This window comes from Hippocampus zosterae, chromosome 1, assembly GCF_025434085.1.
Source record: "Hippocampus zosterae strain Florida chromosome 1, ASM2543408v3, whole genome shotgun sequence".
NCBI lineage: Eukaryota > Metazoa > Chordata > Actinopteri > Syngnathiformes > Syngnathidae > Hippocampus > Hippocampus zosterae.
In genome coordinates this window covers 20,412,579-20,484,667 of record NC_067451.1, presented here as the reverse complement: position 1 = coordinate 20,484,667, position 72,089 = coordinate 20,412,579, and the positions used below count along the sequence as shown (strand labels likewise).

The 72,089-nt window shown below is 41.4% G+C and overlaps 1 protein-coding gene across 1 annotated transcript; it reads right to left on the bottom strand.

Annotated features, from left to right (window-relative positions):
- Positions 1–16,003: 16,003 nt before the first annotated feature.
- trpc7b (transient receptor potential cation channel, subfamily C, member 7b) lies at positions 16,004–69,673 on the bottom strand. Its single transcript, XM_052069818.1, has 12 exons — positions 68,998–69,673; positions 60,268–61,030; positions 56,285–56,467; positions 53,403–53,567; positions 51,086–51,302; positions 49,703–49,936; positions 46,314–46,578; positions 24,991–25,186; positions 22,429–22,650; positions 18,934–19,020; positions 17,385–17,460; positions 16,004–16,425 (listed from the first exon to the last, which is right to left on the bottom strand). The coding sequence occupies exons 1-12, from the start codon at positions 69,480–69,482 to the stop codon at positions 16,286–16,288; spliced, it is 3,033 nt and encodes a 1,010-aa protein (XP_051925778.1). The 5' UTR covers positions 69,483–69,673; the 3' UTR covers positions 16,004–16,285.
- Positions 69,674–72,089: the final 2,416 nt, after the last annotated feature.

The window sequence follows — 72,089 nt, the reverse complement described above, 5'->3', positions numbered from 1 at the left end:
TCCCTGTGGTGCACCTCACACGCGCTACAATTAGTCACTTGATTATCTCACCGCAACACCAAATGCTGTGCAGACCATTAAATATAGTGGCACTGTAAAAGTAACTGATTAGGAGCTGTCATGCAGGCCTGACCCCCCCCCCCCCCAACCCCAACACACACACATATGATTAGGACCCCCACATAACAAGATATTGAGGAATATTTATAATTATAGCCTATATGGGCAACTCACTATACACCCAATCAAAATGTTTTCCACTGACTACATAGTCTGGGTTCTGAAAAGAAAAATCTGAAAGGACAGACTCAATTAACATAGTCTATGTTTGTATGTGGTTAGCGATGATGACTAAAACTAATGTACTCTATTTTGCAGACCAAATCTTTGTGTTCCTTTATTTTACAAGTCACACAAATGAGGAAAATATTGGGAGATTACATCTGCTGTCTCAGGGCTAAAGTGTGTGGCTTCAGTGTGCTCTGCTCAAAAGGAAAGTTAGAAGAATCAAAGGCGAGAAAATCCCATTGGGGTTCAAATACGTTTGTGCAGCCGTTGTAGGTTGTCAGTTGAGTATGAATTTAAACTAGGGAAAATAAACATTAAAAAATGAGTGGGTTTATGTTATTATCTGAAAATCAAAGTTGTTATTAAAACATTTTGAAAGACGTCTGATTTCGACTTTCGACACACTTTACATGGGGGTTCCATTTCTTCTTTTACTCCTATCTTTCTTTCAGCAGTCTGGATGCCCTGTGGTACAATGTTGCCTCTCACAGGTCAGTCTTGGTACCATGAAAGAGATCTGGTTTTGCATCGGAGACTCACAATTTTCAATAGCGATCACGTTATGTGTGTGGTCTGCTGTGTTGGTCATGTTGAGTTCACCACACCACTATAAGACTAAACCATTGTTATTCTCACCGTGTGTGGGGTCTCTCGGTTGTGACTAAGCGGAGAACGGCATTGGGGCCAACAAACAAAGCAGCAGGACAACTTTAAAAACAAACACAAACGGAAAAACATGGTCACACAACACTGATGCGGAAAATATATAATTTAGCGAGAAAGAATAAATTTAGTGGACAGGCAAAGCCACAACAGAAGCTAGATGTCATAACAAGAATAAATACTGCACAAGTAAATATAAATGACAGCTCAAAAAAAGAACAGTATGAAAGGAACGCAGCCGTGGAGGATCTTACTACACAACAGAAGACCAAACTAACATAGCACAAAGAAAGAAACAAAATCTAAATTACTTAAGTTTAGAGCAAAGCACAGAAGTAAAAAGAAAAAAAAAACTTTATAGAAGGCCGGATTACATTTTATCCTGACCCCCCCCCCCCAAAAAAAAAACAAAACTGGACAGTAATTTTAAATTGGACCGTCAAATTGGCGCCATTGTTAAATCCAGCTTCTTTCATTTTAGGCAGCTGGCTAGAGTAAAACCTCTCCTTTCTCTTGAGCACTTTGAAACAGTAATTCATTCCTTTGTCACATCCCGGCTGGCTTGCTGTAATGCATTTTACTTTGGAGTTAGCCAAGCCTCCATTAAGCGTTTCCAGTTGGTCCAGAATGCTGCTGCTCACCTCTTGACTGGTACTTGTAAGATGGAGCACACAACTCCTAGTCTGGCATCCCTTCACTGGCTCCCTATATATTTAACAGTTCTTTTAAGATCCTATTATTTGATTTCAAATCTTTAAATGGCCTCGCTCCACCTTACCTCTCTGAGCTCCTCCGCTCTTACACATCCGCCCGGTGCCACAGGTCTGTGGACCAGACATTATTAGAGGTACCAAGAACCAAGCGGATGCTCAGAGGGGATCTATTTGGAATGACCTCCCACTGAATATTCGGTAAGCCCCTTCGCTGCCCATCTTTAAAACGCGCCTCAAAACTAATTTCTATTCTTTGGCTTTTGACTCAGCATGATTTGATTTTTAGTTTTACAGTTTGCTTTCTACTGTCTTCATTATTAATTTATTTTTTTTATTGTTTATTGTTGTATGTATGATATTTGCTCCATGCATGCAGTGGTGGTATTTTTAAAGTGCTCTATAAATACAGTTGAGTTGAGTTGAAATTTCACTCAAAATATTGTTCACTTTTTAGGTGTACGTGAGCTGAAATATCTACAGTAATTCCCCAAAGCAACTATGCGTTGATGGAGAGGAAATAAACAGAAAGATGCGGTCAAGCTAAAATCAATGAAATGTGCCAACACTCACTGACCAAAAGATTTAGTACAACCCGCACAATCTAATGAGAATCAAAATACAAACTAAAAAAAAATCTGACCTTTAAAGACAATAATTGTTCGCATTTGGATGCCTCTTTTGCAATGTTAGCATTTCAGATATTGTGTGACCTTCTGCAACAATAGAACACAAAATAAAAATAGGTATGAGTAAAACCAAACTTTGTTTGTCCACAAATCATCATGTGCGGCCATGACCTCACTTCAAATGTATGTGCCATTTTTAACACTGCAGCACCAAATCTCGCTGCAGTCACATTGCAGTGAACTGATGCATCACACCATGCAGGAAAGATGCAGGCTTTGATAGAGATTTGTCTTACAGAAACCTTGTATTAATCGATGATGGGTAAAATAATAACCTTTTCTATATAATTTTACGAGAAATGATGCAAACCAGTCTAAGGTGTTTTACATTCACTGCACACACACATTTATATGTACCTGCAAAATTTTATTGACATTTAATATTAGAAATTGATCAACTATAATGCTCCATTAAATTTGGTTTTAAGAAAAGTATTGCTGTGTTGTTGAACTATACTAACCACCACAGTAATTGGTCATTGATCATGAATTCTGTGTTTGTTAAAAATGTAATTAAGTTTCATATATGATCATAATTATTATTCGTAGTAGTAGTATTAATTTTTGGTCATGACCTGCATTTATTTTCCCCCTAGCTAACGAGGTAAAAAAAAAAGATGCCCTATGAACTCTGCTTAGCAACAAGTGACCGTGCTGATGCGTAACACGGACGAAGGAAACAAAGCAATTCTGCTCTGTATCTGTGTTGCTGTGTCTCCGAAGGTTAACATTTTCTGTTGCAATTTCTTTTATGGGTGCCATATGATTTTTTATTTACTGTATAACATCACAGGTCAAAGAAAAAATGCTATTTAAAGGGGACAGCAGAGGACAAAGCAGACTTCTGCAGTTTGTTGTTCGCTACCCCATTTGTTCCACATAAAACACAGACCTAAATAACTGTTGTAAAATCGTAGAAGAAAACAGTCACTGAGTGAGTAAAGGAGGATGAAGAATGACACAGAAGCAACACAAAACAGAACAAAGTGACCAGAGAGGCAAAGCGAATCACAAGATGAATGGTGTTGCAAACAGCCCGTAAAAGGCAAAGTATGTTGTAGCAACATAAACACACTGAAGCACATTGTTGCTGTACATTACGAGCAACAGCTCTGTTATTGCAATAGACACAACTTCCTTTTGCTGTCCCAATCATTCTGCAGTCACAAAAAAAAAGGCAGTCAATATCTGATAATACAAAAAATGTTCCAGTAGTTTGCTTCATCAATCACTATTCTTGGCACAGTGGTACTATTACACAATTCTTCCAGCCAATCCCAGCTGACACTGGGCGAGAGGCACACCCTGGCCAGATCGCCAGCCATTCTCAAGGCACATATAGACAAACACCCGTTTGCGCTAACATTCCCGCGGATGGAAAATGCCGAGCCTTCAGTTCACTTACATGCTTTTGGAATGCGGGAGGAAATCACAGTAACTGGAGAAAACCCACACAAAATGAGGCAAACATTCAAACAACACACAGGAGGGCTTGAGCTGAGATTTACACACACATCTCTCCATGTGTGGCAGACATGCTAACCACTTTTAACCACTTGCTGCCATCCGAGAATCAAACTATTAGATAAGCCAGAAAAAGAAGATTGAAAGTCTGCCCAAAGAAACACCCCTAGCTCAGTGAGCACGCTGAGGCAGCTACATTGCTAGCTTGACTTGTTCATGATGGAGTATGCCAAAAACATTGATGTTGATGGAACGTACAATCAATGAAAACATAAGAGAGGCCATCAACTTGACTGACTTGATGGGAATGGTCATATCAACACCGGTGGGTCCACTTCTCCATGTGGATCCATCTCAAAGGGCAACTTTATATTCAAAGGAATAAGCGAGAGAGCTTTCCAATTCCTTATTTTAAACTTTTGTTGCTATCGGGAGTAAAGAAACTATAATAGTATCCTTTTCAAGAACCTCTTTGCGACCCCCCCCGTCCCCCAGGCTCTGTGAGAAACGGTCCACATGAGCAAATGAGTGACTGCAGTGTCTGATTTGCTAGTTTTATTGATGCTGTGATAAGTTAAGAAATAATAATTAAAAAACAAATTAGAGGCATAATATTATTAAAAAATGAAGGTTGTTGTTGGGTTTTTATTTTTTAATTACTACAAACTCTACCTTTAAAAAGGGTGCTAAAATAGTCCTGGTCTAGTGGAATTGTCAAGCCATGAAAGCAATGACTTTACCAGCTGCGCTGCAGACGCAGGCCTTGGCTTTACATAAAGAAAACTCCAAACTGTGATGCATGTTAGTGAAAGGCAAGTATTCAGTATTATGGTATAAATAATGATTGTATGTCATATGGGATTTATACATCTAGAACCAAGGGTGCTTCTATCTAAATCCAAAAAGCAGTCCTCCATATGGGCACATGTGGTCGGATAAGTGGGCTTCAGTCATTTTCAGAGCATGTTTGAATAATCACAAGTATATTTCTTACTCACAAAGGAAAAAGCCGGGGATGAATGAAGTTGCGATTTGTCGACATGATTGAGCAAGTAACAACCCTCGGTCACGGACTGTATCATTTTTATGGAATTTGATGCACACATGTACATGGAGTCTGTGTCAACCCAATAACTTACTCCTCTTACAATTATTTGATGATATGTCAATTAACCTGTGGTTTTGTGTACAAAATTGGTCTTTATGATAGCTGTCTATATAATCTTGAGCTTTTTTTTTTAATTCCTGCTCTGTTGGTTCATTCATTCATTCATTCATTCATTCATTCATTCATTCATTCATTCATTCATTCATTTTCCGAGCCGCTTGATCCTCACTAGGGTCGCGGGGGTGCTGGAGCCTATCCCAGCTGTCTTCGGGCAGTAGGAGCTCCACCCTGAATCGGTTGCCAGCCAATTGCAGGGCACACATAGACGAACAACCATCCACGCTCACACTCACACCTAGGGACAATTTAGAGTGTTCAATCAGCCTGCCATGCATATTTTTGGAATGTGGGAGGAAACCGGAGCACCCGGAGAAAACCCACGCAGGCCCGGGGAGAACATGCAAACTCCACACAGGGAGGCCGGAGCTGGAATCGAACCCGGTACCTCTGCACTGTGAAGCCGACGTGCTAACCACTGGACTACCGGGCTGCCCTGCTCTGTTGGTGGAGGTGAGAAAACGAGTCTTCTTCAACATCGCCCCACCAAACATGCTGCTGATGGACCAGATGCTGAGAGTGATGATTTAGGTGAAACAGAATAACGGAAACAATTACAAGATGATAATTGTAAAGTGTTATTTGAAACAAAATCACTGTGACCTACCAAAGTAGTCACGCAATTCTGAGACTGTTCAATAAGTTGTGTAAGGATACCACAGCATGGTGCCCTTTTATAAAAGCATTGATTTTACTTTTGTAGTATTAGAAGGATTGTCACTCAGGGTTGTTTTTCACTTTGATGACAATTTCTTCCATGGAGAAATGCTCTTATTCTGTTATCACAACGCGTGTGTGTGTGCGTGTGTGTGTGTGTGTATGTGTGTGTGCACGTGAGGGGCCGCACACACCTCGAGGACGAAGCAGATTGCCTGGAGGGCTCTTTGTGTCAGTCCCTCCGTCCATATCAAAGTTATGCCCTCATTCCAGCAAAATTGGTAGACACTTGACAGCTCCTTTATTTTTCGTCCGACAGCAGCCTGGCAGGACCTTCTTAACCAACTTCATCAGTGATGGGGGGCCTGCTCCACAAATGAAATTTTGACATTTCACCAATCATTTCAACTCACAGAATAGAACAGATTCAGTGTTATATACTGTGTTATCATTTTGCAATACGTACATGCTCTGACTGTTAACAAAGCCACCAAAACAAGCAAACAAACAAACAAAAAAATCCCCAACAATGATAAATAAAGTAGCGCAGCAGCACATATTGACTGAATTGTAATTTATTAAAAACTTCACTTGGTCCTGATGAGGTTTGGTCTCCGGGGTGTTTTTTCTCAAACGAAAAGATGTGATGAGAAACTGATGGCTTGAAGGAGTGATTGATGTCTTAGACCAGGGGTGTCCAACCACTTTGGACCGAATATCCACTTTTCAAGCAACCAACCAGATATTGACGAGCACCAGCCATAACGGCCCCTAACATAAACAAAACAGAAAAATCAAGTCGATACAATAGTGTGCGAGTTTGTGAACTGCCTACCTTAGTAGAGACCTGATGCAGAGGCGTGGGGCGCACTTTTGCAGCAAGTGTAGAAACTCGTACGAATGTTTTAAAATGATTCTCTTGGCATTCCAGATTCCCCTCCTCTACCAGTGACCTTGGTGAATTATACATGAAACAAATTTTAAAGGAGAATAATAATATAATTTAAAAAAAAAGAGATATATCGCAACCGCTCTGATTGTAAGTTGCAATTGCAGACTCCTGACCCCGAATGATGGTGGACTGAGCTTAATTTTTTGTTGCGCAATAGTTTGAGGCCATAACTGCACTCCAATGACATGTATATACCTATCTATCTACACACACACACACGCACACATGTGCCCACACGCACATGCCATGATGAGCAACAGCCATAACAGACCCCAACACAACAACAAAACTGAAAAAATAAAGTAGATACAATAGTTTGAAAGTTTGTAAAAAGGGAATCACTGCCTACCTTAGGAGAGACCTGACGCAGAGGCATGGGACACACTTTCGCAGCAAGTTAAATGCAAAAATTGTACGTGCTTCGCCTGGCGCTCCAGCTTCACATTCTTTGCCAGGGATATCAGTGAATTGTATATGAAACAAATTTTGAATGAGAATAATAATAATAACTATGATGAGCAGGTCACACTGCAACAATTGCCTCTCTAATGAAGGTTTGCAGGCTTTGCATGATGAAATAGATCAGTGAACATACCACATGTATTGCTTTTGCTTAAAACATGAAAAAAAGAAAATATTTACTTAATTAATGGCATCAAACACATATCAAGGCCGGTGTTGTACATCGAACCACAATGAATTGAATATGAAGACACTGACGAATCAAGTAGGTTAGAGCTTACTATTTATTTCTATGAAGAAAAAAAAAAGACAATATACCGTAAGATATAATTTTGAAAAGTAAAATACAGTGTTTTAGGTCAAACGTCCTCCTAGCTATCACAATTAATGGCTATTTTTTTGTGTTTAAAATCAAAATTTGTAAACAACTTCTGTGTCTTGAGACTCAACACACAATCTGTGGCTCTTGTGCATCTTTGCCTTTTAGTCAGCCTGCTTAATCATATTTAAACATGTCAATTGTGTCATATTGAACACTGTGATGAGTTGTTTTTGTTTGTTGAGCAACTTGTTTTGCGTACTTTGGATTTGATGTTGTCTTTAGTTTTTTTTCCTGTTGTGATTAGTTTCTGTTTTTTTAATGTTCTGTTGTGTTTTTCTGTACTTTTTGATTTTCTGTTGCGTTTAGTTTTTTTGTTTGTTTTGTTTTCGTGTTTTAGGTTTTTTTTCCCCATTTGCTGTTGAGTGACTTGTTTTTGTGTTTTGCACTTCAGGGCCACTGTAAATTTTAGATGCTGTATTACTGTTATTGTATTGTATTATTATTATATTATGATTAGATCAAGCTATACACTGTAGACATTTTTCTTTTGAATCTAACATCAAAATAAATACAGCAGGACAACTCGACAGATGATTCACCAGCTCCGCTGTAGGTGAGGCTTTTGAGATTTGCCGCTCCCAAAATTGAGTGTCATTGTTTGACAATTGCGCACCTACTCCTGAATAACACCCCAACAAACAATCTGTTTGGCCTGTGCTAATCAGGAAAAAATAATAATTCAGCTCCATGTGAGCCCCATAAGCATCTCCAGGCATTAAAAACAATAAACATAAAAACAGAAGGAAAAATGACATCACATGCGGCTTAAGACGTTCTATAACTCGGTGGTGGCTTCGGCCATACATTATGGCATTGTCTGCTGGTCAGGCAGCATCTCAGCCCGGGACAGAAAGAGACTGGAGTGACTGTTCAGGACGGCCAGTTCTGTCCTGGGCTGGTCCCTGGACACTCTGGAGGAGGTGGGCAACAGGAGGATGCTAGCTAAGCTAAAATCTATGATGGACAGTCCCTCCCACGCCCTCCAGCCTGCCCTGACAGCACTAGGTAGCTCCTTCAGCCAGAGACTGTTACACCCGCGCTGCAAGAAGGAGAGATACCGCCGCTCGTTCCTACCCACTGCTGTCAGGCTGCTGAATAAAAAAATAAAATGATGTGGAAAACAATTGTAATTAGCACAGCCACCTTATCTATATCTATATTTATATTACACTTAATTGAACGGTGTACATCCAAACAGTAACATTCATTTTGTGAATGCAGACTTCGTTTTTCTTCTTTCTACCCATTATTGCTGCTGTACACTGTAAATTTCCCCAACGTGGGACAAATAAAAGATATCTTATCTTATCTTATCTTATCTTATCTTATCTTATTGGATACCAGGATGTAATATTCACACGCATTTAATAGCTATGGAAATAATTTGGGAGGAGTTGGAATTTTGATATTGGGTCCTAAAATATAATAAATGTCATGTAGTCTCGGACCTCCAAAACTGCACACCTCTTTCCACTTTCAAGTCCCGACTAAAAACACACCTGTTCAGGATTGCCTACAACACATAGCTCTTCCATTTCCTATATTTTTATGATTTTATGTCCTGTTTTTATATAACATCTCGTTTACGAATTTAGACATTGTATTTTCTTATTGTTTGTACAGTGTCCTTGGGTGGCATGAAAGGCGCTTTTAAATAAAATGCATTATTATTATTATTATTATTATGTGTACCGTTGAGGCTGTATTGATTCCAAAATATTATTTTAAGCAGTAAGGCTGCTTACATAATTTGCTTTTTAATATAAATGAGCATCTGCTACATATACAAATTGTGCCTTGAGATAAAATTTGCAGTGTAACATTTGGCACTCCAGAATTGATATTTTACATGCGAGCAGCACAGTGTCGAGTGGTTAGTACAACAAAATGTTTTCGTGGTCAATCTCCGTTCGTTCTTAGTGGAGTTTGCTTGTTCTCCGTGTGCTTGGGTAGGTTCTCTCCCACGGGTCAAAAACACAAACTCATAGCATGGACCCTCAGAAGTCTAACACTGAAAGGTCCACAAACTCTGAAAATTTTGGCATGCATAAACGTGTTTTTCTTCGGCTGTTGTTGTTGTTGTTTTTTTTTTTTTTAAACATCAAGTATGTGCTTTTGATTAGCTTTCTTTGATCAACAATGGACAAAATGAAAAATTCATCTATTCATTCATTGTTTTGTTTTGTTTTTCCAAACTGGAGAGTCACTTTCTGAATCTTTCTGTTTCCGCACCAGCAGTTCTACTGAGCCAAATAATCTCGCCATGGTGAAAGTCTGCACGGATGTAATTTAACCTCTCATAAGCTGCAGTTTTATTTTTTGGCTGCTATATTAGTTTTAGTCTTTTGGATGTAAAAGCTGTTGTCATTTCTTTATGTGCTAGTTTTATGGTAGCCCCGTTTTAGTGACTGAAAACTCCAAAAGGTGTTATTGTCACATTCATGTTTTTTTTTAAGCGAGTATTAGTCTTGGACAAATGACAAATGAATCACGTGCTTCAAGTTTAACACTTAAACTTGACAAAGTACTACAATGTTAAGAAAATAGATTGGCCTTAACTTTAAATAAACAAAACAAACCACATTTTGAGATCTTATTAACCACATGACTGTCAACCACCTCATACTTAAATGGCCAAAAGTATCATGTGTCTATACTGTTGGATTTGTTTCTTTTTGCATCAACCTCCCACTTTACTGGGTCAATGACAGCCACTGACATTTGCTGCTGTAGCCAAAAATTCCTGCATATTCTTCATTAAATGGTAACACACACACACGCACACGCACACACACACACACACACACACACATAACATAATGAAGCTAATGAATTGACCCTAAGAAACAAAGCTAACTTTAGCCTGAAGTTTGCTAGGAGCCCATGAGGTACTGTAAATGCAAAACTTTTAGCGTCCTATGAAATGTATAAAAAGCACATTGTCAAGCAACATTATATGTATAAAACAGGTTAACAGGAGTTGTAATTTATCTCGGAATGATCATTGGTGTGTTGAGCATGAATTACAGATTTTCTAACCGGCCATCCATTGACGCATTTGCTTACTCTCAAACACTTGGAAGTCTTGTCATGTTTGAGTGATCAAAAGCCATGTTTAGCTCATCAATGTCACGTTAGCGTCATGAAAAAAAGGGAGCGCCTAAAAAGAAAATGCCATCACTGTTGACAAAAAAATCACTGCAAAGCTGATCTTCAAGATATGAATAAGAAACAATCAACTCTATGCAATCGACTATATTCTTAAAGGTCAGTGAAGTTATTGTTAAATAAGATACTAATCAGTACATGGCTCAGTACATGCTGCTGTTTTGGTTAGCGACAGGGCTTGCAACAATAAATGCGGTCATTACAGTTACAGACGATTTTATTTTCCTGCTCGGCGTATAATTGATGGAGTTGCTTATTTCTCTTCAGTAGATTATGCATGAGTCCACCAGATGGGACCTGCAGACTCTTTGAGGAAACACACAATTTCATTTTGTTTATTTTACGACATCCAAGCTTGGATGATGCAAGAAACTATTAAAAAAAATCTAAGGAATCCAAGGTCGAACAGATAGTGTTGGGTTTTCGTGGGTGCTCTGTAGATTCCTTCGATACATTTTAAGCCTTGGCCGAACTGAAGTTAAAAATGTGCTGTTTGCATACAATTACTGGCAAATGAGGTCAAAGGCTGCATGGAGTGATGTCACGATCTGATTTTTCGAACAATGTGAGGCGGGGTACACACATACCAAAAACAAAGGTCAACACATTTTTGCTATTTTTTTTTGATCAGGGGTGCAAGTAAACCCATCCATATATCCATTGTCCGAACTGCTTTATCCTCACTAGGGTGCTGGAGCCAATCCCAGCTGTCTTTGGGCAGTAGGCGGGGGAGACCCTGAACCGGTTGCCAGCTAATCGCAGGGCACACAGAGACGAACAACCATCCACACCCACACTCACACCTAGGGACAATTTAGAGTGTTCAATCAGCCTGCCATGGATGTTTTTGGAATGTGGGAGGGAACCAGAGTACCCGGAGAAAACCCACATAGGCCCGGGGAAAACATGCAAATTCCACACAGGGAGGTCAGAGCTGGAATTGAACCCGGTACCGCTGCACTGTGAAGTCAACATGCTAACCATTGGACCACTAGCAGATCAGAGTTTCAGAATAATAATAATAATAATAATAATAATAATAATAATAATAATAATAATAATAATAATAATAATAATAATAATAATAATACCCCTCCGTGAGTCGTCACCTTACCGTGGTGGAGGGGTTTGTGTGTCACAATGATCCTAGAAGCTAAGTTGTCTGGGGCTTTACGCCCCTGGCAGGGTCACCCATGGCAAACAGGTTCTAGGTGAGGGGCCAGACAGAGCACGGCTCAAAGACCCCAATGATGATTGCAATAAATGGATCTAGCTTTCCCTTGCTCGGACGCGGGTCACCGGGGCCCCCCTCTGGAGCCAGGCCTGGAGGTGGGGCTCGTTGGCAAGCGCCTGGTGGCCGGGCCTACACCCGTGGGGCCCGGCCGGGCACAGCCCGAAGAGGCAACGTGGGTCCCCCTTCCCATGGGCTCACCAGCCATGAGAGGGGCCAAAGGGGTCGGGTGCAATGTGAGCTGGACGGCAGCCAAAGGCGGGGACCCTGGCGGTCCGATCCTCGGCTGCAGAAGCTAGCGCTTGGGACATGGAATGTCACCTCTCTGGCAGGGAAGGAGCCCGAGCAGGTGTGGGCATACTCATTGCCCCCCGGCTCAGTGCCTGTACATTGGGGTTCACACCGGTAGACGAGAGGGTTGCCTCCCTCCGCCTTCGGGTGGGTGGACGGGTCCTGACTGTTGTTTGTGCATATGCACCAAACAGCAGCTCAGCATACCCACCCTTTTTGGAGTCCTTGGAGGGTGTGCTGGAGAGTACTCCTGCTGGGGACTCCCTTGTTCTGCTGGGGGACTTCAATGCTCACGTGGGCAATGACAGTGAGACCTGGAGGGGCGTGATTGGGAGGAACGCCCCCCCCAATCAGAACCCGAGTGGTGTTTTGTTATTGGACTTCTGTGCTCGTCACGGATTGTCCATAACAAACCTTGTTCAAACATAAGGGTGTCCATATGTACACTTGGCACCAGAACACCCTAGGCCGCAGTTCGATGATCGACTTTGTAGTTGTATCATCGGATTTGCGGCCGCATGTTCTGGACACTCGGGTGAAGAGAGGGGCGGAGCTGTCAACTGATCACCACCTGGTGGTGAGTAGGCTCCGATGATGAGGGAAGATGCCGGTCCGTCCTGGCAGACCCAAACGTATAGTGAGGGTTTGTTGGGAACGTCTGGCGGAATCCCCTGTCAGAAGGAGTTTCAACTCCCACCTCCGACAGAGCCTTTCCCATGTTCCGGGGGAGGCGGGGGACATTGAGCCCGAGTGGACCATGTTCCGTGCCTCTATTGTTGAGGCGGCCAATCTGAGTTGTGGCCGTAAGGTGGTTGGTGCCTGTCGTGGCGGCAACCCCCGTACTCGCTGGTGGACACCAGCAGTAAGGGATGCCGTCAAGCTGAAGAAGGAGTCCTATCGAGCTTTTATGGCCTGTGGGACCCCAGAGGCAGCTGACGGGTATCGACTGGCCAAGCGGACCGCGGCTTCGGTGGTCGCCGAGGCAAAAACCCGAGCGTGGGAAGAGTTCGGTGAGGCCATGGAAGCCGACTTCCGGACGGCTTCGAGGAAATTCTGGTCCACCATCCGACGTCTCAGGAGGGGGAAGCAGTGCACCACTAACACTGTGTACAGTGGGGATGGGATGCTGACTTCGACTCGGGACGTTGTGAACCGGTGGGCAGAGTACTTCGAAGACCTCCTCAACTCCACCAACACGCCTTCCTTGGAGGAAGCAGAGCCTGGGGACTCTGAGGTGGGCTCTCCTATCTCTGTGGTTGAAGTCACCGATGTGGTTAAAAAGCTCCTCGATGGCAAGGCCCCAGGGGTGGATGAGATCCGCCCGGAGTTCCTCAAGGCTCTGGATGTTGTGGGGCTGTCCTGGTTGACACGCCTCTGCAACATCGCATGGTCAACAGGGCGAGTGCCTCTGCATTGGCAGACCGGGGTGGTAGTCCCTCTTTTTAAAAAGGGGGACCGGAGGCTGTGTTCCAACTACAGAGGGATCACACTCCTCAGCCTCCCTGGTAAGGTCTATTCAGGGGTGCTGGAGAGGAGGGTCCGTCAGGAAGTCGACCCTCAGATTGAGGAGGAGCAGTGTGGTTTTCGTCCCGGCCGTGGAACAGTGGACCAGCTCTACACCCTTAGCAGGGTCCTTGAGGGTATGTGGGAATTCGCCGAACCAGTCTACATGTGTTTTGTGGACTTGGAGAAGGCGTTTGACCGTGTCCCTCGGGGAGTCCTGTGGGGGGTGCTTTGTGGGTATGGGGTACCGAACCCCCTGATACGGGCTGTTCGGTCACTATACCACCGATGTCAGAGTTTGGTTCGCTTTGCCGGCAGTAAGTCGGAATCGTTTCCAGTGGGGGTAGGACTCCGCCAAGGCTGCCCTTTGTCGCCGATTCTGTTCATAACCTTTATGGACAGAATTTCCAGGCGCAGCCGAAGCGTTGAGGGGGTCTGTTTTGGGGGCCTCAGTATTGCATCCCTGCTCTTTGCAGATGATATGGTACTGTTGGCTCCTTCAAACGGGGCTCTCCAACTCTCACTGGAGCGTTTCGCAGCCGAGTGTGAAGCGGTTGGGATGAAAACCAGCACCTCCAAATCTGAAACCATGGTCCTCAGTCGGAAAAGGGTGGAGTGCCCCCTCCGGGTCGGGGAGGAGATCTTACCCCAAGTGGAGGAGTTCAAGTATCTTGGGGTCTTGTTCACGAGTGGGGGTAGGAGGGAGCGGGAGATCGACAGGCGGATCGGTGCAGCGTCTGCTGTGATGCGGACGTTGTATCGGTCTGTCGTGGTGAAGAAGGAGCTAAGCCAAAGGGCGAAGCTCTCAATTTACTGGTCGATCTACGTCCCAACCCTCACGTATGGTCACCAGCTATGGGTCGTGACCGAAAGAACAAGATCCCGGATACAAGTGGCTGAAATGAGTTTTCCCCGCAGGGTGTCCAGGCTCTCCCTTAGAGATAAGGTGAGAAGCTCAGTCATCCGGGAGGGGCTCAGAGTCGAGCCACTTCTCCTCCACATCGAGAGGAGCCAGATGAGGTGGCTTGGGCATCTGATTCGGATGCCTCCTGAGCGCCTCCCCGGTGAGGTGTTCCGGTCATGTCCCACCGGGAGGAGACCCCGAGGAAGACCCAGGACACGCTGGAGAGACTATGTCACCCAGCTTGCCTGGGAACGACTCGGGATCCCCCGGGGAGAGCTGGAAGAAGTAGCTAGGGAGAGGGAAGTCTGGGCTTCCCTGCTAAAGCTGTTGCCCCCGCGACCCGGCCCCGGATAAGCGGCAGATGATGGATGGATAATAATAATAATAATATGTAAATTAGTCATATATGTAGTAATATTAAGGAATTTGTGTTAGGTTAAGCAACGGCCGGATTTTTGGGGGAAGGAAGCTCTTAGCTATAAATCCATACTCAGCAGGCTTTTATCGGTCAGACAAAAAATGGAAATATCTCCGAAACGCTAATGTGCTAGAAATAAGTAAAGCCATTTTTTAAAATCAGCATCAAAAATATGTTAAGGAACATATAAAACCCATCTTAGATTACATTTTGTTGTTGACCAGTGTAATCTGGCTAAATTCTAGTATTTCCCCCCTTTTTCAAAAACATTCAAGGTAGAATTTTTTTCTGAAAAGATTATCTGGAGAGATAACCTTGTAGTGTGGTGCTCAAAAAATAGGTGACTTTGTAAATATGCAGGGATTCACTGTATAAGATAACAATTAGGCTTGCTTCTTCTCTTTCTTCTTCTACTCGTATCCTTTGTTTTCTGTCTGTGTAGATTACCTTTTGTGGCATCATGCTGCCTCACATAGGTCAGTCATGGTACTACAAAAGATATAAACGTTATTTATTTATTTTTGGTCAGCTCAAATACACCACAGACCGCGAGAGCGGTAAGAACACATTGTGTTTTTCCTCATTGTGTGGGGTTTCTCACATTTGAAATAATCGGTTAAGATATAAAGAGTCGGTATGTGTGCACCCTGCTTAACCTTAACTGTTTCTTTTTGGAGGCGCGGCACTTCACATTGAGCTGTGTGTTGAAACAGCACATTGTGTTTGAAGCGGAAGGTCATGTTTCTTCGTGAAATGTTCTTTGAGCAAATCAACCCAACATATTTTCTAGATAATCACGTTTCCCCTAGTTACACAATAGGGAAGAGGATGATTTAATTAGACTGCCTGGTGTATAAAGGGCTGTGTAATCTCTCGACGCGCCTGTCGTGAGAAAACAAGCCTGTGCAGCGTGAATAAAAATGTTTTCTTCTTCTTCCTCCAGCTTTCCCCATGTCATCTTCTCGCTATTGGACATGTGCTCATATCCCTTGGCAGTCTCTTCTCTTCACCACCTACCAACCAGTTTTCTATTTAAACCAGAATTGCACTGTCAACACCATTCACCCCAGTCATGTTTACTTGGCCCTGGAAATGCAAACATTTTCTTTTACTTTCTGCCTGAAGACAGGAAATGTTCCGCAAACTCAAACTTATTTTCTCAATGCTTTGCTTGCACTTTTGTCCTTCCGTCGCTCATAAACATCCTGCTCCCCGCCCTCCACGTTTTCCCCTTTCTCTCTCTTTGACACAATCAGGGCCCACTTTTCTAGCCACCCTTCAATGCCTCATGGTGTTCTTGCCAAATTTCTCGCCGAGTTGTTGAATAAGCAGAGACAGCTCCCCAGCAGCCTCTGACTTTTCCTCCAGAAGCTCATAACGGAGGCTGGAAATGTCCTGCTTGATTTCCTTCAGCTCACCTGTGAGTACACGACAATTGCAACATGTGAGCTCAGGAAACGTGTCAGAAAATGCAGAGGCAGTACTTGCACATGTGAATCTGTATAGCTACGCCGGAGCCAAAGGGCTTGTAGAATGCGCTGAGTATGTCACATACACGCCAGGTAAAAAGACCGGAACTAGTAGTAGTGTAGGCTATTTGCCATTGCTCTTAAGTGTATGCATTTGTTTACAGTTACTGAACAAAAATACCAACAGTTTTAGCTGAATGACTGGTGAGCTTCATGCTGTTGGAGAAGGAGATGTTGTTACACATGTAAGCAGTGCATGTTACAGTTAATATCTTTCAGCGTTTTTATTTAACATTTTTTTTAAGTTGAAACGATTTTTTTTCTAATGCATTTCCGCTATGGCGGGGTTGACTGTCGAGTAAGTTGATCAAATGTATATACTGTATATAGTAATATTGCTCCATCTTCTGATCGAATCGATGATCGAGAATTGCTGTTGTTGTTGTTTTTTTCTTCTCCAAACCTTGATTGCTGATTGACCCCAAAAACCTTGATCACATAAAGCCTTATGAAGATAATGGTCTTTGTAGGTCACAATGGTACAAAACTAGTAAGACAGGTTGGTTACTGCATAAATAAACTTGTCAGAGACATACTATTCAATGCAACGTTCAGTGTGATACAGTGCAGTTGCAATACAATACCGTAGTATTCCATGCATTCAACATCGAAGTATCAATCAAAATTGCATAGAACCGCTGCATTGGCAGGGTGTGCAGCGGGACCCGGCAAAGTGGCTGCTGTGTACATCGTATAAGCGGTGTATTTTTATTTATTTAAGATTCTTTGCCTTCAGGTAGAATATGTATTTTCCTGCTTCAAATATGAAGCTGAAAGGTTCATTAAATTGTACATCCAGTTCAGGATCTGCGCAGCGTAAGAAAGTAAACACAAAAAGTGGCCGTCACCTTCGTTGACTTCATCACTCTCTCTATCCACTTGGGCCTTGAGCACATAACGTTTAATGAGTCGCTTCATGATCTTCTGCAGGGAAAATAGCAAACAAAACAAAATGAGGAGGTGGCGAGGTGGTACGTCAACACGCGTAATCAAGACAGAAAACAAGTATCTCATTAAAGTTTGAATACGCACACAACATGCTCAGGTACAAATAGAGGTGCTATTGATTGCTGAGCCTGCAACAAGTCTTCACTGCTCAATACTTAATCGCTTGTCTCCTTTTTTGTATCATCAACTGCTGGACTTGAAAATAACTGGAGTGGACCAGCGAGTGGAATTTTCTTGTTCATATCTCTCAGGCTAGAGATGATGTGGAAACAAATGAGGAGAGGTTCTAATTCCTCTTCAGTGCCTATTTTCCAAGTGCCAGCACTGTGTCCACCTCAACAAGTTCATTTGGGTCATTTCGTCCTCATTATCTTGCTCTCTTTTCTTTCTTGCCAATTCACCTCACACGTCTTATTCACACTTCTCTTCTGTCACTGCCTTTCATGACAGTCGCTTAAAATGCTTTATTTCCACTCATATGAGTCGCATCTTTTTCACACCCACACATCTATTCTTGTTTTCCCCCCACTCTCCTTGTTGTTGTTGTTTTGTATTTTATGCTTTTCTCGATTACATATTTGAATTAATTGGAGCGTTTGTGAGCAGCTTCCCATTTGAAGTTTTCTGGATTTTATTCTTTTTTTTGGGGGTGGGGGGTAAGCACAAGTAGGATCTTTCAAGAATGATCCTATTAGGTTTTGTTGGGAATCCACACATTCAATATGCATATAACAAGTTGAAATTTGCCACTTCTATTTCAACTTGTATCAATCCATCCATTCATTTTCTTTTGCACTTGTCCACATTAGGGGTGTGGGTGTGCCGGAACATATCCCGGCTGACTTTGGGGCGGGGGAGACGATTGTAGGCCTACACACCCCTCTTCAAACACCATGTTTTTGCGTTCTAAAAATGAGAAGATGATAAATCATCTCAAAATGTTTCCCACCATCAACGTGAGTTATAAATCCGACAACTCAATTTAAACAAATCATAATCTTTTCAAGACTGTAAGTAAAAACAAACAACTGAAATAATTTGGTTGTACAAGTGTGCACACCCTCTTCCGAATGGTAAGTGTGGGAATCAGCCCACACCGGCCACCATTCAAATTCCCTCTGATAAATTCTCTCAAAATAATAATAATTAAAAAAAATGCTTTCTTCCCACATCCTAAAAACAGACATGTTAAGAATCTAAATTACCTGTTGACATGGATGAATGTGAGTGTGAGTGATTGTTTGCCTATGTGTGACCTGCGATTGGCTGGCAAGCAGTTCACTGCGAACTCTGCCTCATGTTCAAAGCCATCTGTGATAGACTCCAGCTCACCTGTTCTACAAGCCCTGTAGAAAATGGATGGTCTGGTATGGTATGAGTTTAGAGTTTACTGAGCTAATGTGGGCTCCTATAGCATCTGCGACTGTTTGCTCAGTGCATTAAACTCACCTCATATCTGGTTGGATGTTTTCTAGAATTTCTGGACAAATTCTGGAACTCCTCTCCTGGACGGGGATAAGATCTCAAATGTTCACCCTGGTGCAGGTACAAAGAGTTGAATGTTAACATCAAAGAATTGAGTGGCCTTCCATAATAGGATCATATGAAACGAGAAAAAGATACAAATTCCCTTGACCCTAAAAGAAGCTCTGTTAACCATCCTCTATTTGAGTCATGACCTTACTTTAGGGGGGTAAGGGGGGAATGTCATTTTAACACAGGCGCATTAAAACTAGCTGTGGTCACACTGCAGTGAACTGATAACTCCAATTCGATATGCAGTGAGGCAAAATCATATTAATATTTAATAGGGATGTTTATGTTTTCTTATTAAACTTGAATTACCGGTACAATAAATGTATGGTACTAGTTTGTACACAGTCTAAAATATATTTTAAGTATAATCGAACAGAAAAGATGCGACACATTCTGCATTTTGAGGTATTAATGTAGCAATATTTCTGTTCATTATTGTGCTAGTAGGTGGAAGTGTTGTAGAATGATGCTCCATGTTTTTTCTTCCTCATTTCTGGCCACAATATGAGATACATGACGGGCAAATAAGATACATAAAAATCAAACATGGTATTACAACAGGAGTACCAGGAATATAGAGCACGGGAGGCACATTAGATTGTGTTTAAACCTCTGTCATCATTATCAAATGACGCTGGTGTGCTTCAAAAACGGATATGGGTTTTTGTCTGAAGGGTGGTGAGGATCAACACCCATCTTAAGATGCTCGCATTCCAAAGTCATGTGACACTCAAGAGACTGCGGCAGCTGAAAATGTCTTTGAGTGTTCGTGAACAGACCAGAAAATGTGCGTCCAATTTCGAGAATACGAGATCTTGCAAATGCATCTCATGTTGTTCATGTCTGTCATGCATTATGTTCTTGAGCTTGCATTATCTATTTTAATTAGTTTGGACAAGAGCTACACAGCTTTGAATAACAATGTGTTATTTTCTTCAGGATCATTTGTGTTTGTTTGATTGTAAGGTGTTTTAGCTTTGATATACGTGAAGTATAATTTTTGATGTGACCGTGATTAACTTCACTTCTTTTTCAAACGTTACTCATTTGACTGGGGAGGGTGTTGACAAGTTGCCCCTTACAGCCCGCATGAGACTGCAGGAGGGACCTGGATTGAGTTTGTTGGTATAAAAGCTGATGCCATTTCGTCTTTTGTTCCTTTGGTGGCTCCTTTCTTGGTTCCTGCTCTCTTTGTTCCTCCTCTGGTCACACAAAAGGCCTCTTTTGACCATGTGACTACTGTTGTGCCCTCTCTCTGGGGTGCCCCGTTTTTTTTCAGCCCCCATGTTTCATGTTCTTTGAAGAATATTTCTTCCTTTTTGACGGTGCGTTCACGTTGTGAGGACGAGAACACAGGCGTGCGCTGCTACCAAGCCCAACTAACTTGTCAGCCACACATGCCCGCCCAAAACTCCCTCCAGTGCACCTACGAAGAGGGCTAGAGATTTCAACAGCCAGGTGCACTGCATCCCCATGACACTGGTGGTAAACAATGGATGAAGTCTGGTCAGTCCCTACTGAAGGCCCAGGTGCACATCATTGAAATGTTCACATATCAAAGTGTCCTGTGTAATAATACCACGGCGCTAAGTGCACTGTACGTGGTTCTCTCATGTATGTTACAATCCTTTCAAGGGTAAGTTAACAGCACATTTTGTCCATCTGACATAATTGGAAAAAGTTTCATTTGAGGAACTTCAAATGTATGAGAGGGGAAAAAATGCAGAACCACATTGGAAGCAGATCTATTGATTGCCTGGTGCGCCTGCTAAAATTTTGACTTCAAGCGTCAGGACTGCAGAGAGTTGGAAAGTCAGGCGAGGCAGCGGGGTGAAACACATCTTGTCTCGATCCAAAAGCTGACAATGCCTTAAAGCACACAAGGGCAGGTCTAACAACCTCGCTAATAGCTTAGCTGAGGCGCTGGTGTGACACAGTTGGGTCGACAAAACCAAAGGAGGAAACGCCACAGACACTACCAACGCTCACGTTGATTCTCTGTTCAATGGACTGTGATATTAAATCGGTGGGATTTTAGCACACTGGGTCCTTCCTGGCTGTTAGAAATGTAGAACATGAATGAAAGTGAAGATGCAGCCAAGATTTCCTGAAAGATCATAAAATCTCAAATGTCGTAACACAACAACCCAATAGAGCTTTTGTGTCGAAGCATTGGTTCATCTATTTGCATTAGTTCCTGTTGCAACTGGCCCAATAATTTTGTCCATATAGTCTGATCCACATACTCTGAATGTCGAAGTGGGTGGTAATGCAACTAACATTCGATTCAGACTTCGAGACAATTAGAGTAGCATTCAATAATTGCTTCAGAAAAGATCGATTTACCGGGATATTGTAGAGACAGACGGATTTTTGTAATCTATGATGCTTAATCTCGTGATCTGACATCTCTTGACAACTACAGCCCCTCCAAAAGTATTGGAACGACAAGGTCAATTCCTTTGTTTTGGTTGTATACTGAAGACATTTGGCTTTCAGATCAAAACATAAATGCCAGACAAAAGTCAGAATCCCAGATTTTATTTCATGGTATTGACATCTAGGTGTATGAAACAACTCAGGACACAGCATGATGGTAGCAGCAGAATGAATCTTAAAGTCTACAAAAACATTTTGTCTGGCAATTTACAGAATATGCATCCAAACTCATCGGTAGAAGCGCCATCATGCAACAGGGAAAAGTCCCTAAACACACTGGAAACACAACAAAGGACTTCACCAAAGGTGAGACGTGGAAGGTCTTAGACTAGATAAGTCAACCACTGGATCTTAACCCAATAGAGCCTGTATTTTTAATTGTGAAGAGGAGACTGAAGGGAGAAACCCTCGGAAACAAACAAAAACTGGAAGAGGCTGCAATAAAGGCCTGGAAAAGCATTTCAAATGACGAATGCAACAGTCACACAAGCTTGATTTGATTATTGCAAGTCACGGTTATGCCAGCAAATATTAAATGGTGTTCTCCTAAAGTTCTTTTAACAATGTCCATTTCAGTACTTTTACTCACTTGAAAAGTGGGTAACTTCAAATAAAAGGTGCTCTGTCCTGAGTTGATGACCATATCTAGATGAAAATATCAGGAAATAAAGGCTGGAATTCTGAACTTTCGTCTGATATTCACCTTCCGATCTGAAACCCAAATGTCTTCAGTACACATCAAAAACAAAGGAATAGACCTTGCTGTTCCAGTACTTTTGGAAGGGTAAATCAATATTTTTGTTCGATCAAATTTTCTGAGTCTAAGTTTGTAGCGTTTGATTCCTCCGGACAACCAACAGGTAGAAGTGAATGCAAAACATCGGACCGCATTCAACAAATTTGAAAGCCTTCGTATTTAGTTTCCCCCCATCAAGCAATTAATTGTTTTGTTTCTGCGGCATCACTTACCTTGCCCTGAGAGTTGAGCATACCAAGCTCCAACTCATTGCTGTGCTGATGTCCACCCGCTTTGCACAATCCGAAGAGGCCTGACCTGATGCGCAGGACCAGGTAGTAGAAGGACTTAGGGCTGGGGACCAGGTTAAAGGGTGCGGGCAAAGTGCGACCCTCATCGAAGTAGGACAGCCACAGCTTGGCACGAGCAAACTTCCATTCCACATCAGCGTCCTCCTGCAGACAGAGAGTGTGTTTGAAATGACATAGTTCAGTTGGGCAAAAAAAAAAAAACCAAAACAAATGCTGCACTTGGACAAGAGGTTTCTTAATGTACACACTGACATGCTAAACTAATTGCAGCCAGGGATGTTTAACATGTGCAGTGTGTTTGAAAGGGCACTGCATTTTCAAATCCTCTCAACAATAATCCAATTTCTATTTTCTCTCTATTTACCCATCCATTTTCTGCCGTGTTTGGAATCGAGCACCACAACCCTGGTGACCCCTGCCCCAGTAGGGCACTCCTTTTCTTCCGGAGGCATTATCACTGGTCTTCTCTTGGGTCTCGTTCCAATTGAACATGAACACAAGTCATTCCAAAGTAAGAGCGTTATAAATCTAATCAGGTGCTTGAAGCAGCTCATGAAAATAAGCAGAGGCTCCATGCAAATGAGTTGCCGTCAGACTACATCTGCCAGTGTGCGCCACGCTATTTCATAATGCCAAAATCTGTTCGAGCTGAGCCTCAGATGAAAAGCTACATTTCTATCATGGTTCTCAGAGTTTAAGGGGGAAAATTACTGATCAACATCAAGAAAGGGCAGCAGTAACTACATTGCTTTACAAAGAGAGGATCACAGTTCCAGTACTGCAGCTCACAAAGGTAATTGCAACTAGTTGCAGTTGTCACCGTTCGTGCACCCCATCCCTCGGATATATTTTCTTGCAGGCCTGCGTGTGGTCTTCCTGCGGGTGGAGTGCAGCAAAAATTTGCAGCAGAGTGTAAATAAAATGTTCCCTTCAGGGATTACAGGATGTGAAGTTTTGTTAAAATCAAGAACAAACTCATTTTTTTTCTGGCTCAAGTTACAGGGAAGTGAGGCTGCTAATTCACTTACATTATCAGTAGATGTAGCTGACTATCATCACAAATGCAAAGACAAATTATCTGACCGTGAGTGTGATCCTTCGCCCTGGAAAGTAAAATTCACAACATACCAATTTTTTACTAACACAGTCAGACGAAATTTGATCAAAGTCAAAATCTGGAGAAGCAAACCCTGCAATATCGTTTGCTCAGGCACTTAACTAAGAAGTGCAATGACTTCTGCACGAGAAAGACTAAGCAGCCGATACATAAACACATGGGACAGCATCAACAACCAGCTTCAGCAGTTCCTTTGCATCTCAAAAAGAAGACAATCCTTTGAGGACAGTGACATCCAAATTCTGGAAGGGAGGAATGTAAAAGAGTTTCAAAAGAAAGCCTCCATGTAAAAGCTAGAAAAGTTGTTTCTTTATCAACAAACAGTGATGTGACATCCCCTCGCCTCCACCCCAAGATCGTTTGGTTCCTCATGAGGATTTGCTCTAATGAACCGTTTTCCAGCCAGGTGAGTGAACAAACAACCAGTCCGTATGCAGAGTGGTTGTTCATGAGCCACGCCTGGGAAAAACAACAACACCGCCATATTGTGACAGACTTATCAGAGTCTTAAATACAAAACAAAAAAATAAGAACCGAAAAATCATTTTGGATTAAAAGTGAAACATCTTCAGCAGACAAGTTCAATTGCCTCGATTCACCCTTTGGGGATTAACACAAAACAGTTATGGAAATATCCCGCTTCGCTGGCTTCTGTATAAAAAGCATGGGCGAATAAGTGCCGAATCTTCAGTTATCACTCTGATATGATAATGTTGTGGTATCTGTGTAAACATGCTTGATGATGATCACTACAATAGTTACATTTTTTTTATTGAGCATATATACTACACACAATAACAGGTTGACAAAAGTCAAACAGAAATTATGAAAAGAAAATTAGAAAGTAAATAAAAGAAGAAAACACATCATCACAGTTGTATGCTCAAAGGAGTAGGAAGAAGTAAATAACTTATCTAGTCCTACCGCTTATTATGTAGCAATTTGAATTGATCATTTTTCAAAACAAAGAAGAAAAGAAAAATCTACATATCATCAAATATGTATTGGAGATTGGAGATCATTCGGAAAGATGATTGAACAGAAAGATCCCAATTTGATAATTTGATGTTGGAACTCAAAAATGAGTAGTACCAAGCCAAGGATGCTGGTGAGGAGAAAGGTGTTTTGAGTGGGAAACTTCACACCCTTTCCCATTCCGGCATTGACATCTTCTTGGTTACTACCTCTGCAGAAGGAAACATCTTGGTCTGCTCCATTCTGTGGCAGTGTTTTTATAGTGGAACGCTGTCTAAACTCTGTATATAAACTAAATAATTCTAGATCAAGAACACTCTACCCATCCCCCCCGAAAATGCAATTTCTCTGCATTTTCACAGAAACAAGATCATGTGAATATTAACCTTTACCTCGATCTCCTGGTACGAGCTGTTGATCATGGCAATGAGCATGTTGAGAAGGACGACCACCATGGTGACGTTGTAGACCCCGTACAGGACGTAACCAATGTTCTCGATGAACTTATGGTCATACTTCAGTACCACCGAGATCACTTCTGACAGGCCAAAGATGGACCAGAAAAGAGTCTTAAAACTCTCCTCCACTCTGTAATGATAGCAATGAAAGTGGTAAGAAAACGGGGATGTGAACCACACAAAACAAGCAACATTTCCTTTTAGTTATGTTTTTCCCAAGTGAAAAATCATGGTTTGTTGTTTAGAAAGGTTATTTTCAAAAACACTGTGGTTACAAACCCACTTGGGTGCATAGTGGAGTTCTTCATCTAATTGGCTTTTTCTCCTGTCACAGTTTCATGCTTTTTTTCTCTCTCTAACAATAAAAGCTGGAGAAAATATCTGGGGCTACATCTCGCCATGCAAGACTTTGATGGCCGCAGTTCAAACTTGTCCATCATGTTGGGTTCACATTTCAAAGTCAGTGTATTCAAAATCTTCTCACTCTCCCACAGGTGTTTTAGATTCATCGTATTCAATCTGAGATGAGCAGTTCTGAAGGGCCTAACCTTTGAAAACATAAAAAAAAAAACTGCTTTTACATCACAAACCCTATTCAAGTGAAAATGAGTAATGGAGTTGTTACAGGAGACTATTCTCACTTACTTACAGGATTTTAAAATCAATATAACTGCTATGATTGGTAAATTTTCAAGCAATTGCCCTTCATTGACATTAACCTAATGTGTGTCCGTTAGTCCACAAGGACAGAAAGGAGATGCATGAATTGTGACATTGACATTCAGGTCGTTTTCATATGTTTTTGCGAGTACTGCTGGGAAACAACTGAGGGTGGATTGGTAAGACGCTGTCTGGTTGGATAGCTAGAGGCAGGTAGAGGTAAAGGCCGGAGGATCTGTCAGCTCTCCCACGTAAGGCTCTGTGGGAGTCTTCCAAATCGACTTGGTTCAAAGAGACAGTTTTAATGGCGCACAGAGAGCCAGATGAAGGCATGTTGGAGGGTGAAGGGGGGTCTCAAGTTGGAGGGGAGCAACACACACTCTGACTTTTCTTTTATTACTACATTCTTAAAAAAAAGAGCCTCGGCTGACTAATTCAACTTTCGGGGAAAAAGTGAATCAAAGTTGTTACACTTCTATGCGCTCATACATTTTTTTCTCATGTGTACGCACATAATCAGAAGAGACAAGTACAAAAGAACATTCCGAAAAAAATCACCAAATTACACTGGTTGGTGTCGAATCAATGCCATCAAGCGCTGTACAATCACTACATGAGTTTTGAGACTTTTTGTTATCAGTGAAATGGTGTATACTTTCACATCATCATGACTGTCTCACTGGGAAAATATCTCTCCTATCCACTTTTTTTTTTTTAATTCACACACTTTTCATCAATTGTGAATGACTCAAGTGGCATGTATTAAATACTACAATACATTACATTTATATAGCATATTTATGTCAGAATGATTAAGTCAGCTGGGACAGGCTCAAGCTTCACTTTGTCCCAGAACAGGATAAGCGGCAGAAAGTGGTGGCACACACATCACTCAGTCACAGTACTAATGTCCACAGAGGGAAGCTCGACAAATATCCATCCATCCATCTCTTTTCGAGATCACTTGTGAGCTGGTACCCAACCCAGCTGACATTAGCCGAGCGGCAGTGCACACCCTGGAGTGCCAACCTCAAGGCACATAAAAACAAAGCAATCATATTTCAACTACACATGCTTAGGCTCCATATTCAAAGTGCCTTTCAAAGCATCTTATTAAGAAAATGATGATGACAACTCTTGTCGCCGATGGTGTAGCAGTACACTTGCCTGATTTGTGAGCAGGCAGCGTGGGATCGGTTCCCAATCAGTCACAATGTGGAGGTGGGTGAGAATGGTTGTTTGTTTCCATATACAGTATGCCCTGTGACTGACTGGAGACCATTTCAGGGTGTGGTCTGCTTTCTGCCCAAAGTCAGCTGGAATAGGATCCAGCACCCCCTGCGACCACGTTCAGGATAAGCAGTGTTGGAAATGGATGGATGGATGATGACAACTTGTACTATAAAATGAATTCTTAGTGTTGACGTCTGTAGCAATGAAATGTCGTAATCTGGGGAGCCCCTACAAGTTTTTACTGCCTGTCCGCCACCCGTCCAAAAGGGCTTTGCGATCCACTTGTGGGTCCTGCCCCACCAGTTGAGAATCACTGATTTAGTATTTTAGTAATGTCACATGTATGCTTTTGTAATGTAGAAGGAGAAAAGCCAAGCGAGCATGCGGGGAATATGCAAACTTGTCACGTTTCGGTTTTGCAGTCTGGCCAGCAGGTGGCATAAGCGGTCTTCCTAGCACACCTGCTGGCAATCGTTAATCAATAGAGGCACTATTTAAGGACTCCAACGTCCTACACTTGTTGTGGGAATATTGTTTTTTTGGCATTGCTATCCTCACTGTTCCTTGACTTAGTGGCTTTTGACCTCGTTGTGATTTCGTGTATAGTTCTCGCTACCAAGTTTTGTGTAAGTACTGTTTTATTTTGATGATCTGGCTTTTGTGCGTGTACTAAGTGTTACATTGTTTTTCGTTCATAGTTTGCGGGCTTTACTTTCCTTTCTTGCCCTTTTGTGCAAGCACCTTTTATTCGTTTGGATTTATCTCCTGGTCCTCATTGTGGACCACCGCTTTATGTTCTCGCATTATTTTCGGTGCGATTAAGACATTAAATTGTCTTTACGTCGGAGACCTTGTTTCTGTCTACGTTTTTTGGATCCCCCTCCCAAACTCGGTTTATCCGAGTCTTTAACAAAACTGCACACACAGGAGGTGGAATTCAAACTGTGGAGTCCTCGACAGTGAGCATGTCATCTCTGACCTTGCATCAATGTTAGGTTAACTCAATGCTTCTCAAATAGTGGGGCGTGATGCTCCGTCAAGGGAGGCGGGGGTTGGGGGCGGGGGGAGTTTAAGCTCGAGCAACATGCTTTTTAAATGTTTTTATTTTTATTTTATTTTACTGTCCTAGAATAAAGTGCAGTTGCACCTCCACTACATTAGGGGGCAGTGGCCTAATGTAATTTATTTGGCTTCATGACAGCATGAAGCCAAATAAATTAAGGCTTCACTTAAACACATGACACCCCATCACGCTGATAAACCGCTTGAGTTATTGATTTCCTTTGCAATATTTGGAAGCGCAAACATTCCAAATATTGCCAACAATCATCATTTGTGACTGCTACTTCAGTAAACTAAAATACAGATCCCTGCTACACATTGAGCAGGAGCTGCGAGTTGCTGTTTCTTGCTTCAAACATCGCTTCAAAAAGCTGTGCATTGCAAAACATGCTCATTGTAGCCATAATCCAGACATCACTTGGATTTTTTAAAAATCTGCACAAATTATTTGACATATTCTTGTTTTGCAGGTTAAAGTTTATTTAATATTGTGCTCCTGAGTTAATGTTGGTGATCAGTTTGAATGTATTATTATATATTGATTTTATGTAATTTTATTTTTCAGTATCGTATGGTTTGACATGGTCAGTCAAAATCAAAAAAATGTTTAAGATTAAGATTAAGATTAAGAAAACCTTTATTAGTAGCAGTTATGAAAGTTATGAAAGTTATGAAAGGAAGAAGTAGAACAACAAAAAAATAGGAGCTGCTGGAAAGGCAGCCACTCTCGCTGCGCCATTTTGAAGTCAAAATAACAAAAATAACACAAGACAACACATAGGACAGAGACAGTCGTGCAATCTTCACCACTTTTCTGCATACACTTTGTTGTCTGAAGCAGTTATAGATGAAAGAGGAGAGGATCAAAGTGTCCTTTCACCAGTGGATCAGAGACATCATGCTGAAAATGTGCACACGTCTGCTACAAGCAAAGTTTTGAAAGCAAACACGAAGCTGTAGCGTCCATTGACGAAAAGAGATTAGTTCACTTCTCCTGTCCCACATAATCCGCTTCAAACTCCAAGCCGCGACTCCGAGCTCCAAATCCGCATCGGCACTCCGCGCCAACGCTCCTTTCTTCTCATCGTCAGCTCCTCAAGACCTCCATCCATCCAGCCGCAGACCGTTCAACAGCACCGATCTCTCCGCTGAACAAAGCGGGGCTGTGAAAAATGCTGCCCATTACAGGCGCAAGACACAAGCGCCCCGGGACTGTCCAGCAACGACAGTCAAATGGCGCCGACATTCCTCCAGTCAAAAACAGTGCTGGTATACCCATGCTGCCGAGAAGGCGCAACCACCAAGCACAGAGTCTCCTCCTTGATGAATGTCGTGGCCAAAAAATGCTGAAAAGGTCCACATCAAGTCCACACGACGTAACAACAAACACAAAGTGACAAAAGAAACACAAGAACAACAAAAAAAAAGCAAGGCTCATGAGAGCACTTGCTGACGGCTGCCTACTCGGGCACCATCTTGACTTTACAGTTTAATTAAGGATTTAATTTAATTTTTGAATTTCAGATGCACTTCAAATCTTTTCTGTTACAGTTAATAAAGCTATTCTTTGTTGTAAGTCGGTCCACATTTCTTTTTTTTAAATTCTCTTATGCGTTAATAAGTACTTATAACAATTTTACAGACAAATGATACTATTTATAGTCGCGGGGGGGGGGAGCGAGATGTTTTCTTCTTCCTAGGGGCGGCATGACGGAAAATAATTGAGAAGCACTGGGTTAACTGAAGACATGAAATTGCCCACAGATGTTTATGTTTGCCAAATTACGTACTTGTATGTGTCATTCCAATGAATTAGAGCCATTTGCTTTCCCAGGAAATCAAATGTATAAATGCATGATAAAATTAACTGCAAACTGATACTTTTTCACTTGGCAAAGTATCAGGTATACTGATCCGATTGCAAAGTTAAGCTTAAACTACGTTCAACAGTGGAAACATATGAGTATTCCAGCTTCCTGATGTTGGATTTTATAAATGCAAATATAAATGCTTTTGAAATATTATACTTCACATATTTCTGTTATGTGGACTATAAAACTGATTTGAATCTGAAAATAGGTTTTGATTTAACTGGACCAAATCAAATGGTACCATGTATAAATACATACTAAGTAGTTTTTTATGAGTGATGCACAAGTATAAATCGACGTTGACATTGGTGATGATTTGTTGTTTATTTGAATTTAATTTACTTGACTCGTTTGGCATTTGGAGATCTTTTACACGTTGTTACATCTTAATACCTGTAGTTATGGCAAAAGCCACAGCCGTACAATGTCAGATTGAATCATAATCCCACTGAATCGTTCAACTCGAAAATGCACTCTTCTTGAATTTTGTGGCACCCCACGTTTTATTGGAGAGATTACATCCCTTCTGACTCTAATTATATTTTTTCCCCCCAAAAAAATGCTGAATTCATATTCTCATTTTTGTCACGTCCCTGTGTTTTCACTCAAAAATTATTCAAAATTTGGAATATTCCAAAAATTACACGCTCAACAGAGTTGCATCATGTCAATCCTCTGCAGGCAATGCAAAGGCCAAAAGTTAGTTCTGAAGACAAAAGTATTTTTGCAAGAACACCTCAGATTCTTTGTCATGTTCATTCATCAACAAATTTAAGGTTCTGCCAAAACTGTACACAACAAGACTAAGATGTCTATGATTAAAAAAAACCTCATCTGATTTCTGAAGATGACTACATCTCATCATCTCCAGTATAATATGCAACATAATGAAGCGACATACGGTACTTCAGTCCCTGTCAACAACATTGGTTCTTCTCACCTCATGTTTTATCTTTGGGCTGCGGTGATGCATTTTGAAAACCTCAGGTAGGCTTCCTTGCTATTCCTACCATACACACACTCAATAGGCTGTCATGAAGACAGCTGGGCAAGGTGATTTTATTGGACTTTTTCTTTAAAGCCTGTTATGTTGAGCCTTTCACGTTTGAAATAACGTTTCATCTTTTATCTGCACTCTCTCCTTACAATGCGCCATTCTCCCTCACTTTGATATGTGACACGTGGAAACACAAAGGGTAATTGCCGAGTCTTGATGATGTGTTATGGCAATTACGTTTTAAAGAAAATTACTCTCCATCCCGTCGGTATTAAACACATTTCACATTTGGTGTTCCCATCATATAAACACAAAGAATTGTGGCACCTAAGTAATGTTGATGAGCTAAGGCCGCGGGCTATATAATCATGTGTCTGAAAATTCAACAGTCTTGGGGACAAATGTACTGTGTATGGGTAATTATAGAAATATGCACCCACTGCAAACTATTTGTTGAGCTCAACAGACTTCGTTAAAGTCGACAAAGAAAGTCGAGGTCTCCAACATCGACCTCACTTGTGTGCACTTAAACTGATATAAGATAAGATAAGATAAGAAAACCTTTATTAGTCTCGCAATAGAGAAATTCCAAACAAAATATAGGAGCTGCTGGAAAGGTAGCCACTCACGCGGCCCCATTTTGAAGTCAAAATAACAAAAATAACACAACTCAACACATAGGACACAGACAGTCGTGCAATCTTCACCACTTTTCTGCATACACTTTGTTCTCTGAAGCAGTTATAGATGAAAGAGGAGAGGATCAAAGTGTCCTTTCACCTACATATACAGTACTACTATGACCGATTAAGCTTTGAGAGTTATCCCATGTACTATGGACCCAAGGCCGATTTACAGTCTTTGCCTGATTTGTCACTGTCATGAGAGTCAGTGAGAGTCATCTTTGGAACTGCTATTCTGAGAATATCTAACAACGTTTTATGCCCCCCCCACCCAACATTAAGCCAATCCTAGACGAGTCTTTTGTTGTAACTTGGTCCAATTTTCGTGCCACATACAGTATCACCGGACACATAAGCTTTCATTGGGCAAGTAAATGCATGTGTAATTCATGCATAGGATACTCAACACGTAAGTGGAATTACCTTCTGAAAAATGTCTTAAATTCTAAATTGAAGAAGTCCATTTGAGAACTCAAATGCTTTTACAGACAACTTAGATTATGTGTACTCCTCTGGAGTATCATTGCTTTGGTATTATTGCCGAATTTGCCACACTATACTGAGCAGCCAGTGCACGCACACACACACACACACACTCACACACACACACACACACACACACACACACACACACACACACACACACACACACACAGACACACAAGCACACGCGTGGAAATGCCATTTATCTGTTCCAAACCCCTAACCCCCACAAAAAACACCAAATCATATTGTAAGGTGTTTTTATAGCGTGAAGAGATTAAAACAAGGTGAGATTAATTCATTAAGATCTGTAATTAATTGATCTAATTAATTCATTCATTCATTCATTCATTCATCTTCCGAGCCGCTGGATCCTCACTAGGGTCGCGGGGGGTGCTGGAGCCTATCCCAGCTGTCTTCGGGCAGCAGGCGGGGGACACACTGAATCGGTTGCCAGCCAATCGCAGGGCACACAGAAACGAACAACCATTCGCACTCACACTCACACCTAGGGACAATTTAGAGTGTTCAATCAGCCTGCCACGCATGTTTTTTGAATGTGGGAGGAAACCGGAGCACCCGGAGAAAACCCACGCAGGCCCGGGGAGAACATGCAAACTCCACACAGGGAGGCCGGAGCTGGAATCGAACCCGGTACCTCTGCACTGTGAAGCCGACGTGCTAACCACTGGACTACCGGGCCGCCCCTGATCTAATTAATCTAGATATTAATTTCAAAAATTGCTGAAAACAATTATTTTCATTTTAAATTCATTACATTCATTTTAAATTCATTACATTGTGGAGGCAGATCAAAAGATTGACACAAAAAAAGTCGCATGATAAAATATTTTATTGTTTTTAAATAGACTTGAAAAGATGCAGTCCAGGCCATTTACTTTCTGCTGTATTTGAGACTAATCCAAATCCTACCTGCAACCTTTAGTTTCGACCACAGAGGGAATATCACTGTTTTGTTTTTGTAAATCTCCAAACAATTACAAAATAAAAATAAAAATAGAACATCAGGTCCATAAAAAGTGCTAAGGTTAACATATCAAAAACAGTCAGAACATTTTTTTTTTTCTGAGCAATAAAAGTACTGAACACTGAACTGGCTTTGGATAGTTAAAAATCAATAAGAGACCCTTAAATCATAGTGTTGTAACTTAGCACTTCAGAAATAACACTGTTCATCATGAGAAAATAAAGTGCTGAAATAAACATCAACCACTTCTGTTAGGCTACTGAGGACACAGCAGCTGTGCTGACTTCATTCCTCGGACGCGGGGTGTTCCCTCGAGTTTAGTTTGGCGAAGAGCTTTGCGATGGCTCCCTCTATTGTTAACGCTTTCGGTGCTTACGTTAGCCGTGGCTGCACTCACGACTGGGGGCTTTGCATTGATGTAGGAGTGTTCGGTTGATTGTTTTTAGTTATCATACATTTGCATATTATTAATGGTAAATTGATTATGCTTGCAATGAAAAACGTTTATGCTTTTAGTAAATATATAATCCTTTTAATAATTATATATTCACATTTATAATCAATAATTCTTAGTCCACTGTGTGGCAGTTTAGGGACGCAACCAGCTTTCCGAGTAAGTGTTTGGGAAGAGATAAGTATTAAGGCTAAACTGAAGCAAGGTCGGACGTGGACGCAACTATGAACACCAGCTGCAACTTGGGTGTTTTTGTAATGATTGCACACATGTATGTGATTTTCACTCACATACACACACACATAGTCAAACAAGTTCAGTGTGTCTTCAACAACCCTCATCCTTTAGGTTGGTGTTGGGTTGATTATTTTTAGTCATCATACATTTGCTTATGCCTGACATGATAAATTGATTATGCTTGCTAAGAAGAACGCTTATGCTTGCAATCATTAATTGACTATGCCTGCAATGAAGAACGCCTCTGCTTTTAATAAAGATACATTCTTTATTATGTACTCACATTTTATCCATTATATACTCACTTTTATAATCAAGAATGCTTGGTGCGCTGTGTGGAAGTTTAGGGACGCAACCACCTTTCCGAGGACGTGGTTGGGAAGAGATAAGTGTTAAGACTAAACAGTGAGCAAGGTTGGTCAGTGAATGGAGCCATCAACACCAGCTGCAACGTGATGTTTTTGTAACAATTGCACACGTGTGTGTGTGTGTGTGTGTGTGTGTGAGCACATGTGTGTGTGAGCACATGTGTGTCTGTGTGTGCGTGTGTGGCACATTATACGGCCTGTTGGGAAATGCCACTCTTAATAATAGATAATAGCACATCATCCATCTCTGTCGCCAGATGCCCACTTCCCCTGCTGTTTTACTGATGCTTGGACAATGCTGTCATGATAACACACACACACACGCACGCACGCACACACGCACGCACGCACACACGCACACACAGACCATGTTGAACACACGCGGCAGAGAACAGAGTGCTAATGTTCTATGCAGAGCCGTGCTTGTGTGTGAGTCACCTTCGCTCGACAGGAGCCGTTCCATAATCAGAGACGGGGCCAAATCAACCCGATCCCCCTCAAAGACATGTTTCTTGTGCTGCTTCATCTTTGCTTTCCTCTCTTTTCGCACTCTTTTATTTGCTCGCTCTACCAAGTGCGTCTTCATTATAATCCCATTGTTATTGCTTTTTTATCTGTCTTCCAATCAACCCTCACCCCCTTGTGCTTCCCCCCAGCTTTTTGCCATTACGCTACCCTTCATCTATTCCTTTGAATTATACATCTTTTCTTTATCTCCCAACACACACAGCTCATACACTCCTCCTCTTTTTATGACCGACAGGGACATTTGCACATAGCTCAGAGTTAATGTAAAAGTACACTTTGCAAAGGGATTGCCTATCACTGCTCTTTGGCCCTTTTCAAATAAGATCTTATATAGATATACTGTAATATTGAATGTGTCTTCCCTGATAGTAACTGACCATCTCTTCAGGCTGATATAGATATAGATGACTCGTTAAATATTAATTTGAAATTAACTGCCTTTTTGTGGTGCCAAAATCCCTGCCGCCATGGTGATAGCAGAGGCGGCAGCCATGTATGTGTTGCTTTTAAGGAAATTAGGGAACCTGGTTTTGACATGTGTTTATGTATTTGTATACCACACTATGATTTTGTGTGGTTTTGTTTTGTAATTTCGTAAGAGACTAAACAAACGTGTTGTTGTGGTTTTAGCTATTAGCATGTGAAATGATCCCTGTTGTCGATTCGATATGAAATGGGCAACATTCATCAGAGCCTTTGTAGTCCCACGGGGGTATTTTTACAAGGTTGATAGGGGAAAAAAATGTGTGGAATATGCATGCTAAATGCTAAAGGGATAAATAATATGCTGTTCACACAGATGCTAATGACAGAGCCTCCGGAGCACCTTCACTATTTTGTTGACGACACCTGGCAAAGTTTGAGGAGGAACGAAGGCTTTTCCAATTATTAGGTGGCCACTCGACCACCTGAGCCGTAGCTGCTGCAAATTAATTTTAGAGTGACATGTGAACATAGTTTACAGTGATGTTTTTTTTCAACTACACGACTTTCTCACTTCAATGATTGTCAAAGCAAAGATGGTTCAAGTGGGATTAATAATAATAATAATACATTTTATTTGAAAGTGTTTTTCATCACACTCAAAGACACTTTACAAGAGCTTAAAACACAGAATACAAATGTGCACTTAAAACAAGAAATACATAATTTACAAAAGCACATTTAGATGAACAAAAAGCAAAATGGGTAAATGAGATTAAAGGGTATTAAAAGCATTGCGGAACAGATGAGTTTAAGGGATGATTTGAAGGATTGGAGGTCAGTACAGTTGCGGATGTGTTGTGATAGAGCGTTCCAGAGGGTGGGGGTGGCGACAGAGAAGGTTCAGTCCCCCCAGGTTTTGAGCTTCGTCACGGGAATTGGTGAGGAGGTTTGTATTTGAGGAGCGGAGATTGCGGGAAGTAGTGTATTGGTAAAGAAGGTCGGAAAGATAGGAGGGGGCCTGATTGTGAAGGGCTTTATAGGTGAGTAGGTGCACTATAAATTGAATATGCTAGCGAATGGGGAGCCAGTGGAGGTTTCTAAGGACGGGGGTGATGTGATCACGAGTGCGGGTGTGGGTGAGTAGGCGGGCGGTGGCATTCTGGATGTACTGTAGTTTATTGAGGAGTTTGGAGGTTCTACCGTAGAGAATTCTATTGCAGTAGTCAAGGTGGGAGGTGATGAAGGCGTGGATGAGGGTTTGAGTAGCGTTGAAAGAAAGTGATGGGAAATGTTTTTGAGGTGGAAGAAAGCAGTTTTGGTGATTTGGGTGATGTGTTGGTCAAAAGAGAGGTTATTATCAAAAAGGACACAGAGGTTGCGACAGTGAGAGGAGGGGGACAGGGTGAAGTTAATAGTGTGTCAATAGTGGGGGTAAAGTTGGAGGTTGTTTGGGTGAGGGACCGAGGACCGAGGACCGATTATAAGCAGTTGAGATTTAGTACAGTTAAGAGTGAGAAACATCTGAAAGACAGTTAGCCAGGGTAGAGTGGGTTGTTGGGGTAAATGATTTGGTGGATATGTACAATTGGACATCATCAGCGTAGCAGTGGAAGTGGAGACCAAGATGACAAATGATTTAGCAGAGGGGTAAAAGGTAGAGAATGAAAAGAAGAGGACCAAGCACAGAACCCTGGGGGACACCTTGGGACAGTTGGGCAGTGTAGAAAGAGCAGTTGTTTATGTGTATGATTTGTTCCTGTCTGTGAGATATGATTGAAGCCAGGTGAGGACTTTGTCGGTGATGTTTAGGGATTGTAGGCGAGAGAGTAGGATGGAATGGTTGATGGTGTCGAAGGCAGCTGTAAGGTCAAGAAGGATGAGGATGGAGAGTAGGCCGGAGTCAGAGGCGAGGAGGAGGTCATTGGTGATTTTAAGGAGGGCTGTTTCAGTGCTGTGTTGTGTGCGGAATCCAGATTGAAATTGTTCAAAAAGTTGGTTGTTGTTTAGGTAGGTTTTAATTTGAGATGCGACGGCACATTCTATGACTTTGGACAGAAAGGGGAGGTTGGAGAGAAGTCGAAACTTGCTCATGATGTCAGGGTTGAGTCCGGGGTTTTTGATGATGGGGGTCACGGCAGCCAGTTTGAGGGAGGAGGGGACATAGGCAAAGTTGAGGGAGAAGTTAACAATGTTCATGACGAGGTGGGAGATGGTGGGAAAGCAGTGCTTGACGAAGGAAGATGGGGTGGGATCCAGTGTGCAGGTGGAGGAATTCATTGTTGAAATGATATTGGTGAGTTCGGCTATGGAGACAGGTGTGAATTCAGAGAGAGGTGAAGTAGTTGGAGTGATGGATGCTGGGAGGAAGGGAGGGGGGACAGGTGAGGTGTTGTTGGAGAAGAGAGCCTTTTGGTTGTTGGAGTCGGTGTGGATAAGGTTGGAGTAGTAGGTGGAACAGCTGGAGTTGAGTGCAGTCTTGTATAACTGAAGGTGATCGGTGTAGGCGAGGAGATGAACAGTTAAACCAGATTTTTTATGGAGTCTTTCTAGCTGGCGTTTTCGGGTTTTAAGTTTGCGGAGTTCTGGGGTGTACCAGGGGGCTGAGCGAGTGAAGGAGACAGATTTGGTTTTGATGGGGGCGAGTTTATTGAGACAGGAGGAGAGAGTGCTGTTGTAGTAGTTGGTGAGAACAGTGGGGTCATGGGACAGTGGAGGACGTAGTATGGACAAGTGGTTGAGGACGGAGGTAGAAAATTCAGTTGGGGAAAGGGACTTGAGGTATCTGAATGATATGGTGCACTTTTCCTTGGGAATGGGGATAGGGAGGTGGAGGTCCATAGTGATAGCCAGGTGATCGGAAATGTTGAGGTTGGTGCTAGAGAGTTTTTCATTGGTGAGACCGGTGAATAGACCAAGTCCAGAGTGTGACCGTGGGTGTGGGTTGGGAAGTTGACTTGTTGGGTGAAGTTAAGGCAGTCCAAAAGTCAAGATATTCAGAGGCATGTTTGCAGTTGGTGTTGTCGATGTGGAAGTTAAAGTCGCCAAGGAGCAGAGTGAAAGGTGAGATTGGTGAGAGCTGTGTGACAGAATCGGAGAAGTCTGATAAAAATGATGGGTTGAATTTTGGGGGACCGTAAATGACAGCAATGACCAGGGGGAGGGACCAGGGAATTTGAAGGTGATGTGTTCAAAGGACTCAGTGGGTGAGGTGGATATAGTGCTGATTTTAAACTCTATTTTATGGACTGATGCCACCCCACCACCTCGGCCGGTGAGGCGGGGCTTGTCGATGTAGGTGTAACCAGGTGTTGTGGCTTGGTTGAGTGAGAAGTAGTCCAGGTGTTTGTGCCACGTTTCGGTGATAAAGAGGAAATCCAGGTTATTGTCAGTTATGAATTCGTGTAGGACGAGTGCTTTGTTGTTGAGTGAGCGGGTGTTAAATAGAGCGAGTTTGAGTATTTTGTGGTGTGTGGGTGACAGTGTGGATTGGGGGAGTGGGCGGAGGTTGGTATTTGATATTTAAAAAAAAAATCTCTTGTTATCATAGTAGTGAGAGTGTCTGGCTGTGATGATGGATTGAATGGGGTAGATGGCAGCAGGATAAGAATGAGACGGTGACAACTGGGGACTGTAGGGGGGACTATGGCTAGCTGAAGTGCCGGGTCTTGGTAAAGTGGAGGAAGGGGAAGGTGCAGGTGTGTGATTTGTGATTAGTCAGCTTTTGGGGTGGTGGACAGCATGCTGGATTAAGATGATCTACACTAAAATGCTAATACCCGAAGACACTTACTAAAGTAATTTGAAATGCACAAATGACAGCAGTGGAAGTCAAATATTTGTACCCCTGTCAGTGTTCCTAAAGTAAGTCGATTAAAAGCTTTTTAAGACTTTGTAATTCCATTTCAAATTAAATGTAAGATCAACTTCCTAACATTGTCCAAAGCTGCCGTAACATGCATCTGCTCTTCAGTGTCCTGATAGAAAAACACATCCTTTTGTTGGTTCCGCTATGGTGATTGACGAGAGTCGTTCAACAAATTATTTTTTAAGGAGAGTTCATGAGATTTCAGACTGTTTACAATCACAAAATACTTTGTTGTAATTTGTCACATTTTCAAAGACTTTTGAAAGATTGATTGAAGACCTTTTAAAACTTTTGAAGGAACCCAGTTTGTGCATTTTATGCACCGAAATATTCTTTAAAGTTGTCTGGCAGTAAAAATGTGTTGTATTTATTTATTTTAACTAATGGAGACCATTGACCATGGAACAGTTGAACACAGTTCAGGGCCGTGCAGAGGGCAGCCACGTGGGGGGCATCAACTTCGAAAATAGTCCGCCTGCAATACAAAGCTGCAGCTATGGACAGTTTCAGCCTCCATTAGAAAGAAAAAATGCTGGTTGTAATGTCACTAAAAACGCCGGAGAATGTCTTAAAGGACCAGTTATGGACATGTGTTCAATATGTTCAAAATGATCATGAAAATACAATATATGATATTTTCCGCACGGAAAGGCATACTGGATTAGAAGGCGCACCTTCAATTAATGGCATATAGTTTAATTTTTTTCATATATTGCACGCACTGGACTATAAGGCGCAATCTACAATGCAGCCACTAAATGGAGCTACAGGTACGTCCCCATGCCTTCTCTTCTTCCGTTCGTCTCTAGAGGCATTCATGACTGCCTCGGAAAAATGTAAATTAACCTTCCCCTCAATGAACTACAAAAATGGAAAATACAGTAATGCATCAGAAAAGAAAATCACAAATTGTACAGCCTTGTAGCTAAAACAGGACGATCACATGTCAGTAAATTTGATCTTTGTTTTACTGTTTGGTGCCTACTACCATCTTTGTTACTGAATATTGCTTTATTGTTGTATATATGTTAGTTGCTCCATGTACAGCACTTTGTATGCAGCAATGGCTGTTTGAAAGTGCTCTATAAATACAGTTGAGTTGAGTTAAATTGGAGGAGACTGGACTGTCTCAGGAATGTTTATTTATTCCTTTGTTGTGTACTGTATTCACAAACCAAGAAATCACAAAATAACTTCTGTAGTGGGGCTGTCTAATTTATTTTGTGATTTCCTCGCTTGATTTTCTGTTTTGATGCATTATTTTCAATTTTCGTAGTTTAATTGAAGAAATAGTTGATTTACGTTTTTACGAGGCGGTCATGAACGACTCTCGAGTCAAACGGAAAAAGAGAAGGGACGGAGACGGACAAAGACATACGTACATGTTTTTGTTGAGACTGCGAAAACCATGAATAAAGTGTGTATTTAAAATAAACTGTTGCGGGGCATATAAAAAATAGACTTTATGTAACTATTTCTTACACATAATGTAGTTTGCAAAAGAGCGCCTGCGACATTCCAAAATTACAAGTAGACAAAGAAAACACATTATCAGAAACTTATCATTGAACCTATGTGTGCACTTTGGCCACTTCATAATAAGACTTTTCAACATTTCATCATTCTGCGACATTTGCATGACAACTGAGTGATTCTGATGAGGACAGCAAAGGTACTTTTGAGTCATCAATTCAACAACGTAAATAGTTAGTACTTCGCAGAGATGTAGAGGGTCTTCCATAGAATGGCACCACATTAAATTTCTAGCCTGTTTCGAATATGTTGGTTATTCAGCTACATGACAGTGGTTCTTGTGAGCGTGGTGAGGCATTTTAATAGAAAATTCATTAAAAATTCATAAGAAACCAGGATGTTTTCTGTTGCGTTTTCTCATCACGTTTTTTTAAAGGTGTGTTTTGCTTAGCCACAACAGGGGCTCCTCTGCTCTCTTTTTTTTTTTAACTTCTAGACTTGTGGAAGCTGAACGCGACTTCCCTCCGAGCTAATAAAATTTCCACTCTCAGCTATCATCTGAACCTCTCTCACCAGGATCACCATCACGCTCCAACTCTGCCAGCCTCACCGTCAAGCTAGACCTTCTGTCACGCTTCCTTTGTTTTATCTTCTTCATGTTGTTCCCCTCTGTTACTTGTCACATTGACTTTCAATTCTGGCCTTCACTCCTACATTTCGTTTCGGTTTCTTTGCATCCCCTCTACCCTATGCTTCGTCAACATTTGATTACATTTTGTTTCAATTCTTTGTGTGTCCGTCGTGTTCAGTCCATCAAACACGGACAAATTAAACCAGGAGGCAACAACATACTCCGTCACGATCATAAACAAAATCTAGATTCTCATGTCCAACCAGTTATTATAGCAATCACATGTGTGCAAAGTCTGCGTGCTAATGCTTCTGTGTGCTGCACATTCAGCTTGACCTTCTCTCATCTTCTGTCATTCTCCCCGCTCATTTTCCCCTCCTTTTGTTTTCGCATCTTGGCAGCTCTCCCACATTTTTTGCCTGAATAAACTGCAGAGCCCCAAACGCCCTTCGCGCTGCATCTGCATCCATCTCTGTGCCTCTCTTTCCATCCTGTATTCCCTCCATCTCCTATTGTCCGCTTCCTCTTTCTTGCGCTGCAGACTTTATCCCCTTTTGTTTGTGGCATTGCAATCTCCCTCTGTTGCAATTGATTTATTTTCTTCCATTTTGTCTCTTTCTTTCTGGTGTTTTTTTTTTTGGATCAATAATAATTTTGACTTTGGCGCATCCTGAGATTTTTCTTTCTTCGACCCATTTTACTGGGCTGAGCAGTACTGTTACAAACAATTGAATAAACAGAGATTCATAAATTGGTACGTGGGCTTATGTGAAAATCCCCAAATTCAATGTTCAAACTGTGTGTAATCTTAAAGGTTTAATAATGTATAATGCAACTTTTTTTCTTTTCAATTTAGTTCAGTTTTATTTAACTTTTAAACTGTGCATAATGTTACTGTGGTTTACAATCACATTCAATACCGTCAGGAATAAAACCTTGACCTTGTTTTTAACAAACACTCGATCCTCCTTTATTATTGCATTTTCATTTGAGTCAATATGTTGGTACTCGTACAGCCATATCATTTTTGAGGTGGTGCTTGGTGTAAAAAGTTTCACAACCGCTGGACTAGCACATGGAGACATGCAGGTCTGGTCCTCACCAGGACTGGCCAAATATGAATCATGATAACTGTGAGCATGTGTGAGTGTGTGCGTGACGTGTGTGTGTGTGTGTGTGTGTGTGCGCGCGCACAAGGGTTTTATTTAAATTGTAGAGCCAGAATTGTTTGAACACCTGTTAAATTATGCAGAACACAGGCATTATGCAGGGTGTATCTTTGTGTATTTGTACATATGGGGACACTCACACTGGCCACAACAATAGATACACCAGCCCAATATAACGGAGGAACGGGATAGGTACAGACCTATTATGTACTTCAAAAAGAGTATTTGATCCTGCTCAACAAACAATTCTAAAAGCAAATGAAATCTCAGACTAACTGTTATGTATAGCCCACAAACAACTTCCCCCACAGCTTATAATATAAAATAAAGAGCCATTGTACGAACATTAAAACAATAAGCTCATTGTAAATTTAATATAGCACTGGAAGAAAAAAAAGGAAATGACGCTGGAGGAAAAAAATGACTTTTCCTGATAGGAGGTAGGTATATGAGATCTGACAAAAGCTGTATTCATAATTCTCACTTCACAATAATTATAGTCATTGTAACAGAATCAAGATCATGGTTATTTGGGACTTACAAAAGCGTAGCTATTTATTTCTATTTTCTGTTTGATCTAATTGGTACTTTTTGTGTGTCATGTGGACCCATTGTGGAATTCTTTTAGTGTTTTTGTCCATGACATTCATTGGAGGAGAGAATTAGTGCTTGCTGTTTGCACCTTCACGCAGAGAATCTTACAAATGAGAGCACAGAAGGTCGGCACACTAAACTTTATTCACATTGAACACATTCAATGTTATAATTAAGCCTTGTAACTTTAAAGGTGGGTTTTTTTATGTAGATTTTCTATTGGATCTTATCAGATGTATACATGCGCCTCAATTTGTGACAGGTCACCTGCATGAGGTCACAAAAAAAACACTGTGAGTACATGTGCAAGTGCTTTAGCGAAAGTGAAAATGTGTGTGCGTGTGTGTGTGTGTGTGTGTGTGTGTGTGCATGTGTAATGTCTCATTTATGATGGGGAGAACACCAGTGTGTGTGTGTGTGTTTGTGAAAGAAGATGATACTCATGCCGCACTATTCCAAATCTAACCTAGACCATCCAGCCCTAGGTTTTCCAGCCCAAATGGCCCCTCCTGGGGTATCATTAACACCTCCACTTGACTTTCTCGTCATCTTCCTGCTTCAGAGCATCAAGCATGTGTGCCTTGGTTGACGGCTTGAATCTCACACATACACCCTTATGAACACATGCTGTCAAGAAGAGAGGAAGTGGATAACATTTTTTGTCAAATTTACAACCTTAAGTAGCGGAGCAGCTGGTTCGAAAGGGGTTACAACATCTGTCCTACAGTCAGGAGATTTCGGTTCAAATTATTATTGGATCATCTCGCCATTAAAACATACATTTTAGGATTGATTGGCGCCTTGAGATATGAGTTTGATTGAGGGCTTGGTGCACAGTCTGTTCTAGGTTATCCCAAAAGTGTTTGTGTTAGGGTCGCGTAGAGCAACGCTGCAGGCTGACACCAAAAGCCAGACTGACCCCTGGTGGTAAAAGCAACAACCGCAAGATGTTCCCTGTTGGACTAATATTTCATTTGTTGCTCCATCTGCCTCTCACAGAAAACTAAAAGCAATTGAAAGTGAAGGTGAATCAGAATAATTTGCTGCTCATTGGGTGGGGATGGGGGTTTAACATAGATTTTGCAACCCTACATTTGTAGTTCAAATATGGTTACAACTACCAAATGTACTTGAATAGTATTTGACTAATAAGTGTTCTTTTTATTCCCAAAGGTGAGACAGCCCCCCCCCCAAAAAAAACAAACAAACAATAAATAAATAAATAAGTCTGCACTGGAATACTTCCACCCCATCTGTCTCTCTTCCTTTAGGGTGAACCTCTCTATTACAGCCGGTGTCTGTCTGCTCATCTCACAGCCTGGATGTTTGGCTCTGTTTGAGCAGCCAAGCAGAACTTACCACCTCTAAGATGCCTGTGCAGCAGCTCAGCAGAGGAGCTGCTCTATATGCACAGCACAGGCATGGAAAAGTGGAGCCCTTGCTCCGCAGGTCCAAAACTACACCTTTTATCGCTATAAGGATTTTGCTGAAAATGTTGAAAGATACCGCCATGAGCAGAAAAAACAAATGCTATCGAGTGCCACAAAGAAGACAGATGCTAATAGCTGACAGCAATTTGGAAAACATTATCATACAAAAAAAGTGTCAAAATTACCCATCTCGTATCGAACTGATGTTCACTTTTGCTCATTTGTCCTCGGCAGTTGTGAGAGCCAAACAGAGTAATTTATGCAAATGACAAACAGCCTTATCAGATTGAATCCAAATTGTGCCATTTCAAAAAGATACAATATGAAAGAGTTGATCTCAAGACTAACAGCAAGCATTATTTCCATACGATTAAAAAAAAATGCATCATAGAAGAATGCATAAAGAATTATTAGCTGCCTGTTTTATTACTTTCTTTCTTAGTCAACTTTTTACTGTTGCTTTATTACTTTGAGAGACAGAAACACACACACACACACACACACACACACACACACAGACAGAGAGGGTGGAACACACGCACACAAACACACACATATATATATAAATATACAGTATATACAGTATATGATCAGTCACTGCTTATTTTATTATTATTAATTGTGTATAGAACAGGTGCACAAAAACAGGATATTGTAAATATTAATTTACATAACATCAAACGGCCTACTTTTATGTATCTGAAGATGCAAAACCAGTGGTGTGTCAACCCAGTAAACTTGTCACAGCATTCAACTAATCCTCACATTTTCAGGGAGATATGAAACATCAGCGCTAGAAGCCTGTTCATTTTGAAAGCCCTCCAAGCCCGAGTTAATACTCAGTTTCAACCAACAGTATAGCTATTTAGACTCTGCCATCTCATTCTGCCCTTTTATAAGGTATAATTCACACACTGCAGAATGCTTATATGCTATATAGCATTGTATATTACCTGTTCAACTTTTCTTTCACACTATAAAAGTGGATCTAAATTGACCAGTCCGGGCATTATAAAATGGCACCTCAAGTTATGTGTGACCCAATTTATACGTGTTTTGAGATACAAGTTGTTTGGCCGATTTATTTATTCATTTATTTGGTCTTGCATTGTGAGTTACTTTCTATCGTGACAGTGTATCTGTAGGTATTTTACCACCCACTGGTGCCAAGGCATGCACACCAGAATGAGTTACACAATGCCCATTGAATATGATGCACAAAAGGTTTAATTCGGGGGTCTCTAACTCAATTTATGTTGGGGTCGCTAGACATAGAGTCTGCCTCACATCAAATATTTCACAAAAATTGATTCAAGTATTCAAAAGACAACAAAAGTAATCCAATTCTCAATCTTGATTAAGAACAGTTCAGCACATTATCGGTTCTTCAGAATATGATCAAGATTGGTGACTCGATCCTCTCTCTCATCTACCTGCTACGTTGCATACTCCTGAGTATGTCTGGTTGATTAACGACGTCTAATTTCCTGAGCACCGCAACTTTCTCTGTGACTTCAATGCCTATCGGAGAGGCCAAGTGCTCAACAAAAAAAAAACAATCAGTCTTCTGTTTTTTATGAAATTGTCTGTTCGGGGCGTCAACCTTTCTCTTCATGGCGGGTTCTGAAAAAGACATGACTGGTACTGGATATATATATATTTTCATAGATTTTACTTTTCCTTCTCCACAAAACGACAGAGCAAAAAATGGCCACTCGACCATTTGACTTTGATGCAAAGTCGGAGGCCGCAAAAGATCGTATTGTGGACCGTAACTGACCCCCCGGCTGCAAGTGTGAAACCCCAGGTTTAATTATTTACATTTATATTTTTAAAAACTGTGTAATTACTGTTTTCTATTTTTCCTATTAATACAATACAATACAATACAATACAATACAATACATGCTGATTTATATAGCGCTTTAGAAACTCATTTCAAACAATCGTGTTTTTTGGGGAGCTGGAACAGATTAATGGCATTGCAATTCATTTAAATGGAGAAGAATGATTTGAGAACGAAGTGTTTGAATGATGAGAGTGGTCACAGTCTAAATCGAGAGTGTGTCACAGCTGAATAAAGAAAAATAACAGGTTTAACTCACGTGGTGAAGGCTGGGTTGTATTTGGCTCCCAGGTAGTAAGAGTACAGGTTGAACATTCCAATCATGAAGGCCACAAACACCATGATAAAGATGACCATGAACTTGAAGATGTCTTTGACTGTGCGTCCCAGCGAAATCTGCAGTGGGCCAAAGCTTTCGTTGGCTGGAAGGATGTAGGCGATCCGCGAGAAGCTCAGCACAACCGCGATGGCGTACAGACCCTCAGAGATGATCTGGGGGTCTGACGGGCGCCACTTGTTCCTAGCTGGAGAGGGAGGGCAGAAAAGATAGGGTAAGATGTTTGTTGAGGCTGTAAATGTTCTATTTCAATGAAATGGTGCAGGACCATCAGATGCAAAGGGGTTGATTCTCCGCAACAAAACCATGTATTACAGTGTCAATTAGAACAGATAATTACGAGTAACAGGCATAGCTCCATTCATAGTGCAGGTGTTCCGAATACGGGATTGTAATAACAGCACTTGTATTTCTTGTATTTACAAAACTATTATTTTGAAGAGCAAAAATCAAGAAGCTGGATAAAGGTCAAATGACTAGCGTTAACTGAGATGAAGCAGAGTGATAGGTGGAACTGACAAGCGATGGATGTTAGGTCTGTGGGGAACAAAGAGATTCTGGGGAGAATTAAAGAGCAGACAAACAAGCAAGAAAGAATAACGGGCATAAGATAAAAAGTAAATAAAGCAAAGAAATACAACAGCAGGCGTGCGTTAGGAGGGAAGATGTAAGGTCTACTTGTGGGAATAGTTTTGGTGGCTCTGAGAGGACATATGGAGGTGATCACTGACAATGAGGAAGGTAGTAAATCATCAATCATTATGTGGTTCCGACGTGACACGTGAACGTGTTGTGACAGAGTCAGGCCACTAGATGACAGCATCTCTTCCAAGATGCAAACAGTGGAGTACCTTGCAGTGGAGTTCTGTTGAAGAATATTGCGAGTTTTTTTTCCTGAAAATAGAATTAGTTGATGTGTCCACGGGATGCAAAGAAATTACAGAAGATTGTTTATTGCTGGTTGTTAGAAATATTTGCTTGCATACGGTCTCTTTCCTCATTTCAAGGTCATATAAATCTAATTCCTCCCATTTTAAATTCGGAACTTTTTTTAAAATCTCATTTTTAATCTAGATTTGATTTAATGAGCAAATAATTGTTTCCACTGTGACTGTTGCATCATAACACTGACTAAAATGCATTTCATGCGTGCTTGTATCCAGTTCTTGTGTAAAACGGTCCTATTGCACGTTAATATTTTGTACAGTATTACATTCTTCATATTACTAGTGATAGAATATCAGAGATTTGACTTGCAATTATGAGGAGTCGAGTTATCTCCAGTCACTGTGCACTCTGCGTTTTGTTTTATTTGTGGGTGATGGAAAGCAGTTCTTTGGAAGAAGTTTTCCGTGGTATGAACTGGAAGACGAGTCAGGAATGAGGGAAAGATGAAGCAGCAATGTATAGAGATATCCTGAATGAAAACTTGCTCCAGAGTGATCGGGACCTCACACTGCGGTGGGCAAAGGTTCCATAAAGGAATACGACCCAAAGCACACAACCAAGACAACCATGGCGCAACTTCAGTGTAACTCTGCAAATGTCCTTGAATGCGATCAAACATCTCTGGAGAGATCTGAAAACGGTTGCGCACCGATGCTCCCCATCCAACCTCACTGAGCTTAAGAGGTGCTGCAAAGGGGAAGAGGGCAAAACTGCCCACAAATTTGTGTGCCAAACCTGTGGCATCACATTGACAAAGACTTGAGACTGTAATTACTGCCCAAATTGCATCAACAGTGTTGAGCAAAGGCTGTGAATACGACCTGGGATGTCTTAGTTTTTAAAAATTTTAATACAGCAGTTATAAATAAATAAATGAATAATCGTCATGGGGTGGTATGTGTAAATGTTTGAGGAAAAAAATAATTTATTCCATTGTGGGATGGGGCTGTGACGTGACAAAATGTGGATAAAGTGAAACACTGAGAAGACTTTCCGGATGTATGGTATACTGTACTGTACATGTTTACACTTGTTTTTATAAAGGCATTTTTGACTCAATGTTCGTTCTCAAAAGAGAAAAAAATGATGATGATTGAAGGAAACAAAAATTGAAAATGATGATGATTGCTATGTTATATATATATAGGAATCAGTGGTAGTCAAAAGAGAATGAGAATGCCCTTTGAGTCAGTGAGACTGGCGTGTCAGAAGTGTGCATGAGGGCCTAAACACATCCGTATTAGCACAAGCTTTTGAATGCACGTAACTAACTGTTAAATGTTTCAGTAGCTTTTGTAGAAGTCGCTGTTCTCTAATGAGGAGCTTCATGGCAAGATTTACAACAAAATTCCTTGATGTCCCCAACATGCTCTGTGTCCCATGCAAGATGATGACGCCTGTGTCTGGTGGTGTGGTAAGATACCCATGCATGCAGACCACGCTGATGTAAACGGTTTCCAAAGGTCTGACCTGAGAATTGGGTGCCTCTCATTCTGAGCGTGAGCATGACGGGAATGTTGGGTTGGTTTTCAGTGGGAGCGGGTAGGGACAGGAATTTATTTTTATTTTTTTTTAACAATGGCCCAGGACCGGGACGGGAGTTTTTTCTGTGGGAGTGTGATGGCACAGGAGTGAAAATGCACTCCCGTGTCACTCTTTAATCTAGTGGAAGAGCATTTGATTGTTCTCCCCATTACGATATGTGGTTGGCATAAATATATTAACAGAAACATCCATCCATCCATCCATCCATTTTCCAATCCGCTTTATCCTCACAAGGGTCGCGAGGGTGCTGGAGCCTATCCCAGCCGTCTTCGGGCAGTAGGCGGGGGGACACCGTGAACCGGTTGCCAGAATGGAAAAAAATGTTCATAGAAATATATTTGTGGTTCAGTTTGTATTTCATCCAAGTAACTCCAACAAACTCGATCCACAGGGCTTTTACCAGAGCTCGGCATCAACAAAAGCTCAATTCACATTCTTCAGATGCTTTAGAGAGCGATAAAGCTTTCACTCTCGCGACTTCAGGTTGTTCAAAGCCTTCGAGCAGAGGATTATAATGCTCATCAACCTGAAGACGGTATGGAGATAGCTTTATCAGTATCTGAAACATCCACTGAATTGATCTCATGTTGACGCTGAGCTGCAGTGCAGATTCTCCAGTTGAGATGGCTTTGCGCAAACGGGTTGCACGTTAACATCAAATGTGAATGTGAAAATCTCCATGTCTGTAAATATTTGGTAAACAAGTTGCATTTAAGCAACAAAAGAAACACCCTGGGAGTGTTCAAAACATTTTGTTGAAAGTAATATGTGAAGTGATTTTCCTTTGAAAAGCAATTACCGAACTGTAAACAGCTCACCGAATGTAAAGTAGGCCACCTCGTCAGGCAGTGAGGCGTTGCTGAGGTCTTCATCTGGCACATGCATGTCCACGTACTGCTGGGCTTTGGACGCCTTGAGGAACGCCATGAATCGTGCCGTGAAAGATGCCGCAAAGATGGAGAGCATGCCAAAGTCCAGAACGTTCCACAGGTGCATGATGTACTCTCTGGGCCCATCGCTCCAGATCTCCTTGCACTCGGACCAAATCATACCTGTTGATGGCATTCACACAGAAGTTTCTTCCCATTACATACACAAAAACATTCTCAAACACACATACTAAAAATAAACAAATGTGAAAATTTAAGCTCATTATTTATAGCTCAAATACAAGCACAAAGAAAGCAATGTCATACGTGAACAGTACTCCAAACTAACATGTTCGACACCATAGCAATCGTTTGAATTCTAATACGCAAATATGTCTGTGTATGCTGTCTATAAAATGACAAATAAACAGGTTGTGAACAATCTGATAGAAATTGAATTTATTTATCGATCATCTTTATATTTCCTTATGTTGTTCAATACTAATTCTTCATTCACGAGGTCTCATCAGTTCTCATTGCACTTCATTGTAACACTTGATATGCTGAGGTTGTATTTCCTCCTTGCTTTCATCCAGGACTCTGCTTCTGCCCGTTTTCTTTTGCGCTTTAGGAAATAAAACACGACTGGTGCATTCATCGTGTAATTCTGCATGATATCAAAATTGGGAAGGCGCTATGCCGGCTTATCATCATGGTGCAGAAAACTTTATAATATAGATTCAATTTGAATGTAAAAAGGCTGAGTGGTTTCTCCTGCTGCACCATCATGGACCACTAATACCAATTCATAGCCGATTGAAAATGCAAGTCTTGTTTTTATTACCTTGAACATGATTTAATGGGTGTGGATTTTTTTGTGGGCATATTTCTGTCTACAGTTTTTCATATAGTGTGCCAACCTAGATGTCTTCACGGTGTGAAGTAAGCTCCCATTTAAGTTTTCTCACAACACAGATATAACTGGTATCAATAGGGAAGAAGAATTACGTCTTCGTGAAAACAACCTTTCAAAATGTAGAAGTAAGATAAGATAAGATAAGATATCTTTTATTTGTCCCACACTGGGGAAATTTACAGCCTCCAGCAGCAAGAATGTGGGTAGAAAGAAGAAAAAACAAACAAACACTGTTCAATTAAGTGCAATATAAATACAAAATTGATCAATCGCAGTGCTATTTACAATGGTTTTTTGTAAGCAACTCATCAGCCTCAATGAGGGCTCTTGTCTTGCCTTGTCCGATTTCCAGAATACACAGCATATGGTAAATGAACATGCCATGAATGCAACTTCTTAAACCTGTTACAACTCACCCAAAACCCATTTCATGATCAACATCTCTGTCCAGGAAAATTGTGTGGTCTTGACTCTAAACACCTGCCGCGGGTGGTCCGTAATGGTCTCATTGGGCAGGTTCTTGACGCCCTCGAAGCGGTCCGAAGCGTTGACAACCAGTAGACCCAGGAAGATGGTGAAGGAGACTGCATGAGCCACAAATTTCATGAATGGACTTCGAAGGATTTGACCCAGCTGGAAAAGGAAAGGTTAAAACTTAAAGAAAATCATTGTACAGTACCCCCCGCCCCCAACCCCCCCAAAAAAACAAAAAACAAACAACAAAAACTAAACTGCATCCTCTGTTGTTCCAACACAACTCCACTAAACCCTTTAATAGTACCTCAAGTTCCAGAATGAGAATTCCGGTGAAATGTCTTAAGTCAGAATTCTGACTTTGAAGTGAGCATTCTGAGAATTAAGTCAGAATTCTGAGATAAATGTGAGAATCCTGCCAACATTTTTCTTTTTTCACTGGCCCTAATCCTTTCCCGTAAAGGGCAGATATAATTGTTGATCAAAAACAATATATATTCAAACTGCAATGAATATTTAGGAAAATGAACAAAAACCGCATTTGCTTATTTGGAATTCAGCGCAGACGGAGACCATCGAGGGTGCTGCATTTAAGCAGTTATAAAAAGACCAAATTGTGCCAATTGAATGAAAATATGCCACACACATACTGTATGTACACACAGTTTTAGCACCAGTCTTCAAACCTGCTGTTTTCAATATTATCTTCCCACAGGAGACCAGCGACGGTCTGCAGGCACTGCAGCACATAAGGCCCCACCATGGTTCCAATGCCATACACATACACCCACGCACGGACGCACGCACACACTTAACAAAGTCCAAAAGGGTGATGCCCGATTCTCTGAAAACCTCCTGGAAAAACATACTCCTGCTACAAGGACATGCTCCGACTTCAGCTACTGTGATGAAATGAATCAACCTTATGTTGATTAATTTCACCTCACTGCTTAAATGAGATGCTTGTTCCAGATTGGGATGACAACTGTGTGAGACCTGCAACCCCCTATCTGCGTTTTCTTTTTTTGGATGGCAACAAAACCTAATCTGTCTTCCAGCCAAAAACGCATTAGTGAACATATTTCAACCAAACTGAAGGTGCTCTTTGTGAAATGAGTCTTGTCCGCCAGGGATGTACATACAGAGATTCAAAATTCTGCACATGCTCTTTTGATGCAAACAATCCAAAATTGATACACCATATGTGCAGATGAGTGTCCACTGACAATTGTGCAGATGAGTGTCCACTGACAATTGTGCTACAAGAGCTCCAGTAACAAAGGCACTCATATTATTTCAAATCTTGTTTATAACAAAAGACAAAATCATTTTAATTGATGAGCTATCAAGACCAGGAATGTGAAAGCCTCCCAATCCCATGGTCCCTTAAAAACATTTTTTAAAAATACAAATGTATAAAGGATACATGGCTGTATTTCGTGCTGTCAGTGATACCCAGCCACACCAGTCACTAGAATTTGATTACAATTGTGCCATGTGGAGATTGATTCATGGATTTTCTCTCGTGGCGCCCTTCGTTTGTATCTCCCAGGAGACAAGTGTTTAAAGAACAAACAAGTTCCAAAAAAAGAACAGCGATTCATGGCAGGAGCACAACACAGCAGCTCTACACACCATTAAAAAGCATTAGGAAAAGTAGCAGAGCAAGTCCAGAAGATGGTTCCAGTATTTATCATGTTTGTAATGCTTCGACACGAGATGCTGACTCCCGAAACCTTTTCAACTCAATATTTACAGCTAAGACTTTCAACAACCTCACCTTCACAAATAGGTTGGCTGTGGATTTTGATACAAAGCTAATGTTGTACATGCTCTCTCAGCATTACTCCTCTGTAAGCATATCCACTTTTTATTTATTTATTTTTAATCAGTCATGCATTTGAAGCACTTGAAGATTCCTTGACAGGCTTTATCAAATCCTACTGTGCACAAGTACACACATGCAGTGACAGTGATAAACTGTAAGTATAATGTCGAAGATTAAAAGATGGGGATCTGGAGATTTGCATACCGGCTCACTCATTATCCGTATATGTCATAGTATAGCATGTCACTTTAGATTCTAATCAAGCTAATATAGGCAAGAAGAGCAAGTCATAGGTGACCAGAGGAATACACAAAACAACAAATCACTTCACATGCTGTACTGTTCACTAGTTTGACTGTATTTCCAACATTGTGATGAAGTTTTGGGAAACAATATTGCGGGACAAATTTACAATGCGCGAGTCTTCATACCTTGCTACATGGCATGATCCAGTAGGCAACAGCCAAGAATGGCAGGCCAATGGTGACCCCCAGCACGGTCCAGCATTTAACCCCAATGGACTGCTGCCTGAGACCAGGAAGGTTCTCATACCAAATGGTCAAAAGTTGCTGTTGACAATTCGGATGGGCGACAAACTGGTGAGAGAGGGTGAGACAGGCAAATTAAATTAAGAAAAATCCTAAACAAAATAAGTGTACCACATTAATAAGGAAAATGGGAGAAAGAGAAGAGGGAAATAATCGTAATGGTAGACTATAATATTATTAATTTCTCGGGGTCCTTTACTAAATTGGAGGGTCTTGCATTGAAAATATGAAAATGTAACTAAAGTGTCCTTTGTCTGCCAAGATGTTCCCAGGCGAGAGTAGAATATCCTCTTTAACTCATTCACTCCCAAAGACGTTTTTAAACGTCTTTTCAGACTTGATCGAGAATTGGCTGGTACTGAGGGAGTTAATAGAGCAAACATTAGCAATCATTTTATAGTTTTGGATTATAATGTCATTTTGATGTCTGCAGGAAAAATCCACCAAAACATACTCGGTAGGAATGTTAGGCTTTTTTTTTTCTTCTGTGTTTTTGGTCGATTTGGGAACTTCCCCATTAATTTTCGGTTGAAACCTGCATGCGTCTGCTAACGTCAGAGACAGAAGACAAACACATTTCGCCACTGCAGCACGTGTGTCTGTCCTCACTTCATCTACATTTTCAAGCAATAGTATCCTATTGAAGGGGTGATAATAGCTTGAGAAAAATGTGTAAACACTCTTTATACCCAAAATGTCTGAAATGAGAAAATCATCCTATTCCCTCATTCTATGGTAGAAAGTCATGCAGCGTAACAAGCTATATGCATGCAAATTTATTTCTGCCTAATACATGAATTTAGTAAGCTGTGTATAAGTACCACATGTATGCGGTGTATCACTCGTGACTTTGAAAAAAAGTTTGGGAAGATGATGTAACACAGGCAATTCTTTGCCTTATCTATTTGTTTGCCTCGTCATTTTCACAGAGCCTGAGTTTGCACTAATTCAGATCTGCCGATACGGTAAGAAACACAGACATACAGTACATTCCACTGACCATTCAGTGCATTGATTCATACACGTTGAACCAAAACAATTCCCTTCCCTTGAATTCAGCAATATGCGTCTCACGCAGACATGCACCACCTGGTTTCCATGGCAATCAGCCTCCTCCCTCTCTGTTTGTCTCCTGTGCAATGATCTCCTATATACTGGAGACAAATTCCTTGTGTGTTCCACATACTTGGCCAATAAAGATGATTCTGAGTATTGGTTGTGCTTGCCTGTAGAGAATTAAGGCCAGCATAAACAGTCTGGTCAATAGATGCATGTGACGCAAACTTGCACATATACTGTAAGTGAAGAAAGAAACTGAGAAAAGAGGTGGCCAAAGAAATGGGAATTTGTGACATTTAGTCTGGTACAGAATCCAGTTTTGCATCAGCAAAGAAACTTTTGTCCTTTTGTCACTATGTCAGCAGGGCATGTAGGTTTCTGACTCAAGCTTTTCTTCGACGGGCCTTTCCTTTCCACAACGACAACAAGGAAAACACGAGGCCACCATCGTTGATCCCCCTCCAAAAAAGAATTTGCTTTATTTTCTTGAACACAAATTAAGGCTATTTCAAAAATGAAAAAATAAAACTTCTACAATACACTTAAACAAAATACGAAATCCGTTAACACGAAGAACAAAACACGAAGTACAGTAAAAAAAAAAGTCGATATTCTTAATAAATTTGTTCTAAATAAAATATCAAATAGAAACCAAACGGCTTGCATCTATTCAATTCAAGTCATTCAAAAAACTACATATTTCTTTTAACCAATTTTTCCTTATGGCTCTAACACACACATATGTTTGTCTCTCCATCCCAAAAGCAAAAAAATGATTACAACTGGAAATTCTCTCCACCTTGTCTAAGGCCCGAGTTCTATCTGAAGGAATCCACCAGCATGCTTTACTGTTGGCAAGGTGTTATTTTAGTGATGAGCACTTTTGTGTTTGTGGCAAAAACTAATTTTGGAATCATGGCTAAATAGTTAAATCTCGGTTTCATCGGACCATGATGCATTTTCTCACATGTTTGAGAGATTTTGTTATGGTCAAGAAAACACTCCCAGAACAAAGGAAGTTCTTTTGGATTAGACACACTTTAAATGCTGGGCAGGTTTGTATCGACTCCTTTTTCAGTTGAGTTTGAATGCGACTCACGCGGGTGTGTTTTTGTGCAAATACGAAAATGCTCATAACCAAAAGAACACCGTTTCTACAGTGAAGCAGGGCTGTGGCAGCATCTTCAGTTGATAAATGGGGTGTTAAACAAGGTGAATCAAAAAAATGAAAAGGAAATGGAAAAGGCTCCAACACCTTTATTTGCAAGCTTTAGCACTTGAGTAGCACACAAAACTGAGTCTGAGGATTGAAAAGTAAGAACATCTGGGCAAGTGGGGAGGATACTTTATTTAAAAGGCTATGTAAAAGACATTGTGTAAGAGTGTTTCCGATATTTTGGTTCCATGATTTATGACAGGGTTGAAATATTAATGAACATCCCTCAGTGTGTAATTTAAGTAATATCTCTCCAGCTGACCATGATTGTCTTTACGAAGGCATCATTTTTAATAAAGCTCTCATTCATGTGAGATTTGGTCATAAAGTGGTAAGAGAGCACTTATGTGATTGAGGACTATATTTTCTGTTCATTTAAAATTGCCAGTTGGCTTTTGTACACCTGTTTTTTTAGTGTAGTTTAATAATCTATTCGAAGAAAATACCAATTGTAGTCGTAAATTTGTGGAGCGGTGTTCAAGCAGTTTACCTTCTTCACTTCATACTTGATGGCCAGTTTGACACGGCTGAGGCAGGGTCGGTTGTAGGGGCTCGGCGGGCACAGGTCAACATCACCGTTCACGATGGCTTCCACTTCTTCGGTGTCCCGACAGAGGTCCAACACTCCCACTACAAAGTCTTTACATTGCATGGACAGCTTTCGGTAGTCATTCTGAAGCGTGGGCAGAACAAAATAAATTCAAAGGGTCAGACAACAAGGGAGATACGCTGTTATTGTACCACGAAACATTTTTGCCTCGTGTCATGCTCAGTAGTGACTCAACGCAAGAGAAAAAGAACTGTGTGGTGGAAATGAGCACTTATGATGGAAAGGTGCCATGGCTAATGATGTCATGGAAGGTATAAGGTTAAATGAATTTAATTCCATGACAATTAGATTGACAAATGGCTTCATGATTGGCATGAATCTATGCGATTCTAAAAATTCAAACGTCCTTGATCTAGGCCAGGGGTCCCAAACTCAGTTCCTGGAATGCCACTGTCCTGCATATTTTCCAAGTCTCCCTGTTGCAACACACCTGATTCAAATGAACAGGTTCAATGTCAGGCTTCCGCAGAGCTTGCTGATGATCTGATCATTTGAATCAGCTGTAATGCAACAGGGAGACTTGGAAAACATGCAGGACAGCGAGCGGCCCTTCAGGAACTGAGTTTGAGACCCCTGATTTAGGCCCGTTTGAATTTGGTTTAACCACTCAAGGGAAACAGAGATTTTTTTTCATGTGTTTGACTATGACAAAGGGTTGAGTTTATCATTAAAAGTAAACCCCATTCATTACATAATTACAAACCTCTGTGTAGACAAAATGTAATCGAACAGCTGTCGCTACCATTTATGTGTCGTTTGTTGCTGAAATTCTCATGGGGCAAATTGTAACTTTTGAATACAGACCACAGCATTATTTTTTCAGATCAACATTACACATGAAAAACACAGTACCAGCCTGTCAGCAAAAAAAGGCCAAGTACATGATGTTTGTATAAAGACCTGAACGGTATTCAAGAGCAGGAAGCTTCTTCACAGTTTAAGAAAAGATCCAGTATGCTGAAGACTAAAAGACACACTTAGGATGATTACAATATGTCTGTAACAATCATGCTTGGTTACAAGTAAACGAGAAAAGCATACTGTGGGATAAAACATGTTCTGCATGACAATATCAAGGATGCTTGCGTTGAAAGACACACATTACACTCACATATGCAATTACACTCATGACTCAGGGTCTGCGGTTGGTGCCGCGGGGCTGGGGGTTGAGATAAAGGCGTTGGAATGATGTTGTGGGAATAAAAATGGAGCCACTTTTGTGAAGTAAAGGGAAATCGGTCACAGTCATGTGACTCAAATATAAAGTGAATTTATGCAAGATGTAGGAAGTTGGGTGAAAAAAAAAGAATGTTTTTTCTGTTTTTAAAAAGGATAACACCACTCTTCTCACGTTCATTCTTCTACATTTTGTCACACAGAAACCCCTTGGGTTGAACAAAATCAAAATGCTGGCTACCTCCAATTTGGTCAGGTAATGGTTCTGGTTATGGTTGCTTTTGTAGATTTAGCATCTCATAAAAAGACACATTTTCAGCTCTACGTTCCGTTCTTCTTTTCCTCTTCTTCGGTTCTTAGCCATATTGAATTAAGCCAAGACACAGGTACTTTCATCAATAGCTCCATTTTTGGATCTGTGGTCATGATAAGACATATCACAACAAATAAATCTCTTGTGATATGCACAATGGCAGTTCAATTGCATATTTTTCTCTGTATAATTTATTTGAAGTCTTCAATATAAATGTCTGGGGCATTCAACAGGAGTTTAAACAGCATGATTTATGCCGTTACACTTAAAGGTATCACAACTAAAACCTCAGTCAGTCGAAAAATGTGAAAATAAATGTCATGTAAATTTCACATGTGTTTCATGCCAAATTTGAACTTAAAAAATGCCAATTATAACACGTATATATATAAGAGTCTTCAAAATCATGAAAAAAAATCAAGTGATTCTTCGTGCTTAAATGCCACGAAAGTGTCCTCTCAATGCTGAAACCAACTACATAATTATCAATATTTGCACGAGTTTGCAGTAATTATAATCATTTATAATGTCTTTTTTTTAATCTCCAAACTCACTTTACAGGGTCTTTGAGTTGAACAACAACATCACCTGTATCTGCCCCTCATGGTGGCTCTCCAAATGATGGAGTAGTTGAGAGACTGCATGTGTCCATGGGCTCTTATGAGAAATTTATGTGCTGTCTTGAAAAGCGTGTTGTTTGGAGATAAACATTCTGCTGCCAGTGAAGTCCTGATACATGTTTGAACCGCTCTTCATCCCTATGCTGTGACAGATTGTGGAAATGTGTGCTGTTTACGCTTGGCTTTATGCACATAGGATTAAGCCTTCCCTTTTGTATTGGCAAATGTCATATAAAAACATTGTAACGCGATGCATTTAATCAACACGTTGACACCAAGGATGAGTCTGAATCAGATGATTAATAACAACCATGTCAAAAGTCAGACAAGGACGCCATCTGTGAGTGATGAAATGAAGTGTCGGACACAAGAAATGTGTTATATTTTTTCCCTTGATGAAGGTTGTTTGTTTGTTGTATAACTCAGAACACTCCCCTGCCACGTATGAGTGAGGACATGGCGCAGGACCCCACGCACACCCTGTTCTCATCATTCGACTAGTTTCCCTCACAATGTTGATGTGCCGCCCATGTTTCCGGTCTCAAAGGCAGAGAGCAGATTTTGTGCACAGGGCTGTTCCACTGCTTAAGTCCCAAACTTTAGTACTATCCTCGACTCAACAGCTGCTCACCCTACAGAGACAAAGCGATGCCCCCCCCCCACACACACACACCGATTCCATGTTTTCAGATATTGTACCATAGCGAGATGACAACAGAGAAAATATTTTGAGAAAAAGAGCCAGCAAGAGAAGACAGGTAGGTGATAATGAAATGGTAATGAGACAGATGAGTGCCAACACAAGTGTGTTCCCTCAGGTGCACCCTTCTCATTAACTTGTCTGGAGACAGGGAGCGCGCAGAGTGGAGAAGGCTGGATGACAAACAAGATTGGGCAGAGAGATGGAAGAGTGGATGAATGAGGTGAGGGACAAATTAAAAGAGAAAAATACATGGGCTTAAAGGATTCATCAGCGAAATTGAAATTGTTATCAGACCATTGTTATCTGATGTGATGATTTAGAGTGTAAATACAATGCAGCGTGTAATCAACTGGAACTACACGATGTACACAAACGTGTTGGGAGACTTGGCCATTACATCCACCGCAGGTGAAAATAGAAAAACACATGGAGTTGGCCTCCTCTTTACTACTATGATAGCTTTAGCTCATTTGGGAATTATTTCATGGCCCTTGAATTGTGCATTGTGCCCAGTCATAACGGAACGGAAATTCACCCGACTTGCGAAAGGATGGGCAACTTTTATGATGGAGGGGGGTCACGATTTATCATCAGCACTACTGGGGGCGCCGTTTTGAGGGGGGCCATGCACTTCCTAAAGTGACAAAAATCCCATTTCAAATGTGGGTGAATCATGCATGAGCTAGCCTGCAAATGGCAAACTGCACATACAATTGACGGCCTTTGAAAGACAATGGGAAAATACTTGTGTATTTGGACAACGTGGGCTCGGGGGGGGGGGTTAATTTTGTTTTAGCTATTCAATATAAATCAGATTAAGATCTTTCTTTTTCACGAAAAATGGGGTTTGTCTGTTTATACCCCCCCGCACCCCATAAAATGGAGATTCATAAAGTGGGGGGGGGGGGTAAAGAATGACAGAAAATGCTGAAGAACAGTAAATGATTGACCACAATAAGGAAACTCAAGCTAGGTATTTACATCCATCCGGCATCTGTGACATTAATTTGAATGTAAAACTAACAAATTCAACAAAACGGCTGTAACTTACTTTGAACTCCGTCTCAATGTTGGCCAGTCTGGCCAGCTCATTGCTGAGCTCCAATGCGGTCAACACTGGATCTTCGCTGCTGAGCGACAGGTAAGCTGCGCTGGCCAGACCCTTGTATGCATTCATCCTTGAGCGTGAATGACTGAACGAGTCTTTTTTCTGTTTTTCCACACACTCTAAGCATTTGCAGAAGTAGTCATGGGGCCTCTCGATGCGAGCCCCTTTGGTCAAGAGGATATGGACTATCTCGTACTCTTGGCAGTGAGCGGCCAGGATGATGGGTGTCACATCATGAGAGAAACGTGTTCCATCCTCATCGTAAGCGTAGAAGTCGTCATCTCGCATCTCCTGTTCCAGTGGGCTCGAAGCCAGGCGGAGACCTCCGCCAAAGGCCGGGTGGCCGAGGATGGCTTCAACGATGCGAACGTAACCCTTGGAAATAGCCAGAAGGAGGCCGTCTCCGATCCTAGCCAAGCCATCTTTCTTCAGGAGCAGCTCAGTGACCTCGAGATGCTCATTTCCTACGGCTAACTGCAATGCATTCTGGCCCATGTAGTCCACGCAATTAAAGTTGAGGGTTTTGGACTCTTCCAGCATTTTACGCACTACAGGAATATTCCCATACTCAGCAGCATCTAAAAAACGCTCCTCCTCTGCAGTGAGAGCTGAACCACGCTCATTGAACATGTAGGCTGGGCCGCGGACTGCCTGGCGACGCCCCTTCTCCCTCAGCGTGGTGTGCCGACGGTGCATAGCTTCCACCCTGTGATGAAATGGTGAGGAACAATTTAGGCAAGATGAATAAAAATAGTGAGATTATAAAGGAAGGAGGCAGGAAAAAAGGGCAGGACTGTATCATTAAATGCACCACACTTGGTGCTTTGAAAGGGTACAAAGTAATTACCAACTCTTTAAAGTGATGGACTTTGTTGGCAGGGATTTGTCAAACTTAATGAGCAGTGGCTCTTTTCCCTGGAACCAAGGATGCATCCATCATGCATGGGCCCGTTGAACCACAGCCAGGGTCTTAGCTCATCAAAAGGTGATTTCAGGTCAACGGTTATTATGGAGAGATGAAGCGATCATCTTAATTGCCTCTGGCATCCATCCATTTTCAATGCTGCTTTGCCTGTTCAGTGTCACAGGTAGTGATGGGTCCAGCGACACCGATGCATTGACACATGCGCCGGGCTCACAGAGCAAACCACGTGTCGATGCATGTGCTGCTTCATTACGTCACGTGATTGACACGTGAACTGCATTGACACAGTCCAGGCTTCTAATTGACACACCGGCTGCGTTGACACAGTCCAGGCTTCTAATTGACACACCGGCTGCGCTGACACAGTCCAGGCTGCTAATTGACACATCGACTGTGTTGACACAGTCCAGGCTGCTAATTGACACATCGGCTGCGTTGACAAAGTCCAGGCTGCTAATTGACACGTGAACTGCACCGGTGCAGTTTAGACCGCATCGGCTGCTTGGCACAGTACAGGCTGCGCCACTTAGTCCAGGGGGCGTCGACTCAGTGCAGAGGGCGTTGACGCAGCAAAAGCCCGCCGCACAGTGTTTATAAGGAAGTGGGTTTGGCGACACAATGCCACCTGCCGAAACAAGCCAGACCTCACTCACGCTCGCTTGTCGAAGTTCGTGTCAGTGAAGACTTCGTGTTCGTGCCTTGCCTTTCTTGCCGATTATGGAGCAGAGACGCAAATCATCCGCCGTGTGGGACCATTTTGATGTCCTGGAGAATAAGGTATTTATTTATTTATTCAAATCGCCTTCTGTCGCCAGAGCCTCTCGGCAGGTGCCTCTCAGATTATTGACATGTGTTGTACCATTCTAATCCGAATACATTTCAAGGTAACTCTTAGTTACTTCTTATTCACATTTCATTACAGGTGAAATGTCGAATTTGCCAAGTCGAATTGTCATACACCAACAGAAGCACCTCCACCATGCTGAGGCATTATCGGGCCAAGCATGAGAATGAAGTTTGCGATACACCCAGTATTACGCCAGGTATACAAACGTTCACTCATCTTTTCACGGTTGCTATGTTGATGATTTAATTGACAATCAGTAATTATTATTGGTTGACTCTCCACTCCATGTTTGACAATCAAGGTTCCAGGAAGCAGCTGTACTGGAAGGACCAACACACTTCTTTCCCAAACCTCTCCCACCTCGCAAAGGAGTTCCTTTGTACGCCAGCCTCATCCGTCCCTTGTGAGCGTGTGTTCTCCACAGCAGGAGAAATCGCTTGAAAAAGACGCAACAGGCTGAAGTTTAAAACATTGGAGCATCTTATTTTTCTCAATAAAAATTTGTGAAATAAAAGCCCACAAGCATCCTCATTCAAATGATCTTCACATTATTTGAACACATTGAATGTTGCAAAATGAATGCATGGATGTGAATGATATTGTATACACTTCATCATCAAATCGATGAATGACCTTATGAAAATGTTTTGGAACAGTTGTAGATGCAAAACCGTGCTGGCAGCTACATAATGGGTATTAAAAGAAAAATATCCCAAACCATAGGGATCCTCCCAAAAACTATGGATGTGCTGAATAAGAGATCCTTGTACACCTTTACTTTTATTACTTCCATATTTGACCTATTGTGTGAATATGAGGAAATGCCAGTAAAACACTGTTTTAAAACTACAATACAAAGCAATCGGAACAATCACTGGCTCCAAATAGACGGAACCCACAAATCCACTGTTTATCAAATTAAACAGTGAAATCTCATGACCTGATTGACTTCAAAATCGCCCAATTAATGTAAAAAGCACACAATAATAACCTTTGCCAAAAGATCCAGAAGCTTTTTAAAATTTGAGAAAGTTGTCATAATTTAGGGGGTACTAATCTATACAAAAAAATCCAAAACACGAACGAACATCACACAAAGGAGTGTATCTGTAATAGGTGTAAATCTGTGGAATGATTCTGAAACGGACCAGTAAAATGAGGAACTCTCTTGCTGAGATTAAAAATGAATTCGAGAGTAGTACAAGACAACTACACAAATCAGAATTAAGCTGATAAATTCGATACACTCGTGAAATATAGCAATACATCAGAAATACATTGATGAGATTATTTAATATATTAATGAACTGTAGCATCCATTATGAATATGAGAAAATCGACATATACGTGTGCTCTAAAGAGTATGTACTGTATATACAAACCTAATGTTGTAAAAATGTATTAGTACAGCATACATAAGGGTAAAAGCATTTGTTGATATTTAGACTTTCTTTCCTATTTAGAAAAATGATCAATTCATATATAAGAAGGGGTAGGACTCGGGGTAGGTTTTTTGCTTCTTTCTACTCCTTTGAACACATATTTGTGATGATGACTATTTTCTTTTCCTTTTTTTATATCTTACCTTCACCTTTTGCCAATTTATTACCGAATTGTATATTTTATATGTTCAATATACAAAACAATTTATCAGTCAGTTCAGTCTGTTAAGTGGGTTGGCTGCAGGGATCTTGAAGGTCCAGCAGGTGGCAGTGGTCAGTGACACAGTATCAGCACAGTATCAACACAGTGTGTCAGTGTGTCGACACGCCTCATGAGGCCTCATGGACCCATCACTAGTCACAGGTGAGCTGGAGCCTTTCCCAGCAGACCTTTGGGGAAAAGGTGGATCACACCTTGAACTGGTCGCCAGTCAGTCGCAGAATTATCTTTCAAGATGGCACCGGTGTTGGCAGCCGTCTGCAAGAGCTCTTCAAGAACTCTGCTTTTTGTTGTTTTTTGGTCTTTTGTTTTGTCAAATGGTGTTTATTGTACTTTGTGTGGCCCCGTTACGGACTGTTTTCAACGTTTTCGCCACAGCATTCGTCGCAGGAGAAGAATCTGTGCTTGATTGTTACGCCTTCTCGGCCACATGCATGTACCAGCAATGATTTTGATGGGATTGTCGGCGCTATTTGACAGTCGCCCCCTAAGAGCCCTGGCACACTTTTGGTTTTTGCGCCTGTAATGGGTAGCATTTTTCACAGGCCCGTTTGGTTCTGTGGAGATGCCGGCGGAGTTGGACAGTCCCCATTGTTGCAGCTGGATGGATGGCTGCTGGTGCTGAGGATGAGGAGAGAGCAGCTTCGGCGTGGAGTGCAGAAGCGTATTTGGAACTAAGAGTCCGCGCTTGGAATTTAAGCAGATTTACATGGAACAGGAGAAGTGAACAAATCTCTTTTTTCGTCAATGGACGCTACAGCTTCTTGTTTATTTTCAAACTTGGCTTGTTGCAGACGTGTGTGATGTCAGGCACACAGTGATCATGATGTCACTGATCCACTGGTGAAAGGAGACTTTTCAGTCTCTCCTCTTTCATCTATTACTGCTTCAAACAAGGCGTATGTAGGAATAGTAGAATACTGTCCTTTAACCAAAACATGTTCCTTCTGCCTCCACGTCATGGACAGCGATATGTTAGATTTTGAATACTGCAGGATGGCCACTTCCTGGCAGTTTGTCTGCAGGTACTATCGAAAGAGAATTACTGAAATAGCCGTGCAAAGCTGATGATGACTCGTCAAAATTGTCACTATGAGTGCATCCTCCAAGAGATGCGTGCTTATTTATGCATGTAATTTGGGTTGAATATTCTGTGTTTGCCCTGCGATTGGCTGTCAGTTCGGCACTGGCATGCCTGCGACCCTTGTGAGAATAAAGCAGATCACAAAATGGATGGATGGAATGGATCTATGTTTTTGGAATATATCAAATTTTTTCCACACTTTTCCTTCTGCTTTAGTACACACCAAATGGCAGGCAAGTAATTTCTTCTCCAATCAAGAAACTAAAATGAACCAATTTACATTAAATTAAAAAAAGACAAGGGTGCAATCAGGTTTGAAATCATATTTTTGAGAATAGACTTTTGAAAGAGGTGCCCAGCACACTTGCATATACAGAAATAGCTCATTTTCAGGATCAAAGCTACCTTGCCCATCGCGTTTCCCCCATAATGAGAAACAGGCATGTTCATGGCACAGTCTCCTCATTTTGAACATCCCCAGCTCCTTTCAAGCTGAACACTGTTGTGTCAAAGCTGCAGACAGGAGACGATCAAAGAGCCAGCAGTGTGACCTGCCACTCTCAATATCCGATTGTCCTCCCTGAGCCGCCTGGGCAGCATGAACACCCATTAAAGAGTCACCATTCATTTCCCATTTGTCTGAGCTAGTGAGCGCTTCCCGCAGATCATGGATGCACTGCATTCAGCCTATTGTTGATTTTCACAGTGAATGGATTCAGCATATCGGAGAATAGACATGATTCCTGTTGATGTGCCATTTAAACTTCATGCCATGGAATCAATCAAGTTTGTGTGGACAGCAAAAAGACAGCAAAAAGGTAAAGACAAAAATTGAATTGAACCCACGCAGACTCCATTTCCTTACATGCAATTTGTACATGATGTGAATGCATCAGAACACATGCTCATAGCATGTACAATATATTATCCGAAAGAAAAAAAACAGCAAATAGAAAGAGGTAAATAGTTCCACTTAACAGAGACTCATACTGTTCACAAAAGGGTCAAACAGTACTTTGGATTCAAGAAGGGCCACTCAATTGATGAAATTACGAGTGTACAGAAACATCAATGGAACAGGAGAGATCTTTATTGCTGTACTTCTTAGCTCTTGGAAGAGTTTATTCAATTGTTGTGATCACCTTTATAGAGAAATAAAACAATAAAGTAAGGGCCAACGCATAAGGTACACCTTCACATTTACTGACATGCTGGGGAGAGTCTAGTTTGTTGTTGTCGGTTATGACAACATGATTTGCCATGTGCTGTACATTTTTCATCGTTAATAAGACTTTATTGAGACTGTCAGCGAGGTATTAATATGAAAATGTTTATGAATGTAAAACTGCACTTGATCACATTGAGGTCAGTTTAGCGTGTTTGTATTGGCATTAATTTAAATGAATTTTAACGGGATTACATTTTTTTCTCGCGAGATTAACGCGGCACACGTCACAGCGGATGTTACGTTGCTCTATAAATAAACCAGAAACAAAACAACAAGCGTGCTGCACAGGTCCACGCACATGTTTGTTTTGCTAGCCACGGCAGCGCAAGACACCAAAAACGGATACTTAAAGAGTTTATGAATGGAAAGTTTACTTTTAAAAAGTTGCCAGATAGTTCCACTGACAAGACCAAAGTTACCTGGATGTTTTGCAGTAGTAGACTGAGCCATCATCATAGCACATTAAGGCTGAAATACCACTTAATAGCCAAGCACACAGCTGATGTGAGTACTCCGCCCCCTCGTCTAAGACAGAGAGCTAAGGATCATTTCAAAGCGAAGAAAATGGATAACACGATGAAGAACAAATTTGCTGAAGCCATAGGTAAATGTATGGCTGCTGCATGCAAGCCTGTCAACATTGTCCACAGCTCAACTCAAGCTGAAATCATTCGCATTGCATCGAACAACTCTACTACAGATTGCCAGCGAGATCCTCCATTACAAGCTATGAACAGAAATTGTACGTAGCGGAGAAGGTTAAGCTACACCCAAGCGGGAGAAGACACTGTTTCAGGAGAGAAATAAGAGACTAGGTTGATGAGCCTCTGGTGAATAAAGAGCAGGCATTCTGTTGAGTTCGATGACACTGACACGATGGTTAATTGTTTAGAGCTACTTTATGTGGAAGGTTACCGTGTTCGTCGTCTGACAGCGACGGTGCACTGAGGCACTTCGAGAGTTCAGTGGTGGCGACCGAGCAACCACACTGAAAATAAAACGTCTTCAGTGTTGTCATCGAACCAAGTGTAGTCATCCAAAATGATGTCCACACAAAACCACAGAGAGACTTCCGCGCAAGAAGGACCAACACAATCAACATAGCCTGACTGCTGTGTTCAAAGCAAATGTGAGAAAAACGAAGTATGCAACTATGGCTTAAATCCACTATAGGCTGAGTACTAGTGTACCTTAGATGTGCACTTTATAATTTTATATTGCTCTGTTTTGATTCCATAAAAAGAGCTGTTAAAGCAGTTGTTGTGTGACAAAATACTTTTTTCACTCTTGTTGATGGACAGTAATATTGTGTGCGAGATTATGTGTGAACAACTGCTCCAAGTGAAAAATGTTCATGTAAAAATGAAAATCGAAATTGTTATTTCAGTAAATATTTGCATTTTACACATAGAAAATTGATTCATGATTCCATGTTGACGAGAGAATTAAAATGGGGGAAAAATAGGACAAAAAAAATAAAAGGAAATTCAGAAACGATAAAAAATGTGTGAGTAATTAATTTGAGTTAATTATGACAGTTATGTTTTTAATTAGATTACATATTTTAATTGTTTGACAGCACTAATACATATGTATATATATATATATATATATATATATATATATATATATATATATATATATATATATATATATATATATATATATATATATATATATATATATATGTAAGATAAGATAAGATATCCTTTATTTGTCCCACAATGGGGAAATTTACAGCCTACAGCAGCAAGAATGTATGTAGAAAGAAGAGAAAAAAAATGTATACTGTATACCAACCAGATATCGTGATCATAGATAAAGGGCAGAGGAAAGCCGTTGTAGTGGATGTAGCAGTCCCAAGTAATGGCAACATCAGAAAGAAGGAACACGAGAAACTCGAGAAATACCAAGGGCTCAGAGAGGAGCTGGAGAGAGCCTGGAAGGTAAAGGTGACAGTCGTGCCTGTGTTGGTCAGAGCACTCGGGGCAGTGAACCCCAAACTAGATGAGTGGTTGCAACCGATCCCGGGAACAACATCGGACATCTCAGTCCAGAAATGTGCAGTGCTGGGAACAGCAAGGATACTAGTGCGCAGAACCCTCAAGCTTCCTGGCCTCTGGTAGAGGACCCGAGCTGAATGAGGGACGGACACCACCCGAGGCGTGAGATGAGGATTTTTTTTTTACACACACACACACACACACACACACACACACACACACACACACACACACACACACACACACTCACACACACACACACACACACACACACACACACACACACTACACAAATTATTGGAAGATGCTCACAGCATTTCAAACACTCATTAACATGTTCATGATTTGCTCTTAAAAACTGTGACTAAATTTCTGAATAGGCATTACCTTGTACAATGAAAATCACAAAGAGGTGAATTTTCAAATGCCACACTGGAAATATGCGGGAGTCCAATGCCATGTTAAAAGTGTAAAATATTATTAAAATAAAATGACCTTTCTTTGTTTCATTGTAAATATTCTTGTGATACTGTACAGTCATACACAGCAATACCGTACAGTGTTTTTCAGGTGCTTGTGTAGGGTTGCATAAAACACGGGAACATTTTATGATATGACAAATAAAATATCTTAGTAAATATGTACTATTGGTGTTGGTGCTGGATAAAGTGATAGTTTATCAAATATTTCTCTTCAAATGATATCAATAATCTAAATAAATAGTCTTTTTTTATTGTTGAGGTAATGTGGAATCTTCTCCACCAAGCTTTTAGAATGTTGGTGGCACAATGGCCATCCAATTCCGGCATGAGCACAATGTTTGCCTCATGAATTATCCGGTCAGTGTTGAACTCTTTAGTCTTGTGTTGATGATTTGAATTCTCGGACAACGACAACATATAAAAGTGAATTACAAAAACTCACGCTTGCCGCGAGTCGGAGTTCAGGTCGGTGCTCATGTGCTCATTGGCGTGGTGGTTTCCACATTCCGGGGGCTGCGGGACTCGTTGGGCTCTCTGTCCGCGGTGCTGAAGGTCCGCGTCGTTCCCGGGGCCGCGTCCTTTCCAGGGGGGCAGTGGCTCGTCTTTGCGCTCGCATAGCACGTCAAGGTGCGCGTACAGGCGCGGAGAGTCCCCGGTATGGTTGCGGAACTTTGGCGGCGTGGGGTGACGTGATTCCGCGAGGTCTCGGTCCTCCGGGGATGAGTCTAAACAGTCCGGTGAAGCCAGGCAAGGCGGATCCGTGTCCTCCAGGAGTGGAGAGGACGAGGAGAAGAGGTCCAGGGGCCGCCGACATGAAGGTGATCCTCGGGGAAGACACAAAGGCGGAGAAGGAGACGCGGAGCGACGCTCTTTCTCTCCGCCATCGCTTTCCTCCCCTTCGTCAGACATTGGCAGAGTTGTGGACATGAAAATTATATTTTTTTGAAGTCCTAGTTCATGTGACGGACATTGCAGAGCGTCTGTTAAAGTTTCACCCCGACAAGTTTCATCCAAGCTGCGCTGTAGCCTGGAGTCCAGCTTTCTTTACGTGAATGTGCACGCGCGCTCCTGCCTGAGCACGCGCTCGAGGCGCCAACCCTTTCTAAAATGGAAGACACTGATCAAAAGTGACATCTGCACTCATTTATTGATTGATCAAAGGAGGGGTGGGGGGGGGGGGGGTAGAAAGGAAACAAATAGCGATTCAATCCCATTTTCAATCTGGTGTGGTTCAGATTGATTTTCCTTTCAAATTCAATAATGTCCAAAATGTCATTGTCAAAATTGTTTAATTTCTGTAGTTGCTGTTTGCATATGACAGACTCTTTGCATAAAAGATGCAAAATGCAGTGCCGTCACATGATATACCCAAATTATAGTGGTTTATCATGTTCCATTTTGGCAAACCATCACAGCATATAGAAACTATCAGGTAAAGAGCCAAGTATGAGCCATTTTTCAAAAAACAAAACGCCCGATTCACTGTTGCCCATACATGAGCGACAGGTGAAGTGTGGCAGCGAGCAACTTTGCCTCTGCCTCACGTCAAATGGCACCATCCCTCACTAACTGAGTTGAGGAGAAAAGTGCGCGTTTTTGTGTCTCATCATGTCTCCAACAAAATATTTTCAAATACTTTTATGCATCGTGATTTCAAAATATCCACAACAGATATTTGAAGAGGTCATATTTATGAATTTTGTAAAATGGGCGTTTTTTTTATTTCTGGTTTAAGTGAAAATACATAAAGCAACCCAGAGTCTAATAATTAGGGGGGGGGGGGGGATCAAATTTTAAGTACAAGAAGTCTTTCAAAGATGTCAGTCATTTCATCGCAAAATTAGACAATCGAATCTTTGGCCCCATACATTTGAGGACACAGATGTATGTGATGTAAATATGTCTGAGCTCATGATTGGCTTCAAACAACCACAGCTGGCATAAACTGCAGATGACACCTAACGGGTTCTGAAATAAAGCCTTTCTTTCCGACCAGTTTACAGAGGAGGTGATTTGTTTTGCGGACCAACACAAATTCATGCTGTGATAGGCAGTCTGCCAGTTTTGCTGAATTCATAAAACCATCGATAAAAAAGTGTGAGGTGAAGCAGACCATATTTTATTATTATTTTGCTTCACTTAAGGGGGCCGTACGAGAGCACAGGGGATTTAGGCAGAAACATAGCTAGCTGCAATCAAGCATTAGACAAATAAAGGTTTTCTTATCTCATCTTGTCTTAATCGTAGAAGACCAATGGTGGAGTTCAAAGATCTGCTTCAAACATGAGGTCAGAAAATAACCCGCTCTCGAGCAAGCTGCTATAATGCCAAACACGTCACTCTGTTGGGCTCATTAGCTTGTAAATCTGATTCTGTCAGTGCCTCGCCAGCCGTGACCCTCCATCCATGATGTCACTGATACATACACACAGACACAGACACACACACACACACACACACACACACACACACACACACACACACACACACACACACACACACACACACACACACACACACATACATACACGAAGTGTGTGTTTTTGGCTTAGACAAACTAGGCTTCGGTTAGTATGACTAAATGACCCACTGAATAAACACTTATCCAGCGGTCCACATTGAGACATCTTGCCTCTGCATGATAAAAAGATGTGACACGGTCCTGCAGTGATGAAGCCCTTGAAGCAAAACATTAAACTTTGTCGAGGGAACTGTTGGAAAGTTTCCTCTAGTTGGCCACTGAGGCTGTGACTGCTGACGAGAGCAAATAATCAAGGTTTATATATTTCCTACACACTTTGCTACATAAACATAGTTGGTCTTGAGCACAACAAAACAATGGTTTGGACATGAAAAAAAAGCAATGCTAAAAAAATGCATATTCGTTAGCTCTTTCACAAATAAGCATGTTGGCTCGTACATTATTTGTTAAACTATTGTGGAATAGTTATCAAAAGTGACTGGGGATGAATAGCTTCTCTCTCATATGAAAATAACGTGTGACTGAACAAGACTGTGCTTGATATAAGAGGCAATCTGATATGATGTGGGAATGTTCAAGACAAAAGAGAAAGCACAATCACAGTCGCAGCATGCACAAAGACAAAACCTGCTCCTAAATGCCATTCGATTAATGGCAAGCAATATAATGTGAACGTAAAGATGCTTAAATCTCGACAATTGCTAAAGTCAATCTCATGTCCCGATGGGCTCAAACATTGATTAAGGTGACAAAGGCAATTTGGAGGTTAACTGAGCGTTTTAACTGCAATACGCACCCTTGTTTGACCCCAACTAGAATTTATAGGAATTTGGACAACAATTTATGGACTGCAACAGTGCTTCTTGAACAAAAAATATCCTCTAAGTTTCATCATTGTGATCAACATTAAAAGACAGTTGCACTTTAGGTTGAAGTGCTTCCTTGTGAAAACCAAGACAAGAAAATTAAAATGTAACTTGTCCCGCTAAGATGTTTTGATTGAAATGGCTTTTGATTTCGGCAAATGAAACCTCCTGTTGATGGAAACTCAA

Coding starts and splice junctions, on each gene's coding strand:
- trpc7b (XM_052069818.1), bottom strand. CDS start 69,482: ATGTCCACAACTCTGCCAATGTCTGACGAAGGGGAGGAAAGCGATGGC. Junction 49,937..51,085: donor GATCATGAAATGGGTTTTGG/GTGAGTTGTAAC, acceptor TGCCATCAACAG/GTATGATTTGGTCCGAGTGC. Junction 46,579..49,702: donor GGTGGCCTACTTTACATTCG/GTGAGCTGTTTA, acceptor CTCCCTCTCCAG/CTAGGAACAAGTGGCGCCCG.